Source organism: Lissotriton vulgaris, chromosome 12 (genome assembly GCF_964263255.1).
Source record: "Lissotriton vulgaris chromosome 12, aLisVul1.2, whole genome shotgun sequence".
In the NCBI taxonomy this organism is placed as follows: domain Eukaryota; kingdom Metazoa; phylum Chordata; class Amphibia; order Caudata; family Salamandridae; genus Lissotriton; species Lissotriton vulgaris.
The window spans coordinates 707,063,838-707,135,776 of record NC_141700.1 but is presented as its reverse complement, the minus strand read 5'-3'; the positions used below and the strand labels follow the sequence as shown (position 1 = coordinate 707,135,776).

At 46.8% G+C, this 71,939-nt stretch overlaps 1 protein-coding gene across 5 annotated transcripts; it reads left to right on the top strand.

The window, feature by feature from the left end:
* Positions 1-30,370: 30,370 nt before the first annotated feature.
* On the top strand, positions 30,371-69,282 carry PER1 (period circadian regulator 1). 5 transcript variants are annotated; one of them, XM_086945952.1, is made up of 23 exons: positions 30,371-30,493; positions 44,032-44,427; positions 45,349-45,447; positions 45,548-45,702; positions 46,672-46,793; positions 47,350-47,551; positions 48,173-48,224; positions 53,400-53,542; positions 54,229-54,307; positions 55,167-55,273; positions 55,390-55,543; positions 56,549-56,657; positions 56,810-56,941; positions 57,066-57,174; positions 57,651-57,765; positions 57,939-58,066; positions 59,032-59,232; positions 62,775-63,023; positions 63,176-63,990; positions 64,235-64,415; positions 65,143-65,338; positions 66,086-66,236; positions 68,032-69,282. In XM_086945952.1, exons 2-23 carry the CDS (start codon positions 44,102-44,104, stop codon positions 68,260-68,262), a joined length of 4,056 nt encoding a protein of 1,351 aa, XP_086802078.1. In that variant the 5' UTR covers positions 30,371-30,493; positions 44,032-44,101; the 3' UTR covers positions 68,263-69,282. The 5 variants fall into 5 exon arrangements, with proteins under 5 accessions (XP_086802078.1, XP_086802075.1, XP_086802079.1 ...); XM_086945949.1 differs by having other exon boundaries at positions 57,609-57,765; XM_086945950.1 differs by having other exon boundaries at positions 30,407-30,493; positions 43,876-44,427; positions 57,609-57,765.
* Positions 69,283-71,939: the final 2,657 nt, after the last annotated feature.

The window sequence follows — 71,939 nt, the reverse complement described above, 5'->3', positions numbered from 1 at the left end:
CCACCCATCCGTTGTCCATGCTGATGCTTCCCTCCCTTACACCCTACTGTAGTCCATGCTGCTGCCTAAATCCCCCCACCCTCCCCTTGTCTATGCTGCTGCTTCCCTCCCACTTTCCAGTTGTCCATGCTGCTGCTTAAACCTCTCCACCCTCCTGTTGTATATACTGCTGCTTCCCTCCCTCCAACCTGCCTGTTGTCCATGCTGCTGCTTTCCTCCCACCCTCCTGTTGTCCATGCTGCTTCTGTCCCTCGAATTTTCCTTGATGCTACTTCCCTTTCTTCAGTTGTCTATGCTGCTGCTTTCCTCCCTCACACCCTCCAGTTGTTCATGCTGCTGCTTCCCTCCCTCATAAACCCAAGTTGTCCATGCTGATGAAAGCATACTTCCCCGCCCCCCTCCCGCTGTCCGTGTGCTTGTTCCCGCCCCCCCTCCGGCTGTCCGTGTGCCCGTTCCCGCCCCCCTCCCGCTGTCCGTGTGCCCGTTCCCACCCCCCCTCCCGCTGTCCGTGTGCCCGTTCCCGCCCCCCCCGCTGTCCGTGTCTCCTGGATGTGCAGTGGATTGCAGTTCACAGCACTTGCCTGGCCCAGTGTACTGTAGTGATGACTGTGTTTGGTGGGTGACAGCTGGCTGTGTAATTGGACTATAGGTGACAGCTGTACTGTGGACGGCGGGTAAGTGTGCTGCTTATGACGATTGATTGTCCACTGTTGGAAGCTGGTTGGGAACAGTTACTGTAGGCAACTCCTAGTCGTACATTTTACAGGTGACAGCTGGCTGTGCAGTGTACTAGGAGTGACAGCTGATTGTGCACCATTAGTGACATCTGTCTGCACAGTGGTTGTCATCCAGCTGTGCATACTATGATATGGGTGACACATGGATGAACATAAAGTAAAGTAACAACTGCTTGCATTGTACAGATCATAGCAGGTTCCTGTGCAAAAATAGTAACAACTGGTTGTGCACTGCGTAGAAAAGTTAGCAAGAGCCGGCTGTAGTTTGCTGTAAGTCACACCTGGATTTGCGTGTATCATGTATGACAATTGGATTTGGTCAGTTTGCGACAGATAGCGAGCAGTTTACTGTATGTGATTGCATTCTGTTTTGTACTCTAGGTTGATGTGCGTAATGCCCCGTGGCTGTAAGCTGAGTGCTCAGTATGACACAGATGTCAGCGTGCTCAGAAAAGTATTGTGGTTGGCAGCTAAGTTTTTGTTTTCCAGCTGGTTTAGCTGATTTTCCACTGTGTATCGTGGGTGACGGGCCTGGGCATGCAGTGTGTTTTGGTATAAAGCTTCATGTGTAGGGTATGGTCGTTGAACTGCACATCATAGGCTACATAGGTGGGTGCTTGCAGTGTATTTTGGTGACATAGGTCTGCTCAGTATAGGTCACATAGCAGAGTGCTTACAATTTGTGAACGAGCTAGGTTGAATATATATGTACAAAATAAGCATGCATTCTTTACAGTGTGCAGCTGCCTGCAAATGTGTATTCATTACAGAGCGTTGGTGCACAGTCCTCAACTTATTTTCTGTACTGTGTGTGTTGGGGCTCTGTGTGTGTTGGGGCTCTGTCTGTGTGGCTAGCTTTTTTTTTGTAGGTGGCTCTGTGTGTGGGTGGCTCTTTGTGTGTGTGTGGGTGGCTCTCTGTGTGTGTGCGTGTGGGTGCAAATGCAATAGGTCTCGCATTTGCGAGAGATTAAGCTATTGGCATTGTAAATGACAATGCCATTTATTTATCTGTTTTCAAAACTAACACATAAATAAAACATTTGTCATTTACAATGCCAATAGCTCTAACTTTTACAAAGGCGAAACCGTTGCATTGTAAATGCTTGTTCCTAGTGTGGCCTGTTCACGAGGGGCAAGTTTGTGTTTTTTTGTAGCACACAAGGGATTTAGTCATGCATAAAAGCCTCAGTCAAAGTCAAAATAGAAGTGCTGAAAAAGTAAAACATTTGTAGATTGTAGAAACTCCCTACTTTGGGGTAAACGGTGGGTGCTTAGAAGACTTCTGAATATTCCACGGGGCATTTAGGGGTCCCCACTCCATATTTATAAGTCAACAATAGTCCAAATTCCGTTTGAGTTATATCGTCAGAATGTACATCATAAAACATAGCTGACATTGGAAGCTGGATGGGAAAATGTAAATGTTTGGTATATGATGAATCGGCACAATCACAGATGTTACACACATTTATTTTTTAAATCCACTAAAATGAACAATGCAATGATAGCATATTCACACCTTTGGAGAATCGTTAAGAATTTACAATTTTACCAGTTGTGAGTGAAACAAATAATTTCAGAGGAGACCTTACATGAGGAATGTGGAACGGAGATGCTTAATACGTTTTCATGTAGATATATAGGGAAAATAGAAAACATTACAAGAATTAAATCAGAGCATCAAAAATAAGACTCATGAAACACCCTAAGAAATTGTTATGACCAGAGCCACAGCATTTGTATAAAGTAATGAGGAAAATCACATTGGAATACCTTTACTCGTGATGTGCAGCAGTTGGAGAAACTCTTCTCTTCTGTGGAAAAAACACTTTAATTACCTGCCAACAAAACACTTGGAGTCTTGTGATTGGTGCACCTAAGAAATTCATATTACCATAGCCAAGAGATTTGTATCAAATAGGGAAAGAAAATCACATTGTAATCTATTTGCAATTGGAGAAACTCACTCTTCTGTGAAAAAACACTGAATTTACAGGACACCAAAATATTTGAAATATCGTTTTTAGGTGAGTGGCAAAGGTTTTACTTAGTTTAAGACTCTTATCAGTGGAATTTCTCAATTGGAAACATTTCCTCCGAAAGGATCCTCTATCAAAGGTTTAAGTTGTAGGAATGTTATGCCACAGGAGAATCAGTGCAGGTAATATACTCAGATGTACTCCGATGTACTCATGTAAAACAATATACATTTCCCAAAGTGCTTGCAATGCGAAGACAAGATGGAATGAACATAAAACTGACACTCCAATCAAAAGTTAAGCTCGAATTCAGCCATTTCCTAGATTGTGGGCATAATGCAAATCAAATGAGGTTGCCTTCAGTTCTGTAAATAAAACTTTATGTGCAAGTAGCTCTATAACTCCTGTGGAACATTAGATGTTGGCTCTTGTCGCTGAGGAAGGTAATATATAGCAAATCGTCCTTCAGAAAGTTTTATCGGCCTTGACAGGGCCTACAGAAGCGTCCCATGCGGGATTTCTTGGGTACATGGTCTTGAAGTTTGAGAAAGCATTAGGTCTCCGGAGGAATTAACTGGAAGGGCTGTACAGGGCTCTACAAAACTCCCAAATAAATAAAACAGTTAATATGTGAGGGGTCCGCAGAAAGCTACAGCCAAATGGCTAGGCCTTAACAGATCACTACCCTTTTGCTAGGAGGTCATGGAGGTCAATTAAGGTTAACCGCTACTCTCCCTTCCTTTGCTACCCCTAGCGCTTTCCATGCTACCTCTAGTGTCAGAGGTCACAAAGGCAGTGGCCAGAAGCAGAACCCAAATGACTTAAAGAGCTTTATTTACTGGATTTCTCACTATCTGCACTCTCACCAAATAAGAGGAGGGCTAAAGAAGGGAACGGGGACCAGACCTGTGACATCATAATGGCACGCGGGCCCAGAGGGAGGGGGGAGGCGAAGGGCAGATGATGTCACTTCTTGCTAGCCCAGGTACGGTAGTGCAGTAAGTGCACTGAAGTCCAGGCAGGAATTGTGTGACGATATCACGGTGGAATAAGGACGTCTGTAGGATAAAATCAGGAGCAAGTGAGTTCATGTCAGCCTCTGAATACCTTCAAAGCGCATTTTGGCAATTGTGTCAGAGCGGTGATGACTGGGAGAGGGTTGTATAACCAGGGTGGAGGCGGCAGCGTGCAGGGCCATGTGATGCACCAGGCCTTGGCGTGATGATGAAAACACCACACCCCCGTGTGTCGCGGTCAGGACGGGATGTTCTCGCCCATGTGCCTTTCAGACGGGACTTCAAAAACAGGGCGCGGCTGCCAATGGCCTCGAGCCCTGGCGCTCGCTTCCTCCTTTCCTGGAGCGTTGCGGTGAGCAGAGGTGCACGGGTGCGCCCCCTCCAGGCTGACTTCAACTCTGTCCCGGCACCATCGGCCCTGGGTCGTCCTCACCATGTTCCTGTCACAAGGAAGGGCCTCAGGGCTCTTTTCTCCCTCGACATCTGTGTCCAAAACTCTGCCAAGGGCATCCACATGAACAGGGCAACCAACTGGAACTGTGCAGCTATGTGCGGCCAAATTAAGCGACAGGATTGGTTGAATTATGAAACAAGAAAAGTCCAATTATGTGGCACATTATGTTGCAGTATTATTTTAGCACACACTGATAGTGTCTGAACTCTGAACAATGGTTGAACCTTATTCCTACCAGTTTAAGACCTGAGCATATCAATTAGCTGCTGAAAGATGACAAGTTAGCCATGGCAAGGGTCTGCCACTACAGCGTGCCAATTATGTGTCGCGCTTTCCTCTATAGCTATAGATCCTTTCCAGCTAAAAGCATTTTTAAAATTCTATCAATAAATCAGCAGAGATTGAATTATGTGGCAATTGCAGTAAATCCATATTTATGTGGTAAAACGCAGAAGTTGTTGGTTTTGGAAATTCCAGTATCTCCCTGCGCACGAAGCACTTATCATCCTATGTTCGTTTCTGTTTTTTCAGGCTCCTAAGTCATTTTGAGATTCATCGTGGGCCTTTTTAAAAAAAAATTAACAATTATTTTATGTTTTAGCTGGGAATCCAATATAATATCAGATTTGCCTTCTTTTACTTATCGGGAGCCCTCATCCCACAACTACCTTGAACCCTGCTTTTAACCATTGACGCGTAGCACTTACCCGCTTCCTTCCTACATATACATACACACATATATATATATCTATATATATATATATATATATATATATATAGATATATATATATGTGTGTGTGTGTGTGTGTGTATGCATATATAGACACACACACAATTTGATGTATATAAGATGATTCCTGAACATTCCTAGCCTTTAATTAACCATATCCCCATTATATTTAACACAAGTTCTTCCCTTATGCAACAGCATGACACACCTATTATCAGGGCCACTGGAATTATGTGGCAGGGGAGGGCCAAATTATGCAGCAGGATTGAGTAATTTATGCGGCAAGAAAGGCAAATTATGCAATGTAATGCAACGCATTTTTAAATAGTATTTCTTCATTATTTTGTACTTTGTACACATGTTAACACTGTTTGGACATTGGGTCCACCTCAGTAGTACCAGTTTCACACCCAAATATAGCAATAAGCAACAGAAAGGTGACTAGTCAACCTTTGCAAAGGTTGCAAACGATCCCCCATTTTTAATTTTAATTTTTAATTTTTCAAAGCCTACACCAGTCCCTTCCTGTCCCCCTGTATAATAGTGTATATATACTGTGTATGGGTAGGCTTTATATGTGCAATGTAAAAATATTTTCTTTGTTGCACTGAATCATTCCACATCTTTGCTTACACCCCTTTTCTCCTCATCACCTGAGCATCAACTTTCCTTTTTTCCCCTCGTTGAAATTTTATGAATATGTAAATAAACTGCAGTATAATTTGTCTTGATACTATTGTGTTGGGTTTATTGCATTTATAGCTGAATTAGCTAATAATACATCTCCATGTGTTTGTTTGTTCAGATTAAGTCTGACTATTTGTTGACTGTGAATAAGTAATACTCACATCATTTGCATTGTTTAAAAAATTGTGTCTAGGACCACTTTCTTTATATATATACATTTACCCAGGTCCTATTGATTTATTGGGTTTACCCCATTGTTTTCAATGATGCTACACTGTTAGTAGCTGGTAAACTGTTTGAGCTCGAAAAATTTTTTTGTTAAAATCTGCAGATTATGCAGGAGATGATGGATTATGTGGCAAATGTGACAAATCTATAATTATGCATAAATCGCTGTGCTGCACAATCGCTTAATTCCTGTGGTTATGGCTATCATTCTTACCATTAATAATTATTCGTTCCATTTTGATTTTTATATTGTGTGTTTATATTCTCCATTTTCATTAAACCAATCTTTTGTGTTTCATGTTAATTGACCAGAAAAGAAGTTCCCCATCTCACATGCCTCACATTGCTGCAAGTAAATATGTGCGTGAAGCCTCATTGTCATCTGGCTTTAAGACTGTTTGGCACTGGCATACGTCCTTTATCGAGCACACTCTGCTTGCCTGTGAGGTGAAGGAAGATCCAGCCTGTCAAGCACAACCAAACTGGAGGAATACCAACCAAGCATGAAACACCTGTCTAAGAATATCCAGCACTGGCCTTACCAACACCAGGCGGCAAACACTTGAGTGACTGTGAGTATCAACCCTATTGAGGACTGCATTTACCATAATGCCTTGGGAGTTCCAGTGCAGGCAATATGCTCCCCTGCCCAACAGTTTAATTTGTTTCAGTTAACGAACCCTGGGGATGTACCTGTGTGCTTGGAGTTGTACAGTATCTACAGATTCTTATATACCGAAAGTGGCTCGCCATGCTCCCCAAACTAGATTGCTTCTTGCTAAAGAGGGCCAATTTAGGATAAAATCATGTGTCAAAGAATATCCAGCACTGGAAGTGCCAACCATGGGTGGCAAACACTTGTATGACTGTATTAACTCTATTGAGGACTACAATTACCATAATGCTGTGGGAGGAGCGATGCAGCCAGGCAGGCCATGTGCTTTTGCAGTGGTCGAAGTCTGTACTGAGGTCTTTTTTTAACCTATTCTACACAGGTGTACTTCCTATGTCACTGGTATACAGCTGTCAAAGGTCAGGAGAAACAAGGAGACCCCTTTACCTCCCATGGACAAGAAAAAGGTACAACCACCTTGGTAATTTTATATCAGCAGGTTGTGTTTCTGTTGTTATTTAGAACTGAATTAGCCAATGCTCCAATTTTGGTGCAGAGTGAAAAGGCACAGGATTGGTTAGTGTCAACAAAGTTAAATATAGTAGAGGGGTTGTTGTGTCTGTACATCGACCCATACCAAAAGGCGTTCCTCGTCAGCCGCCGCCTAGGCTGTATGATTATGAGGCGTGAATGAGGCACAGTGGCAAAAGGTGGAGAGAGAGATGCCACACCCGTTCATGTGCTCCCAGGTTGGTCCTGCCCAGCCCGGCCAAAGCTCAAGAACCTTGCCGGATGGAAGACTAAACAAGAGCAGTTTCACTGATTGTTAATTGAGAACATTTGGAGCATGCAACCGGGACCTAGATCTAAGCATGGGCGAATTTTGCGAATCTGGCTTTCGCGAATTTGCGTATTTGCGAACTCACAATCCGCAAAATCCGCGAATTCTCGCGAATTTGCGGATTTTTTTTTTTATAGTGTTCGCAAGGGTTTCTGCCAGTTTGCGAGGATTTTGTACCAGTTCGCAATTGCGAACTTACTTGTCGGCACGCAACGGTCGCGACTATGTTGTTTCTACGTCGGGTTCATCATCACAGGTTCACAGCACCCTCTGTTTCAACACTGCCACCCTCTGTTTCACCCATGCCACCCTCTGGTACATCAATGCCACCCTCTGGTTCATCATCATCACTGTAGATTATGGGGGGAAAAAGCAAACACACCTGCCCTGCTTCAACTGACAGGAATTAATTTGGGGTTGATTTATTAATGTGTCACTGTTATAAAATTCCAGTCTGGCACCTGCTTCCTTATCTGTAATTTGCTTTCTGTTGCAGTGCAATTTTTTTTTCCAGGACCTTTGTGGCCTACTTGTAGCTATTCTATGATCCGCTGTGAGGGTCAGAGCAGGGTCATACAATTGTTGCAACTAGCAACTGAACTCTGGAGGGGCCCCAGTCAGGAAGCACTACAGGGAATGGTTACTAATGATGAATTTGAACTTTTGCACCTGCTGAGTGCTTTCAGTTTAGCAAAACTCGTTTTTCTGCAGAACAGCAAATGTAATGCCCCAAACAAACTTACTTGTGAAAGTTGATTTCTAATCCAAAAGTGATCCAAAGAAAGTCAAAAGGCCTCAAATCCAAAAAAGGGCAGGCAAATGTCAACCTGAGGAGTTACTCTGATAAAAATCATCATTTTCAGAAGGTCTATGCTGCTTGCTAGTGGATTTCTTGTGCAGAATTGCAAATTTTGTAATTTCGCGAGTGCGAGATTGTTGCTGCCCGCCGCACCTACTTGTTTGCAATTGCGAACTTACGCCGCACGCCGCAAAATTGTATCACCAAGAAAAAAAAATTCGCTGCGTGCGAATTTGCGGATTTTCGGTAAATTCGCGAGCGTTCGCGGATCGCGAATTTACCGAAAATCCGCAAAATCCGCGAGCGGAACGGATTTTCCGCCCATGCTTACCTAGATCTGTCTCATCCCTAAATTGTTATTGAAAACTCCTTCTCTTTTAGACAACTCAGGCCACCTAGCGATTGGTTGTTAGCCAGTTGCTAGAAGAATGAAGCTTTTGGCAGAAATGTGTTACCTTTTGTAAATGGGGTGTGTCTTCACTGCCTCCAACTGTCTGTGGGAGGAGTGAGGGTGAGCGGGAGGAGGAGCTGTTTCCACATCCAGCTCTCTTATTTAGGAGTGCAAATGCAGCATCCATGTATAAACAATATGTCCTGTGCCAGGTCGGCTTATGTACCCATACATGCCAACAGGCCTGATTCATGAAGCAGGTTTCCGATTTTGAAGCCAAGAATGTCTTAATCTGAGCTGTATTTCACCTAAAATTGCCCCTGTTTCAATGTAAGCCAATAGGGAAAATACGTTTACTGATTTATTTATTTTTTAAATCCCCCACTTTGCAGGTTTGAAATGTTGGTATGCATGCATACCAGCTCTACCTGTGGAGTATTGGCAACAGATACAACACAGGGCATTGAAGCCAGCTGGCCACTCTATTCTGCAAGCCAAACTCTCACTTCATAGAACTTTGTAGTCTCCCATGTGGCCAGCCCCAGCTAAGTGCCCTATAGTGTCAAGTGGTGGTGTTATAGGCCTTTACCTGCCAACATGCCCACCTGTTCTGTTTCTGCATCTGGGTTCAGTATTTTTGGGAGATTTTCTGCATCATTAAGAATAGGTGGCTGCAAATATGCGTCATTTCCTTTTCTGTACCTATACAAAATTTCAGGAAAATTACATGAAGATACACCAAATGCGAACCTAGGGGCAGATTTCCAAGAAACTGATGCATATGTATAGATGCCGCAGTTTCCCTGGGGGACAAACCATTGCACCATCATAGATGCGCTGTATTTACAATATGGCGCACTATGGCGCAAGTATTGACAGATGCGTCCGAAATTCAGACGCATCTGCTGGCGGAAAAGTCGCTCATTGTTGTCGTGTCGTGTCGCAAGCCCAACGCAACTCCAGGAAGGCGTGCTGCAGCCTATCCCCAATACACTGCGTCACTCCTTACGCCTGCTTCAAGCAGGTGTAAGGTTTTAACACAGTGACGTCCTAAAAGTCACGCAGTGAAATCTTGTATATTTCACTGCGTCACTTTTGCGAGGCTTCCTTGCTTGGTAACGCCTACCCTGCATACATTATACCTGACGCAGGTATAATGTCATGCAGGACTTTACAACGTGACGCATCTCCCTAGATGCGCCACATTGTAATTTTGCAGAATTTTTTACCCTGCCGTTGCGTCAAAAAAGTGATGCAACAGCAGCACAAAACTGTCACAAAGGGTTTGTAAATCTGCCCCCTAGTATTTAGCGCTATATTTTAGTGCTACATGCTCCTGGATGCAAACATGCAATTTCACATTAAAAAAAGAGTACAACGAACACAAATGGTGCACAATAGCTGCTTACGTTCTGTTGATACGCGGTGCTCCTTTAATCCATCAACAGGATTTTTTTCTTGAACAGACTCAAAAATATGTGACGCGGAGTAATTTTGAATAAAAAGGATAAAGGAAAATGCCAAAAACTAAACAAGATGACGTCAGCGTAATGAAAATCATGCATGGGCCTAATTAAAAGTATACAATAGCGTCACAGGTCTTGTAATACAAGAAGGGTTCTTTGTGGGTTGTGAGAATCCAGGCTTTAAGCTGCATTTCGATCATGGAATCGATCTGATTGGAGCGATATCCTTCTGGCGATGGAGGTTACAGCAGGGAAGGACAAAAAAACGTTTTGCAGACTGCCTCTGTGGAACTGTTGGTAGAGGCCTGGTGTTGAAGGGACATAAAAGAACAGTTTGTGTTTGGGGTTTGGGCATCTCTTGGAAGCGTGCCCACCTCATATAGCATTCAGTGTCGCTTATATTAGCCAAAGGAATACCATTCTCTATGTCATTGCCATTTGCTAGCTGGTGGATGCTGGCTCCCTTTCGTAATAATGCAAATTAAAATTCAATAACATTTTAAAATGCAACAGAAAAGGAAAATAAAAATCCTGTAAGGGCAGGTGCGGGATGAATTGGCTTCTAGATGGCCAGGCCCCAGGAACACATTTTCCATTTCTCCGGCTTCACCTGAAGCCCGTTGGATGCCACCCAAGATCTGGTGACGTCAAGGGAGGTAGGGTGCTCATGATAGCCATCAGGAGGACCAGAGGAGCACATCAGCCTGGTGTCATCAGCAGATAAAGCGATGAGACACCCGAGGCCTGGTTCATGTGAAAAGGACTTAGAGGCAAAACCATGTGAATGAGCATCCCAGGTTTGCACATGAGGCCTCCTGCATATACATGAGGCTTGTATGAGACCTCGCTGGCTGTGCAAGAAGCCTCAGAGCCTGCACACAAGGCGTCGCTGGCTCTTCAAGAGGCCATAGTGTCTGTGCATGAGACCTGGCACGGTGCATGGTTCTACGCGGCGTTGCAGGAGCAGGCACAAATTGTGCGAACGTCCTACGGAACAGTTGTGTTCTTTGGAGTTTGACCTGCCCGACGCTATTTCGAGCTTGGTCCTCTGATAAGCTTGTATTTGTTTCCTGTGATGGCGGGATTTACCTTCACATGTTTCTGATCAAGAATGATCTTTTCACCCCATCTATTAACCAGATTAAGGTAAGGTGGGATAGTGGACTGGGACTGGTAGTACTCCTGAGGAAGATCGGCGTGACCTGTTTAGTGGGGGGCACAGTAAGACGGTCGAAACATGTTGGCATTGGCAGTTTAAGGAGGGGTGTTTTGTGAACTTGATATTCTCTATAACACTTTCCATCCTTCACCATTTTAATCCTGACCGTGGAACCCAAGAATAAAGGTCTCGCGAAGGGTATCCATGAGCCAGTTTTAAGCACTTTCTATGGCTGCACTTTCTTTCTACCTCTTTACCCAGTCACAGGGTAACACACACTCTGTTATCACTGTATATCTCACTTTTGTGTTTGTTTTTGTGTTTCCCCTTCCCTATGCTCCGTCCTGTGCGTGGCTACGACAGGACATTTTGTTAGCAGACACGATGATGAAGCATGTCACACACATTTGTGTGTGAGTGAGGGTAGTTTTCTAAACACACGATTTGTGCCACTGCATGTTTACGATTGTGTTTGTATCTTTTTCTCTCTACCCCTCTTTGTGTTAACATGTTTACACTAGGGGGTATGGGGTAGTGGAGAGTTATTGACCTTCTCCCCTTCTTTGTGAATTGGACTGTGCATGAAGTCTCAGGATCTATTTATTTGTAGAACCTCACTGATGTGTGTGATGCCTTATAAGCTACGCAGAGGACCTCACTGACTGCGTGTGGCCGCAAGGACAGTGCACGAAGCTGCACTGCCTGTTATTGAGGCCTCGGGGTAAGTGCCCGAGGCCTGAGATCTATGAATGAGATCCGGCTGGTGGCGCATTAGGCCGCAGGGCCTACGCATAAGGCATTGACTGCATGAGGCCTTGCTGTATGCGCATGAGGCCTCATGATCCACACATGACGCCTATGAGTCAAAGAATTGTGAGGCCTCACTAGCTGAACATGAGGACTCATTCTGTGCAAAGGAGGTCTCTAGGACCGTGCATAAAGCCTCACTGCCTGTTTGTGAGGCCTCGCGGTCTGTGTGTGAGGTCTCGAGGAGTGTGCATAAAGCCTCACTGCCTGTTTGTGAGGCCTCGCGGTCTGTGTGCGAGGTCTCAAGGAGTGTGCATAAAGCCTCACTGCCTGTTTGTGAGGCCTCGCGGTCTGTGTGTGAGGCCTCGAGGACCGTGCATAAAGCCTCACTGCCTGTTTGTGAGGCCTCGCGGTCTGTGTGTGAGGTCTCGAGGAGTGTGCACAAAGCCTCACTGCCTGTTTGTGAGGCCTCGCGGTCTGTGTGTGAGGTCTCGAGGAGTGTGCATAAAGCCTCACTGCCTGTTTGTGAGGCCTCGCGGTCCGTGTGTGAGGTCTCGAGGAGTGTGCATAAAGCCTCACTGCCTGTTTGTGAGGCCTCGCGGTCCGTGTGTGAGGTCTCGAGGAGTGTGCATAAAGCCTCACTGCCTGTTTGTGAGGCCTCGCGGTCCGTGTGTGAGGTCTCGAGGAGTGTGCATAAAGCCTCACTGCCTGTTTGTGAGGCCTTGCGGTCTGTGTGTGAGGTCTCGAGGAGTGTGCATAAAGCCTCACTGCCTACTTATGACACTTCACAGTCTGTGTGCGAAGCTTTGAGCCCTGTGCATAATACAACTTGGGATTTATGTGCAAGACCTCTCGGCCTGTACGAGGACTCGGCTTCTACACATGAAGTCATGTTGTCTCTGCATGAGGCCTCCTGATGTTCAGATGGGGCATCTGGGTCTACAGTTTAAGCCATAGGAGTTTTAAATGAAAACTCGTTGTTTGTGACTGAAACCTCATAGTGTGCAAGAAACCTTTAGGTATGCATATGTCTACTCATTGACTGAGCGAGGTCTCGGGGTCTTTGCATGAGAGCTGGATGATGTCTATATGTATGCACAAAGCTCTGAGTCTGTGCATCAAGGCGAGGACTCTGCGCACGAGGCCTGGAAGTCTGTGCATGAAGCTCTGCGTCTATGTATGAAGGTGAGCACTCTGCGCATTAGCGACCTTGAGATATGTGCACAGAGCTCTGAGTTTGTGTATGAAGGCTTGGACTCTGTGCATGAGGCCTGGAGATCTGTGCATCAAGCTCTGAGTTTGTTTAAGAAGATGAAGACTTTGATCACAGGACTAAGAGATCTGTGTGTGAAGTTCTGAGCCTGTGTATGAATACAACAACTCTTCGCACAAGGCGTGCCGATCTGCGGACAAAGCTTTGGAAACAGCACTTGGGGCTACATGCTTTGTTCATGAGGCCTTAGGGTCTGTTCATGAGGGCTGCAGATTCCTGCACGTGGTCTTGGAATTTGTGCATACATTGTGGGCATGCACACTAAGACTCTGGGTTCTGGTCATGAGGCCTAGGACTTAGTGCCACCACAGCCTCGCCAGAGCACAAGGTACCACTAGAGCATTTCAGTGCTTTGGGTAGCACCAGAGCCTCTTTCCAGATTGAAAGTCACCAGAGGAGACTCAATACAGAGTGATATACCACCAGAGACTCACCACAGCCTGACCACAATCTTATGTACCAGCAGAGCCTGACCAACCAAACTGAGACCATCATCAGAGCCAAGGGTACCACCAGGGCTTCACCACAACATGAGGTACCACCAGACCATTACCACAGCTTGAAGTACTACTAGAACCTCACCGCAACTTGAAATTTCATCAGAGCCTGTGGCACCAGATCTCTTGACCGGGGGTGAATGTTTTGATTTGTCCTGCATTCCATCTATCAATTGTGTGTCTTTTGCTTTCTCGCCCTAAGTAAGCCACTTATGCCCAGACGTGGGTCCTGGGCTGACTGAGCCACTGGAATCAAGCTATCCTGGCTGAAAAAGGGTGAAACCTCGAAATCAGTCCTAGGATGCTTGTTTCCAGTCCAGGGAGGACCTGGCTTGGCAGTTCTGTCTGGACTGTTCCCATGAGGCACAGGGTCAAGACAGATTTGCATATGGCCAGGTCTAAACTGGGGTGGCATGGTGAGCAAAAGAATGATGAATTTAACCCAGATCTTTTGACTGGGGTGAATGTTTTGATTTGTTCTGCATTCTATCCATCAATTGGGTGTCTTTTATGATCAGTGATGTACCACAGCGTAAGGTACCACAAGAGTCTCACCACAGCCTGAGATCCCATCAGAGCACCATCAGAGCCTATGGTGCTACCAGTGATGCATCATAAAGTAAGATACCATCAGAGCCTCACTACAGCGTGAGATCTCATCAGAGCCTCAACACAGGCTGTGGTACCACCAGCGATGAACCACGACCTAAGGTATCAGCAGAACCCAACCACAGCCTTAAATCCAATCAGAGCCTCCTCGCAGCCTGTGGCACCACCAGGGATGCACCACTGCCTAAGATCCCATCAGAATTTATGGTACCACCAGAATAACATCACAGTTTAAAATAACAGAAACACATATGTTACGTCTGGAGAGCAGAGTAGTGTTGGGGTCCATCTCATTTCACCTGCTACGCACAGACTGCTCTTGCACGTTGAGTTGGCCGTCATGGACAGCTCGCTGAACACAGGTGGGCAATGCCAGGTTGCGGTACCGAAGCTGAGCACCTTTTACCTGAAGTAAATCTGACCATGAAACACAGGGGTTGGTTGTACTTTTACCACCACAGAAGCCCGCTCCAGGTCTTACTCGTAGGAGCAAAACACTGTATCCCAAAATTTAGACACTCCAAAATTTAGCTCAAACAGCGTTCTCACATTTCACTGGATAGGACATCCAAGCAATGTATTCCAATATTATGGCATCTCCCCAAAGCATGAAAAATCAGAAAACACAATTCATTAAATAATTTCATACTGAGATTGAATGGGCCCACTCAAAATAACTGAGTTCTAGATCAATTAAAAGTTAAAGAATTTTATTACAAAATAAAAAATTGAAGCGATAAAGAATCAATGCCCTGACAAATCTTAATGCAGAGTTATACAGACTATGTAAAATTCTAAAATTACACTGAAATGGGCAGCAAAACCAATAGAAAATCAAGCAGCATCGTTAGCAGCATTATGCAAGGTTCTTGCTCAACCGCAACACCAAGGTTTTTTTATACATTATTCTTGCATATTAAGTAAACATTTATGCAGCTTCACTGTAATGTGAGCAACTGTATAATTTCTTTAGCAAATCAGAGTACATGATGAATAAAAGCGAACTTATTTTAACACCTAAGCGCTAACCCACTAAACTAATAAATATTTAGCAATTTATATACTGTAACATCTGGACATGCTCGAACAGAATAAGATACATTAACAATAGCGTGTTATGGGAATGAATAGGTCTCAGTGAACAAATGAAAGACTTTATAACATGTTGCAAGTTACAGCTGAACTGTGGAAAGTTCATCCGGAGCAACAACCATAACAGTGGGGAAAACCCAAACATTGCAGCTTGACTGTACACTGCGGAGCTTGTACGGCGAGGATGTGTGCAGGGGAGTGACAGAGATGACTTCCATTCAGAGTCAGACTGGGAACCAAAACCGGCCCTGGCAAAGTGCTCGGCCAGCTGTTTGCCACAGCCAGTTTTGGCCGATTTCGTTACAGCAGCCGATATTGCAGCTATGCTGTAAAAACGGCCCTCTAACAAAATCGGCCCCCAGGGGCCCAAAACCGGCCCCCAACCCTGGCGGCCCACGGGGTAATACCCAGTGCCCTGCTTCCATTTTGGAAAAGATGCTGTTTTACACAGAAATGTGGCCTAGTTAACATACATTAGAATAACACACTTCTATACATCATAGAGAATTTGTTTCCAATGCAGTCACATTAGATCAGTCTGTATATGTGAAATTGTTTGTAAATGTGCATATTTCACATTGGTAATGGAGCACAAAAATACGAATCCATAAAAATCTTTAACACACTTAAGTGGAGTGCCTCATTTTGAGGCATATGTATTAAATGTGAGGTAGCGCATTGGAAATGGTTTACCGAGACACACCATTGTAATGGGATAAATGGAAGGCTAGAGTTTCCATGAAAGATTTGACCATGTGAGTCTTCTCTCTCTGAAGTCAAGGAGCTACCTTACACATGGAATGACCCTGCACATTTCAAGGTGAGAAGCAGGACCCCTGCTGTCCAAGAGAGAGGAGCAGTAGCAGGGCTTACTTTGAGCCAGTGGTTTCCGGTGAGCACCTGGCACTTAATGATAAACACTGGCTCTTTTCATGAACACTAGTTAAAAAGACATTGGGGAGATTACATGATTTGCCCAGATTCACAGGCTGTTGTGCTGATGCCAAGACTTGAACCTGGTTTCCGAGCTTCAAATTCAGCAGCTCTGGCCATTATGCCACATTCATGGTTAGTAGTTTGCACTGTGCTTAAGGCTCTCTTTGAAGACGGTACCTTAAGAACTCAACAAGTCCTTCTAGCAGGTCAGACACCAGTGGGCATGTAAGCAGGGCCGCCTCCGGGGCGGTGCGACCGGTGCCACCGCACCGGGTGCTGACTCTTCCAGGGGGTGCCGCGTTTGAAAGTATTTTACAGCTTTAGAAGCACCTGCTGCTGCATTGCTGGCCTCCTCAATTTTTATACAAAAATAAAAATGTCAAGATAACACAGCGATTAATGTTCTTCCTGGAGAGAGGAGTTTTGTCAAGTGGAAGTTTTAACTCATTTTATGGTAGCACAGAGGGTAAATGTGTCTGCTGCAAAGAATGTGTACCATGCAGATCACAAATTACATATATTTTAAATAGGTCAGTGCTTTTGTCAGAGAGATCCCTTTCTTACTAGCAGTGTAGATTTAAAATCCTAGCATGGAACAGTGAACTAATAACTGCCATCAAAGAGCTGCACACAAACTGCAGGGTGTGGACTGGGGCATTATGATGTTTTCCTCCATCTTTCATTATTCTAATGTTTCAAACAGGGTTCATTTTGGTAAAAAAAAAAAATCCTTGTTATTAGATGTAACCCCCAACCATGGGGTTATGTTTTATATTCTGAGTCTGTGCTTCTCCAGACCTACCACTCTTAAACTCTTCTACATACCAGTATGGATGACATGTGACACCTTGTAGTCTTCTGGCTTATGTAACATTTGCTATAAACTAATTTACACACATATGATTGATTGTCTCTGTGTAATGTTTGAGTGATGTAAAGTGCTTTGACTCCCTACACTGGCATAGGTGGTGCTATATAACTAATCAAATACATCTGAGAGAGAGTGGTTATGGAGACTGTTGAAGGGTGGTAGTGCGGGAACCTGTAGGGGGCGCCAACAAACATTGCCGCGCAGGGCGCCACCAGCGCTAAAGCCGGCCCTGCGGAGGTTCACCTTCAGATGGATAGGGGGTGCTTAACATGTGCTGGGGGGCTGGTCGGGGATACGTATACCGGATGGGGCCAGGGGCGGCCTTAGGCATGTGCAAACTGTGCACCTGCACAGGGCCACCAAACCCCAGGGGCCATCACGCCAATATATATCCTTAATATAATAATCCTCTGAGGATGGACACATATTTGCGTGGCGGCCCCTGGCAGGGATTTGGTGACCTCCAACTCTATTCCACTTCCAAACACGCTGACCCCCCCTCTTCACTGGCCTCAGCGCTCCACCCCGCCCAGACCCCCTCTTCCGGGGCCCCTACCTACGCTCCCTGCCCAGGGCCACCATGAGCCTAGAGCCGCCCCTGATGGGGCTGTCATGGAGGGCAAGGACAGCGTCCTTTCTGACCAAGACTGGTAAAGGCGCAGAGGGAGGGTTTCTGTCTACCCGCTGAGCACCTCGAGGGAAATGCGCGTGCGCTGTTACTAGCACACAGCTGAGCGCTGTACCAACAGTTGTAACACACTTTAACTCACTGTGTAGGCTTGTGGATAAGTGACGCATACTGTACTCCAGTCTCCGCGCGCTATTATGAATCTTTTAAAGCGCAGCTGAAGCCAGCCTGGGGCTTCTGGGCGCTTGCAACCATGCGATGACTTTGTGGGAATCAACGTTCTTGTGCGTAAGGGGTGCAGTGTGTTTTTAGGGAAAGAAGAAAGTGCCCCATCCGCAGTAAGAGTACATCTAACCGACCACCTGACACCCCCCATGGGTACCAACGGTGCCATTCGAGAGGAAGGAAGGGCCCTTCTGCCCTGACCGGGCCCTGTTAGCGCAATACCCCGGATCTATTCAGTGGGTGACTGCCATAGGAATGTGCCTGCATTGCATTCTGTCCTGTGCCCATAGGTGCCAGGGGTGATAGCAGGGCACCTCCTGGTGTGTTTGGCCGCTCCCGCGCCCTGCTATTTTTAGTTCCTTTGCTTAAGTATCTGGCCCCGCCTCCTGGGCCTTGTCAGGCAGGCCCGGCTCCCTGTACCTGCTGTCCTCGCCGTGACCTTCTGTACTCTAGAGCCTTGGGTACAGGGACTTCTCGGTGCATTCCCTCGTCCCGCCGCACCCTGACTGCTAGGAGATGAAGAATTCGGGAAACGGAAGCGCACAATGCCCCCTTTTATCGTATACACCACTGGCTCTTCTCTTTTCCCTGAAACCCTGTTTCAGATCTGTACATTTTGGCGGAATTAAATCCTCGTCTGGCAGTGCGACAGCGCAGAGCAGGTACTGGAACAAACGCTACCTATACCTCTGTGTCCCCCTGATTTAGAAACATCTTTTGTTGGTAGTTTATACGTCACTGGGCGCTGTAGCTGTGACATTTACTCCCGTTTCAATAATTCTGACATTTTACTTCCTCTGACTCGCTGTGTGAGCTTGCTCCGATTTTAGAGCGGTCTAGGAACAGCCGTGGGCACACCGGAGCAGGGTAGGCGCCCCCCTGGGGGTAGTTTGTTTAAACATGGCCAGATTCCAGGGCAGTGTCCCTCTGCAGGTGACTTTGCACCTGGTCCATTTGTGCCCCACGTGCACCCCGTGAAGGCGGGCGCAGCCTCGCGCATGTCCTGAGGTGCCCACCGCACCGGGCCGCCTGCGCCGTGCCCCATATCTCCATGTCCACATGTTCCAGGCTCTCTGGCAAAGTGCCTTGGAGAAACACGAATGTCTCAGGACAGCAGGAAACACGGGGCTTATGTTTATTTGCACGCCCCCTCCGCTTCGTACAGCTCTCCATGGTAGGCACGCTTAGAAACCCAACGCCCCCACGCCTCACCGAGGGACAGAAAGGCAGGAGACATGGCTACCAATAGTGCAACCGGTGCAGTGGCACCGACGCCCAGGAACATGAAGGGCCCACATCAATTACTGGCTGTGTTTCTTTTCTCCCTCCAACCCCCGAGGAGGGGTGCCAAACGTCCCTTCTTGCATGCACCCCCTATAGGAGGATGATCAAACTCTTCGCCCTCACGCCCCCCAGCGCACGAGGCAGGGTGGGTTCCACATCCAAGCCAGAGCCCCCAGCGCACCTGAGCCAGGAGCCCTCAGCACACCTGAGCTGATAGCCCCCAGGGCACCCGAGCCGGAGCCCCCAGCGCACCTGAGGCAGAGCCCCCAGTGCACCTGAGCTGAGAGCCCCCTGTGCACCTGAGGCGGAGCCCCCAGCGCACCTGAGCCAGGAGCCCTCAGTGCACCTGAGACGAAGCCCCCAGCGCACCTGAGCTGGAGCCCCCAGCACACCTGAGCTGAGAGCCCCCTGTGCACCTGAGACGGAGCCCCCAGCGCACCTGAGCTGGAGCCCCCAGCACACCTGAGCTGAGAGCCCCCAGTGCACCTGAGACGGAGCCCCCAGCGCAACACATCTCGCCAGAAACCTGGCGCGCAACACCCATTGGCCTCAAAGCGCTTCAGCCCCCAACCCCCCCCCACCTCCCACCCCCCTGTCGTGTGTGGCAGCCCGCGATGAAACACTTCCCGGGCCCGCTCACAGCCGCACCCGAGCACTTCACAAGTCTTTAACCCCTTCGCTGCGGCGGCAATTCTGCCGCAGCACTGGGGGGGGCGAGCGGTGCTCGCATGCTCGTGACGGAGCCGCTCTGTCACGAGCCGCGGTTGCGCTGTGCTCATGATGGAGCGGTTCCGTCATGGCCCCGCCCGCTTAATAGAACGCGCCGCGCAGGCGCAAAATCAGCGCCGCGCAGGCGCGGCGGCAGGGCCATGACGGAACCGCTCCGTCATGAGCACAGCTCAGCCGATGCTCATGACGGAGCGGCTCCGTCATGAGCATACAAGGGGTTAAAAGATCTTGTGCATGTTAATGGGGCTTTGTTGTCGTTTCACCCCTTCTAAGAGCCCCTGCAGCTCGACTCTGCCGATTGCCTAAAGATTCATCCCCCCCCCGAAATTTTTCCTTAGCCCTCCCCCCGAAATTTGACTCTAGTTGCGCCTCTGCCAGAAACGCATCATTATTATAATGCTGAATTCGTGTAGATGAGATTCTAAATGTAGATTATAGCATTCATGTTGATATGATTGCAGTCTGTAGTGTGGGTTACTCAGATTCAGAGCGGAAACTATCTACAAAGGCATGGAGGGTTCGAGAAGGCCGCTCGTTCTGCTTCCTTCATCTTTAGCTAGGCGGTGCCTGTGCCTCGCGTCTCATGGTGATGTACAGCGCGAGGCAACGCCACTACACAACGGCCCCTCGCGGCGGGATGCCTGACTTTCACCTTGTGGATACCCGCTGGGGCTATCACACAGGGGAATATCAGGACGGGTTCCCTAAGCAAGCGCCGGGACACCCACTGCGGGTAGCTGTGCGCTATATAAGCTCAACTACATTTACATTTACATTTACATTTACTATTCAGAGGCGCGCGCCAGAGGTGCTGGAACCATCCAGGGGGCAGGCCCGGGCTTCTCCTGCGCATCCAGGGCCTCATTTATGAAAAGTGACGCATCGCTGCGTGAAAACAGCGATGCGTCACTTTTCACTGCGCACTCCTTGCGACACCAATGATGCGTCATATTTAATGTATGACACATCATGTCGCAAGGACTTACAGATACGTCAGTATTTCTGACGTATCTGTAAGCGCAAAAGTGACGCATTGCTGGAGTGTGTCACAAAAGTGACGCAACTCCAGCAATGCGTCCTTTCACATGGGGAAAGCCCCATGTGAAAGGGCTTGCGTCAGTCTTACGCCTGCTGTGAGGCAGGCGCAAGATTTTGACGCAACAGCATCCTAAAAGTGACGCAGTGAAATCTCATAGATTTCACAGCGTCACTATTACGAGGCTTTTTGCGGGGGAACGCCCCCTCTGCATACATTATGCCTGACGCAGGTATAATGTGGCGCAGGGGTTTAAAAAGTGATGCATCTACCTATGCAACAAGGCGCATTTTTTACGCTGCTGGTGCGTCACAAAAAGTGACGCACCGGCGGCGCAAAACTGACGCAAGGCCTCATAAATAAGGGCCCCAGAGCTCACAGATGCAAAGTGACTCAGGAAAGATGTGCACCACGGGCCCATCCAGTCAGCTCGTTTTCCGCCACTACTGGTACAGAGGGGTCATGCAAATGGAACACTTTCCCACATAAATGTGAATTTGCCGCATCTCCCGCATAATCCACAATCTGCTGCATCATCCAAGTAAAAAGCGTTTCTAGCTCAAACACACGTCACGACACTGCACCAGCAAATTTTACAAAAGTTTACTGGCCGCCTGCAGCTTCTGCCTGCTCTGGTCAGGCTTCATTCAATAATTGACAATTCTGCCCAGATTGATGTTCACCTCGCAGTCTTTTCTCGAAGCAGCATTTATTTTGCACTTTTATGTTCTCAAAGAACAGTCCTTTCAAGAGGACGTTCAGCATTTAGAACAACATGCCCCATCTCTTTATGAGGACTGATGCATTGAATCTTACAGTGCTTCTTAAAGAGACACACACTTAAAAAATGTACAATTTACAAGGCTGTTCTGCAAGGGTGATTCTTAATGCAAATAAGTACTTCCAAACGGACCTGTAGCGGGAACCCAGAATTGAACACCGATTTTAAAACATAACCTTGAGGACCACCCTTTATTACAAGTAATGTTTATACATAGACTTCTATTCTGCTCAGCGAAACATATATTCATTTACTTTTAGAGTTTTATATAACGCCAACTTGACCCGAGGGTATCGGAGCGCTATACAGAATGTGTATAGCAACCTTTACATACAATATGCAAGGAAAGTAGCAAAATAAATTTACAGACAATATACAAGGGGTAACAAAAAGTAAAGCAATGGGTATACATAGTAATAATATGTAAACAATGGTGGGGTAGAACAGGACACGCCCCCACGCTCTGCAGACTTTTCCTCCCTCAAAGGCCTAAGGTAGAAAATATAATAGTTCTCTTTCCTCAGTCCCCAGGGGCTCCTCTCTTCATACGTAGTGTGTCACAGTGCACGTTTTACACAAACTATTTTACTCTGGGAGGTAGAAAGGACAGATTTAATAACATGGAGTTCCTGTCCGTCCATGCATCATAAAATCATTAACTGATGGAGAATTTATTTTAAATGGGAATCGCTCAGTAGCGCTCGTTTTCTTCTGAAGCAACATATGCATGTTCTATATCATTGGGATGTTTTTTCATAACAGTATTCATTACCCTGTAAAAATAGCTAGAACATTAATGTTACAAATTGGACAGCATGATTTCTAATCATAGAATACTCCACATAATTTACATTGCCTTTACTGTGTACTTCAGCCAACCAGTTTGGGACAATTTGAAACTTCACTGATGCTCACTTTTTTTACTATGCCCGACCCCCCCAACTATATTGTCATTTAATAATCTTTTAACACATCGTTATTTTTGCCTGCACGAGGGCTCTGTGACATATATTTGTTGTGAAAATCTTGCTGTTCACAATTTGAATATCAGCAGTGCCAACTCAGACTTCTATCTTTTCAGTGCCAGTAAACTTACTATTATTAAGTCAGGCAGTAGTAACACCGGTTATTTTTGCTTCCAAATGGCTGACGTGTTACGATGCACTGCAAAATAAGTCAGTTACCTACAAATTGTACAAACCCTACTCTTGACCTGTCTATTGCTGTGCTGCTCATTTGTAAATGGTAAAAAACCCTGCACCTCATCTACCCAGTGCTGAGACTCCTCAATCACAGTAAAAGTGAACACAGAACTGAATCAGTGTAGATCAGTGCGAATGTTTGAGTACAGTTTGTGATAATTGATTGGGATGTTGCGATGCAGATTACAGGCTACACAAAAGTGCTCCATTCAGGTTAGGAGTTTTCAGGGGTCGCAGTGCAGGACAGGGAGACCAAAGTAGGCAGTGCAGTCTAGGAGGCACTCTGAGGTCACAATTCAGCGAAAAATGTCCTCAGATGAAAAATGGACATCTGTGGAAGATAGAATTACTCAGGTGGAACAGAGGGTTGCGGTGCTTGAGGATACTGCGCTCTCTGTACCGTAATAGCAATCTGAAATGTTGTCTCTTGAAAAAACATGCTGAAGACATAGAAAATCGAAATAGAAGGAATAATTTACGTATTTGTGGCCTTGCTGGACGAGTGGAGGGTCCCGATCCCACAACCTTTCTTCACTAAGTCTTTGCCTTAGCTACCTCCCCTATTTTGAACATTCCAAGGGCACACAGACTTGGTCATTCCCCTTGGACTGCGTCAACCTCATACAGAAACCTAGAGGAGTAATATCATATGTTTTAGAATATATGGATCTTCTTAAAGTTATCAAAGTAGAAAAGGCAATGGGTCGTATCTCTTGGTCTGGTTTCACTTTATTTTTTGCAGTTACTAAATTGTTATAACAATATTTTGCTAAGGTTATAGCAGATAGAAGGAAACAATTTCTTGATAATAGACCAGCTCTCTGCACTCTTAATGCCACATTTGGTTTATTCAATTTGTCTTTATTGAAAGTAACATACAATAATAAAACTGCTATTTTTGAAGATCCCGCCCGCGGCAAGTTTTTATCGCTAATTGCAAAGGAGAGTTGATGGACATGTCTAAATTTCATATCACTTGATTTATGATTTTTTTTCTGCTAAGATTTTCTCAGATATCAGTATTCTATTTAACATATACATTACAATTAATATTCTCTTAATTTTCACAATTTTTACATAATCTCTTTTAGGTATGTTCCATGTATCGTCGAGATTCCACAGTTATCGTGTTTATGTGGTTTGATCTCCCTTCCGTTTGTTGATCGTTTGGAGTTCAGTTGGGTTATCCCCTTTCATGGTCCCACCACCCTCAAGTTTTTGTTTGTCATATAGGTGTGTCCTTTTTTTCTTTTCTGTCTAACATATACTTAGTTTTTGTTTTCTCTCTCCCTCAATACTCACTTTTTTCATTTTCTATGTTCTATTCTTTCTTCTCTCATGACTCCAACCACTATTTTTCATGCTAATCTTTTTTACTATTATCTCACTCCTTCTTTGATATATTGCATCATTCATGTTACTAATGACTTTTATTGTCATTGTTACTGTTTCAATGCTATAAGGGCTTGTTTTCTTTTAAATGGCCTTAAGAAGTATCTCATGGATCATTAAAGGTTTAGGCTTGCTTATCAAATGTCAGGCGGTTTTAACTCATATTTCTAAACTAAAAGGTGATATCGTTTTATTGCAAGAAACGTATGTATCTGCCAATTAAATGTTTAAGCTTAAGAAACAGTGGATTGGTCATGTTTTTGTCTCTTCAGATTCAGAGAAGCACAATGGGGTAGCTTTTCTATGCCACAAGTCCTTAGATGTTCAAGTCATTTCCCAAGACACTGACTCTATTGGTAGGTGGGTTACTGTATCCATGATTACAAATAAAGTACCTATTACCCTTTTTAATGTTTATGCAACTAGTACCTCAGATAAACATTTCTGGCCCGTGGTGTTAGCTAAACTGATGTCTCTAAATGACAACTATTTAATTGTTGGTGATCATTGCATTATGGTTATGGACCCATTTATTGGTCAACAGTCTAAATCCAAATTTCACACATGCAATCCCAATTTACATCCACCATAGGACAAAGATCCCTTAATGAAGCCTGGATACTCTCCAGTCCAACCCTCCAAGAATATGTTTTTTCTCTCTTCCACATTCTCCCCAATCTTGCATTGACTATTTGTTTGTTTCAAAGTCCCTTATATAACATATTAGGAATTCAGATATTGGCTCAATTTAATCTCTGTTCATACATGTGTTACACTAGATTTATATCTTCTCCCTACTACTCCTGATATTAAACATTGGGGATTTAACAATTCTCTTCTTTTGGACTCACATTCACACAAAATCTTTTCAACAACCTTTTTAGAAAATGAAACTTCAGATATGTCACCTCAAATTATTTGGGGCACCTTAAAAACGCCCTCCAGAGCTTTTTGTCATTTCCTTTGTAGCCCATAAGAAGAAATCTTCCTCCAAGGCATTACATTTAAATCTGAATTTTATTAAACAATTAGAACATTCTTATCACCTCTCTTGTACTAAAGCTTGTCTGGACAAATTAATAAGAGCAAAATTTCCATTTAATAGGATTTCCACATCATGTTTTCAAGCCACTTTCACTTCTTCTAACTTTCGCTGGAATATGGAAACAATTAAATATATTGATATGGGGTCCAGTGCTTCAATAAAGACACTGTGTCCCTCAATATGAAAGGGGCCCTCTCAACACTATCATCTCTTACATCTAGATGGAATCTTCTGTTCTTATCTTAGTGGGGACTCCTAGATACGATAAAGATGATTCCCATAATACTATTTTATTTTTCTAATAATCTATGAAAATACCTAGCTTTCACTTTTAAACAATGACTCTATTTTGTCCAAATTTGTATGGAACAATAAAAAAGTGTGCATGTCGCTTCAAACACTTAAATGACCCAATAACATGGGAGGGGTTCATTTTCCCAATTTCCGCTCTTATCATACAGCATTCTTTCCTAAACAAGCTTCTCTTTGAGTAACTGAAGGCAGCTCTATTATACCACCCGCCCCCCTTTATGGGTAGAAAATGAGAAAGCATTTTTTCACCCTTTTCTTTTCAAGAATTCTTATCCTTTTCTAACTAATCTGTATCCCTATCCTTCCCCATTTTTAAAAATACATGTAAACTCCTCCAACCTATTTTAAATTCCCTTCAGAACGCTAAAGAACAATTTTTACAGTCATCAATATGGCATAATAAATTTATTAAAATAAATAATAAAATCATTTTTGGAAGCTGTGGCATGAAAAAGGTCTCAATTGGATTTATCATCTTTTTGTTTATGACTCTTGCCTTCCTTTTATAACAGCTCAGGAGCGTTTTTAGTTTCCTTCTTCGTATGAATCTAAATATATGGCATTAACTTCTGTGATACTGTCAACATACAATCATCTCCCGAATATTCGTCCTGCTATACCTGCTCATCGAATAGCCCCCTTATTATTCACTTATCCCTCAGCGGACCATATATAAAACTATAACCAACTCATCAGATGATCGACAAAACAGTTGTGGAGCTAAAATGGGAATCTGACGTACATACTTCTTTTTCAATTTATACGTGGAAAAGAATTTGGACTAAAATACAGAAATCCTCTAGGGCTGCTAACACCATTAAAACACTATTTATTTAGAACAGACTTATGATTACCTCAGAAACATTATATAACATTAACCCTACACTGCCCTCCTCCTGTTGGTCGTGCAATAATACTTCATCTGACCTTAAACATATATTATTCGAATGTCCTACCACTCACTGATTTTGGTTACAAGTCTGGAAACAGATAAATGATATCTTCCACACACATGAACTGTTTTCTTTTGTAAATATTTTCCTAGGACGTATTTCAGAGGACTGGCCGGCCCACTACGACACTATCCATGTACTTGATTTATTACTTGCAGTTGCATTTCAACAAATTACCAAGGCATGGAAAGACTCTACTAACATATCCATTCAGGCTTAGCGGTATGGTGTTTGTTATAATCACAGAGTTGACAGAGCATATGTCAATCCAATTGCTCTTGCCATTAAAAGAGGTCTTCTTTGGTTACCTGTAACATATTTCTTGGATTCCTCTGCAAAAAGCACCTGTTTAAATAACCTTTGGACTGAAGAGGTACCTAAACCTCCTTGACTTTCTTACTATAAATATAATTCTCTCACATAATCTGCTGCTTTCTATCACTCTTTGATGCATTACTGTTAGCATCGATAATATTTGCTTGTAACTCTTTTCTCATAACAGATGATTTTGTTACTTTTCCCTATTTTCTTCCCCTTACCTTTCTATCTCTCTATCCCATAACTATTCTCTAGAATTGTAATAAGATCCTTCGTGCTTAACATACTACATTGTATGTATTTGCATGTATGAGCTTTCAGTTGATAATTCAATCATCAAATAAACGTTATCACTTAAACTACAAGAAAGGAGACGTGCAGTTCATGTTACAGATTAGAGGGCATGCAAATGGCACACTGCTCTTCAGATAGCCTTCTGGGGCACTCAGATCACATTAGTGGGCAAATGTATAGAACAAGTCCTATTCGAGGAAAAGCTGAGAGTGAACATCACAGGTAACTGGACACACACAGTTCCTGTTGTGGTTAAGAGTTAATTCAAAAGGCACACTGCAAATTACATCGCCAAGAATTCACAATGCTGGTCATCATGCGCACTGTGTAAATGGCGTTCTCGGTTGCCTAGCTGTCACAGTCCAGTTTAGGAGAATTTCTGAGCGCACAGTCAGATTTCTCCCAAAAGTGTCTGCTTTATGCACAGGCCTTATACTCCTGTCTTAAGGGGAACCACCTGGTGTTCACAAGAGCTGTTCTGTATTTTGGCTTAAAGAAATATTACAAGTCCACTTCTGCACAACTAAATATTGGTGATGGCTAAACTATACAAATGCACACATACATTCCATCTCATACGGTACTGGCTCTGTATTTCTGTGCTCCATGACTGAATTCCTGCCAAAGTGCTTCCAAAAGTCTCAGCCCGAAATGTGTTGTACTATTCAATGCACTTGCAGTAAACATGTACCTTCACTCCACATGCTTTCAAAGTTAAGTTTGACCATTGCTGCATACTAAAACAACACTTTATTGGACTCATTAGTGACAGACTTTTATGGTATCCTCTTGTGTAAGGCAACATTCATTTTCCTTCATGAGAGCTGGGCCACTCTCTCCTCCTTGCACCACATGGCCCTATTACTTCTTATAAAGTGCTGCACTCCCACCCACAGGGGAATGCCCGTGCCTAGCACATCTTTATGAAGTACTGTACTTCTTTTAAATCAGGAGTGACAGACCATAGCACATTCTAATGAAGTTGCATATTCCTCCACACTTACAAGTGTCAGACCCTACAATATTTTTAAGTGCCACACCCCTTCCAACTAAGTGTGTGACAAGCTTATGAAGCGGTTCTCTCCCTAAAACTCGGGTGTGACAGGCCCCAACCACTTTTATGAAGTGATACCCTCCCTAACTCAGGAATGCGCCTGACACATTCTTATTAGTAGTGCACTCCCTTTAAATCAAGAGTGACAGTGGTACACACCTATCAAATCTGAACTGACAACTTCTATCACTCTTATTAAGGGGTACACTCCTTTCAACTTAGGCATGAGGAAGCCTGACACATTCTTTTGGAGAGTGACATTCGTTTTTTAGGTCGAACCTATAGCAGCAGGGCTCATGTGCTGCTCGCTTTGCGAGGCATGCAGCAATGGCGTATGGAGTGGAATCTCTGTGGAAGCTCTGCCCACTCTCCGCCCATGTTTTTAATTGGCTTGTGTCATTGTCTTTCATAAATGCTGCCGTCTGATTGATTATGAGGCTTGTTAGTCCCTCCTTTTTATGCCCATGTCGTCATTTGTACCCTCCCATGTCTACTGGCCCCTTTACTTTGAGTGTTACACAGTACGGTACGTGTTAGAATGTGACCACTACTTTGTCCCTGCCTTCTCGTCCCCTTCTCCCCCCAAGCCCATTGTCCATGTTTCCCCCATGTCTGTAATGCTATGCATTAGGTCCTGCGTACATGCAAGTCCTATTGCATTGAAAATGCTTATTTACAATGGAACTACACTCTACTTGTTTCACCTTTAAAGACCCTCTATTTGACTGCACAGTAAGAGGTTTTTCCAACAGAACGACTATCCCCTGGCATATATGCAAATAGACCTGATTCAGGCGGGAGAATCTCAGATTTTAAAGCCACAAATGGCTTTATTCTGGACGTTTGCCTTCTGAAATTGCCTCTTCTACAATAGAAGTCAATTGAGAAAATACATTTCTCTGATTTTTTTCAAAATCTCCCACTTTGCCGTTCGAAAATGTTGACACGTGTGCGCTGGACCTATTGAGAGATACACTTTTTGACACAACCGTTTACATTTGCCTCCATTTTGTAAACACTTCGGGGCAGATTTACAACTTCTGGAGCATCTCTGCAAATCAGCAGGGATGCGCCAGAACAGATGCATCACTCAATCCTCCCCTTGTGCCACCACAGATGCGTTGCATTTACAATGCAACGCACCATGGTGCAAGGAGGGGCAGATGCGTGACGCATCTTGTGGTGTACAGGCGGCGCATTGCTGGAGTCACATCGCAAGCGCGACGCAACTCCTACAATGCACAGGGGCCGCCCATACTTAACGTGATGCGTCACTCCTTACACCTGCTTCAAGCAGACGTAAGCAGATTTCGCTGCGTTAGTTTTACTGGACTTTCCTGTCCAGAACGCCCACATGAAACCTGACGCAGGTTTCGCAGGGCTTTTCAACGTGACGCATCTGCCTAGATGCGTCACGTATATAAGTCGCAATGTGGTGCATGGTTTACCTGCTGATGTGTCACAAAAGTGACACAACGGCAGCGTAAAAGTGTCGCAAGGGACTTGTAAATCTGCCCCTTCGTTTTAGGGTGCATTTTCGATCAATAATCAGTCCTATAAACCTCCTGGACCTAACCCCCCTTCAGCTGAGGACCGAGTCATTCCTTTCTTGTAACTCAGTTTCCTTCGGGCTGTGCAGGTCTCTCTGCTTCGCTCGGCTCCGCTGGCACACGGCCAGACGCATGGCTTCGCCTGCTCCCACACTGCGCTTGTTGTTCTCCTGCAGCCGGGCGCTCATTGGCGGACCGGACTCCGGGCCCCGCCTCCCTGCTGCAGCTCCTCGTGGACCTGTGTCTGCTCCGAATGCCGAGCTCCGATTGGCCTTGCCCGCAGCCAATGAGCGCGCAGGCAGCCCCACACCCGGCCGCACCACGGTACACGTGCAGCAGGCTCCACCAGCCGGTGACATCACCTGCCCGTCTGGGCCAATGGCGGTGCGCGACAGCATCTTATGCAATGAGCCCGGCACATGTCTGCCACGACGGGCACCGCTGGCAAGAGAGGAGGCGCCCGAGCAGCAGAGTCTCATTCCGATCCTGGCGCTCCCTCTGACAAGACGTGCCAGGATTTACTGCGAGTGACTGCCAGAGGAGGCGAAGAATGCCAGTGGACAGGTAAGAGACTGCGCCCGCTCCCCTGTCCCGCTCCCGGTGGACTCTGCCACGGTGGGGCACAGCATCTACCTGGACAGGTGTTTGGGTGCCTCCGTGCACCCATTCCTGCTGCTGTGTCTGACCGCGCCCTCGCCGCCTCCCCCGGTTGTCACCAGTGTCGTTATGTTTGCATGTATATGTTGTACGCCGGTGGAAAGATAACTCAGTGGTATAATGCATGAACTGTAGAGACGAGTGTTACCGGAAAAATGACAGATTGGAGTCACGTCGGGTCCATGTAAACCTTAAAGTTTTTAAAGTCCATGCATTAAATGTCATGGAGCTCAAGTGCCATCAATGCATCTTATGTCCTTGCCTGTGGCGCAAACCACTGAATATTGCAACCGTAAGTCTAGGGTCCCCGCTGCTGGTGTCCTTTCACTGCTGCTTCGGCTGTGCTCTGCCTCTGGGCTAGACAGAGCCCGCAGCTCTTTGTGCCCAGTGGACTGGCAGACATTGGACCGTCTCCAGTGGTTGACAGGTTGTATGTGTTGAGCAGTGCTGCCCATGCCAGCTGCCTGCTTCCCCCATCGCTTTGCTCTTCCTCCTCCTTTAGGATTGTATAGCGCTGCTTTGCGGGGAGTATCACTTCATGGCGCTTCAAGCTTTAAGGGTTGGTTGCTGAGCGAAGTCTGAAAAGTCGAATTTTTATATTTTTTCTTGCACAGCTGGTACTTGGTCTCTGTGAAGTCGGCGGCATTGGGCGTTCATGCCTCTGTGTGTCTGGCATTGTTATTGAACAAAGTATTCTAGAGTTACCTGCTTGGGCGTCTGTGTTATTTGCATGCGTGCCATTGGGAGGCTGCAGACCACCAGAGGCAGATGCACAACTGCCTGCCGCTGTACAGGTGGGGTGGCATGGATTGAGGGGCCGAACCAGATGCTCCGCAGAGGGTAGACGCAAGGTACTGGGCACGCTGGATGTTGCATTTGATGCTAAGGTTGCACATCATGCATCTGCTTGGAAATATTAGGGGATGGGGAAAGGGGGGTGGGGGGGGGAGGGGGTGCTGTACAGCCTGGTGCCAAATAGGGGTTTGCAGAGGAGGTGGCTATGTAAGTGTGTGATAAACGGGGTTGGGTGTCGTGTGGGACTGCCTGCACAGCAGGCGCGTGCAGCATGCGGGGCTGCACATGATTACACACCAGAGGGGAGGGGCTGCATGATACTGGGCTGCGCTGGAAGGAGGGGGCACTGTTCACTTAGCTTTGTGCTAAGGTGCGCTGCCCCATAGTGGGCTGTGCATGCAGGGGCTCCCCAGCAGGAGGTCTGCACATGAGGCAGGTGCAGGGAGATGGACGCACTGGGGACGGCAGGGGCAATACAGGAGAGGCGTTCACCCCGCTCGGCGCCTTTCAAATTCCATTCCTGTGAGTTCCAGTGATGCAGCCGCTTCCAAGTGACTCTTCTGTTTATCCACCGCCCCCTCGCTTCTGTCCAGGCCCTCTGCCTCTTCCTTTCCATGTCTTATTATGGTATTATCCTTGTACCTGTGTATGGTACCATTTTGTAACTTGCACACGTCACTTTTCTCTTGTAACACACTGTTTGCTACCTCTCACATTTCGTTTGCTTTAGATACTTGCACAGGTGCCACCATTGCCTACGTAACGTTTGTTCTTGTGCTGGAGTGTTTGCCATTTATTGCAGTATTATACCTCTACTTGTACGTTGTATGCTTTTGTAACCTGCACACATATCACTTCCCCCCTGTAATGTACCGATTGCTACCTCATGTATTTTGGTTGCTCACTATTGTCACTTTTGATTCATGTAACTTAACGTTTGCTTTTGTAATTTGTCCACTTGTAATTTTCTCCTCATGTATCATTGCTGTTCCTATTGTGAAGCGCTCTGACACCTTCGGGTAAAGTCCGCGCTATATAAAATCGCATACATAAAATAATAAAATAAATAACCCCCCCCCCCCCCCCCCCTTCTCCATCTGTTACCTTCCCCTCCTCTCTGCTTTGTGAATGGGCAACCATCTTCTTTCAGCATAGAAAAATGGAGAGGGGGGGGAAACATCCTCGGATAATGCCCGCACCCCTGGACCAGCCCTTTTCCTGAAAAACCGTCTCCTATAACGCCGTCTCTTCCGGATAATGGCATTCTCTTTAGAAGACAGTGCCTCTTACCCGATAGCGCCCCCACCCGCAGAGCTGCCGCACCGACTGCGAGATTTGTCAGTGTCGGAAGTAAACAGATGCCCGAATAGACGTAGATTAGACGGTCGATCGTAGACAGATAGCAGATTAGACAGTCGATCGTAGACAGATGCCAGACAGATGCCAGATTAGACTGTCTGTCATAGACAGATGCCAGATTAGACCGTCTGTCGTAGACAGATGCTAGATTAGACTGTCGTAGACAGATGCCTGGTTAGACGGTCTGTCGATGCTCGGTGTTCTAAAGGGGTAGTAGTAGTTCTTCGCCATCTTCTGATACTGCCCCCCCCCCCCCCCCACCACGCGTGACGCTCCCCTCTATCTGTAGGATTCTCCCAGCTCCTGATAATGCCCTGCACTTGATAATGCCCGCACCTGTAGACCTGCCTTCTGTGATGCCACCGCCTGTAGAGCGGCTCCTTCCTCGGCGATGTACCCATCTCCATTCTGCCCACCTGTTGGGCTGCATAGACACGTTTGCAGCTCGTGGCGGGATCGGTGCTGTGTTGTGATATTTGTGAAGTTTGGGTGTATTTTCTCCCTCTTCTGACTTCTTTCCTCATACCGCACTATGACCAGAAGCAAGAGAGCCAAGAAATTAACAGGGAGAGCCGAGCATGAACCCAGCCAATGGTCTGGCTTGGCTCTCAGAGCCGGTGCACGAGCCGAGCCCTGAAAATACGTCATGTTAAAAAGGATGAAGTCGCTTCAAAATGTTAAAAAATTGTATGCTTTAACACGCGGATGCGTTTGAGTGCATACTATTTACTTGCATTGATAATACTTTTAATTTTTTTTATTAATTAGTTTTTAAACATGAATGTGGGTGTTATGCACATTGTGATGACAGCGGTGAATTGTGGGTGCATGTGGTGGTAGGTAGTGAAGCAGAGTGGGTGCATTTCCACGTGATGCTGTATTGCCTCATACCCCAGTGGGGATGTAATTTAATGTAAATAGGTACTTATAAAGCGCGCGGCTCCTCCACAGAGTGGATGGAACAAGGTGTGAGCAGGGGCGGCTCAAGGCTCATGGCCCTGGGCAAGGAGCGTAGGTAGGGGGCCCCAGAAGAGGGGGTCCAGGCAGGCGGAGCGCGGGGGCCAGTGAAGAGGGGGGGGGGGGGGGGGTCAGGGTGTTTGGAAGTGGAATAGAGCCGGAGGCCGCCAAATCCCTGCCAGGGGCTGCTACACAAATATGTATCCATCCTCAAAGGATTATTATATTAAGGATATGTATTGGCGTGGTGGCCCCTGGGGTTTGGTGGCCCTGTGCAGGTGCACAGCTTGCACATGCCTAAGGCCGCCCCTGGTGTGAGATTGGCTCATGGTGGCGCTCTCCTAGTGTTGGAGGGGGTCAGTGTCTTCTGGTGGCAGTGATGGAGCTTGGGTTTGTGTGCACATGGTGGTGGTGGTAGTGGTGAAGAGCGGGCGTAGTTGCAGCTATCATCATGGTCTCATACCGCAGTCTGAATGGCGCGCAGTGCGTGATTGGCTGATGGTGGTGCCATTCACCTAGTGATGCAATCAGTGTCATGTGGTGGAATTGGCCCATCTGATAGCCCTGTGAACTCATAGTATCATTGGTGGACTCTGACAGATTTGCTCTGATTGGTGGTGCGACCGGCCTGCTGGTGTCTGGATTAAACTAATATACAGTGTAGTCCTGGGCCACAGCTGGATCAATGCAATCACGTACGTCAACACGGACCTGTAAACAATATAGCATTGTGTACTGGTAGTGAACATTCATAGACTATCATGTTTATATGTGCATTTTGTATTTTGTCTTGCTATAAGTGGCAGGGTCTTGTAAAGGGGGAGGGGGGCGGGGTGGAGGTTGGGGATCGAGGTTGCTGAGTTCCCCCAGTGCTTATCTTCACGAAAACACGTGGGCGTAGACTGTGTGTTTTTCAGGTTCTTGGCACATAGGTGCTAAAAGCACTCTCGAGAGGCGCGTGCCTACCCCAAGCCTCGCTTCGCTTCTTGACTGAGTCGTGTCGGGTAATAGGAGCCGAAAATAGGCCCAGTTGCATGTTTTGAGACAGACATTATAAATAATCGGTGTCCATGTAAATATATATTTTTTTACATACAATAAAAAATTACAGAAATAATAAATAATCGGTGTAGCTTATTGTATTGTTATTCGCGCACATATATAGCACATGAAGCTTTTTTTTTTATCCTTGCGCACGTACAGCCAGGGGCCCTATTTATGTACATATATGGGAGGTAAATATTGTGGCTGTACATCGCGTAGGGCTGATTCTTTCACATGTGCAGCACACTTTTCATATCTTTGCATGTGTATAGCGCCTTGGGCTACTACACTTGAACATGGTTAGGACTGGCGAAAACAGTTTGTACACATATGTAGTACGAGGTTCCTATTGTTCGTATGTAGCGCATGGACTCCTTGTGCGCGCATAGCACATGGGTTAATATAGCTTTTTATTATTCAAGTATATAGCACAGAACTTCTATCATGGAAATATATATATATATATATATAGATAGATAGATAGATAGATAGATAGATAGATAGATAGATAGATATTGATATATATACATACAGACTATAGGAGTGAAAATGAATGCAGCCCAATAACACATCGTTTAACCCACGTGCCCTAATAAACACATTGACAGATGTGTTCCTGCAGTGCAGAATTCCTTGCTATTACCACAGTACAAAGTGAGTGACATGAGAAAATGTTCACCATCTCACAGATTGAGAATGTTAGATTGACTTGACAGAAGAAAGGAAAGTCATGTGGTGTAAACACGCATCTTTAGCACGGGCCCATGGAAATATGGGAGATATTTCTAAGGTCTTTGTTAAATATGGGTTTTATCATCATGATGCCAGCCTCCAAACCACTGTGCAGTTTACCTGTGTCTGGGCTCCTATGATTATGTGGCAACAAGTGAACACAGTGTGTGGCAGGATTATGTAATATATGTGTCAAAACAAATCGGGCATCTTTGTCTGGCACATTGTCGGGCAGTGTTATTTCGATCCATTTGAGCTGGAAACAACATCAACTCTTCAAATTATATTCGTGAAAGTTAAAAACGAATTCTATTCAGTTCCCTTTGTTAGTCGCAGCGGAAGAGAGCAGCCCCCCTGCCCCTTTCACAGAGAGAATGTATTTTGTGACAACACAAAGGATGTTTTCTTCTCCAGTTCTATGCTCTTACATAAGTAGTTCCTGTTAGACTGTAGACAGCCAAACCGGTGTAGTCTAGTATTTCACTTACTATTTTCAATGAACATCTCTTCGTTTGAAAAACCACACTTTTAAAGCAAAGTGCCCCATCAGCCTGGTGGTATTTGATGTCACTACAGTGTGTATGTGTGTATGTGCATGCCCGCACACAAATCAGCACTGTGTAATATGGCCCTATATTGCCACACAGGGGTTCTTGTGACATTTATAGATCACAAGACGGAAGACTAAGCCATTTATAAATAATATCACTTGAATTTAAACGGCGACGGGCGTATTTTGGCCTTCAAGTATTTTCTGCTTACAGTCGATCTTTCCTAAAGATGAAATATCTCATCAATATGCGCCCCTTCTCTCTGACATTCTTCTCACCCCCCTGGGGCTCCCCAGACCACCCCCTCACTGTCTGGTGCTGAATCCAACCTGGCGGGCTCAGGCTATTTTTAAGTATATTTCCACACCTCTCTTTGAAACCTCAGACAGAGTCTGATAAAAGGTGCCAGAGAGAAAACAAGCCTCAAGGGGAACCTTAAAGCTGAAGGTCACCGCCTGGAGGTGTCTGTGACCTTTCAGGTGCAGCTGACCATTGCAGGCGCAGTGGGAGATCCTGGTGGTGCGGGGGTTGTTCTCCACTTCTGGCTTCTGGGAGATTCTGCAAGCCAGGGGTGACTTGTGGCTGCAGGTCCTATCCCTCAGATGTCATGAAGTATCAATCTTTTCTCCCCTTTTCTTCTAGGGTTCAGGGTCTGCTGCTTTCTTGTGGCTTGAGCCCCCCTCTCAGGGCCTCTGCTGATATCAGGGCTCCTGACGCCTGTCTCTTACTCTCTCTCCTGTGGCCTGCTGGTCGAGGAAGATGGCTACTTGTCTCCCCCCCTTTTAGGCCAAGGCTGCGTCTACCTGTCACTTTCTCCCTGCGCTCTTACACCGACGCTCTCATGGTGACAGGATCGGCCTCTTTCTCCCTCCCAAGACTGATAACCTGCTGAGCTGAAGTATCCGACCAATTCTTTTCTCCAAGCCTAGAGCTGGAGGCCTGCTGAGAGGAGTGAGGTGTGTACCACCCGCTTCCACCCATTGCTCAGGGCCCCTTCTCTCTTATAACTGCCTACCTGTCTCTTCTCCCTGGGGTTCCCATGTGTCGTCTCAGGGAGAGGTGCGCCGTCTCTTCCATACTCTGTCTCTTCTCCCTCCCTGCTCCGGACAGTATCACCCTCACTCTGTGTCTCAGTGAGAGGGGGCTGTCTCTTCTCCCTCCCTGCCCCGGACAGCATCACCCTCACCCAGTGTCTCTGTGAGAGGGGGCTGTCTCTTCTCTCTCCCTGCCCCGGACAGTATCACCCTCACCCTATGTCTCAGTGAGAGGGGAGGAGCTGTCTCTTCTCCCTCCCTGCCCCGGACAGTATCACCCTCACCCAGTGTCTCTGTGAGAGGGGGCTGTCTCTTCTCCCTCCCTGCCCCGGACAGTATCACCCTCACCCTGTGTCTCTGTGAGAGGGGGCTGTCTCTTCTCCCTCCCTGCCCCGGACAGTATCACCCTCACCCTATGTCTCAGTGAGAGGGGAGGAGCTGTCTCTTCTCCCTCCCTGCCCCGGACAGTATCACCCTCACCCTGTGTCTCTGTGAGAGGGGAGGAGCTGTCTCTTCTCCCTCCCTGCCCCGGACAGCATCACCCTCACCCTGTGTCTGAGTGAGAGGGGGCTGTCTCTTCTCCTTCCCTGCCCCGGACAGTATCACCCTCACCCTGTGTCTCTGTGAGAGGGGAGGAGCTGTCTCTTCTCCGTCCCTGCCCCGGACAGCATCACCCTCACCCTGTGTCTCTGTGAGAGGGGACTGTCTCTTCTCTCTCCCTGCCCCGGACAGTATCACCCTCATCCTGTGTCTCAGTGAGAGGGGAGGAGCTGTCTCTTCTGCCTCCCTGCCCCGGACAGCATCACCCTCACCCTGTGTCTGAGTGAGAGGGGGTCTGACTGTCCGTCCTCCCAGGTCCGAGAGCTCTTAGACATCTTTTCTCTCAATGGTCCCCCGGGGGCGGGGCTGCCCTGTCAGCACAGGAGAGCTCCTAAGAGTGATTACTTCTCATTTCTCCCTGTGATTCATCTATACCTGAATGACGAGATGAACCGGCATTCACGGCGTTCTAAGCAGGGCTGTAATCAGGCCTGGCCCGCTGCCACGTCCTCTGCGTGGACAGGTGTGGCGCAGAGCCCGGGCATCACGTGTTCCAGGAGAGCAGGGGGGGGGGGGGGGGCGATGGGGTAGGAGCGAGAATGAGGGTGTGGGGGCACCGTCTATAGGTGCTGGAGGAGCCCTGAGTGTGTAATTGCGTGTGGAAACACCTGCTGTGGGACTTTATAGAAGCACAGAGTGTGTGATTGTGTGTAGGAACACCCACTGTGGGGCAGTATAGAAGCACAGAGTGTGTGATTGTGTGTAGGAACACCTGCTGTGGGACAGTACAGAAGCACAGAGTGTGTGATTGTGTGTAGGAACACATGCTGTGGGACGGCATAGAAGCACAGGGTGTGTGATTGTGTGTAGGAACACCTGCTGTGGGACAGTATAGAAGCACAGAGTGTGTGATTGTGTGTAGGAACACCTGCTGTGGGACAGTATAGAAGCACAGAATGTGTGATTGTGTACAAGAACACCTGCTGTGTGACATTATAGAAGCACAGAGTGTGTGATTGTGTGTAGGAACACATGCTGTGGGACAGCATAGAAGCACAGAGTGTGTGATTGTGTGTAGGAACACATGCTGTGGGACAGCATAGAAGCACAGGGTGTGTGATTGTGTGTAGGAACACCTGCTGTGGGACAGTATAGAAGCACAGAATGTGTGATTGTGTACAAGAACACCTGCTGTGTGACAGTATAGAAGCACAGAGTGTGTGATTGTGTGTAGGAACACATGCTGTGGGACAGTATAGAAGCACAGAGTGTGTGATTGTGTGTAGGAACACCTGCTGTGTGACAGTATAGAAGCACAGAGTGTGTGATTGTGTGTAGGAACACCTGCTGTGGGACAGTATAGAAGCACAGAATGTGTGATTGTGTACAAGAACACCTGCTGTGTGACAGTATAGAAGCAGAGTGTGTGATTGTGTGTAGGAACACATGCTGTGGGACAGTATAGAAGCACAGAGTGTGTGATTGTGTGTAGGAACACCTGCTGTGTGACAGTATAGAAGCACAGAGTGTGTGATTGTGTGTAGGAACACATGCTGTGGGACAGTATAGAGGCACAGAGTGTGTGATTGTGTGTAGGAACACATGCTGTGGGACAGTATAGAGGCACAGAGTGTGTGATTGTGTGTAGGAACACCTGCTGTGTGACAGTATAGAAGCACAGAGTGTGTGATTGTGTGTAGGAACACCTGCTGTGTGACAGTATAGAAGCACAGAGTGTGTGATTGTGTGTAGGAACACATGCTGTGGGACAGTATAGAGGCACAGAGTGTGTGATTGTGTGTAGGAACACATGCTGTGGGACAGTATAGAAGCACAGAGTGTGTGATTGTGTGTAGGAACACATGCTGTGGGACAGTATAGAAGCACAAAGTGTGTGATTGTGTGTAGAAACACCTGCTGTAGGGTGGTGTAGAAGCACCTGCTGTGGGATTCTGTGTGATTGCCTGCTGTGGGATGGTGTAGGATCATCTGGTCTGGGATGCGGGATGCTGTAGGCGCTCTGAGTATGGGATTGTGTTGGTGCACTGGTTGTGGCTTAGTGATGGTTAGGTACTGGTCTTCAGCTTGTGGGTTGGTGTTGGAACACATGCCGTGTGGGGTGTTGTAGGCAGACTGCTCACAGGATGACGTAAGTTTCAGCCATGATTCCTCTTGCTGCTGGTAGGTGCTCTCGTCATGAGCTCCCCTGCAGGTGGTCAGGGTAGGATATGGAGGCTAATATGATCTCTGGTCACCGGGATGACTCGCTGTGGCATCTGTGAGCTCCTCTCTAACCATCTAGGACATCCTATCACAGTTGCTTTTTCCTCCCCTGCTTGTAGTCAATATGGTTTATCGTGGCGGTTCTGAGGTCCTCATTGGAAACCAGGACGAAACTTTGTGGCTGGTATAACCTCTAGTGGCGGCCAGGATCGCTCATTGGCGGCTGGATGATCAAGGAGAGGATGCCACAAGGCTCGTTAGGCGCCGTATGAGCTTCTCCAGAGAGGCCATGGTGACACATTGCGGATGGAGTAACACCTACAAAATGCAGCCGGGGTGACTAACTTATGAGATCTTCTCAAGTGCTGGCCACAGTTCTTTTTTATGGCATTGAAGCTATAAGGAGTTTTTTTTGTCATTATTAGCTCCTCCTGTGGTAGATAGTGTGGCCTGCTCTGCCCTGGGTGAGCTCCTGTAGGGTTGTCCTATATGGCTCATAAGGGCTGCTCTGAGCTCGCCCAGTGGTGGCCAATGTGGCATATAGGACTGGTTCCTGGCTTTTGTTGGAAGCCAGGGGGTGCTGGCCTCTGGTGGTTGTCGGGGTGGCTCATTATGGCAGTATGAGTTCCTCCAGGGTTTGCCTGAGTGGCTTCTTATGACCTCTACAATTTCCAGCAGTGATGGCCTAGTTGGCCCATTGCTGCTGAGATGAACGCTAGTGAGGGCCTGGACGTCTTGCTGTGGTGGTTTGAGCTCAGTTCGATGGTGGGCAGGGTGGCACATCGTGTTCGGGACGAGGTATTCCATTAGAAGCCAGCTGGTTGGGTGTCCCTGAGGGAAATGAGGATACAGCCTGTTGGGAGGATCCAACATCTCCCTCATTTTCCCCAGAGTTGATATACCCAGACTTCCCCATGGTCCCTGGCACTCTCTGTTGGACATAGGATCGACAGAACGTGCCCTCTTAGGACAGCGCTTAATATACCATCGAGCCCCCTTCGACGAGAGTGCCAGCATGGGGCATGTTGAGAGCGTTATTAGCATGAGATTGGGACCCCCTCTATTTGTTACTTTAAGGTCAGGGAAAGAGGGGAAAAGTAAGACACTAACAGAATATGTTCCCCCTTGACCTCTCAGACTTTAGCGGTATATATCCAATACTTTGATTCTATTATTTTCATACATAAGGGCAGACAACAAAAAAGGAATTTTTTATAACTTTCTCATTTTATTATTTTTTTCTTTTTTAGTTATATTTCTTAGTACAAAAATTATTTCTCATTTGTCGTTTTGTCACATCAGTTAATATACTTTATCAAAAAAACACATAGTATAAAACACAACATTTTCTAATCTCATCAGTAAAAACACTATTTACTGCAGGGGAAAACGATATACAAGACAATCAACACTCTCACATGTACATACATCCCTTATTTAACATGCATACTACATTCATTCTAGATTCTGCGTCTGAGGGATCGCAGATGGAAATGCAAATTGGTACGCAAGGTCGACGCGTTTCGGCAGTGTGGACCGCCTTCCTCAGGACCTGTCTTGCAGAATACTCAAACACAAACAAAAGTTTTATGGCCCCTGCATGGTTGAAAATCTGTAACGATAAATGACATACATTGTTTTATTTATTCTAATACGTTCTACCTACTTCTCAGTTTGTATTGCCCTATGTATCCTTCTCTCAAAAATATTCTCTAATATTAACACTAGAGTTCTCAGGCTAATTTAACCCGAGGGAAACTCACTAGGTATGGGTTTTGTGTCACATATGAGAGTCGTGGGTTCGTGTTCCTACTGCTCAGTCCAGGTCCAACCACAAGAGAATCTAAGGAATTATAATATGCAAATGAATTATGTCTTTTTTGATTGTACATAGGGCAATACAAACTGAGAAGTAGGTAGAACGTATTAGAATAAATAAAACAATGTATGTCATTTATCGTTACAGATTTTCAACCATGCAGGGGCCATAAAACTTTTGTTTGTGTTTGAGTATTCTGCAAGACAGGTCCTGAGGAAGGCGGTCCACACTGCCGAAACGCGTCGACCTTGCGTACCAATTTGCATTTCCATCTGCGATCCCTCAGACGCAGAATCTAGAATGAATGTAGTATGCATGTTAAATAAGGGATGTATGTACATGTGAGAGTGTTGATTGTCTTGTATATCGTTTTCCCCTGCAGTAAATAGTGTTTTTACTGATGAGATTAGAAAATGTTGTGTTTTATACTATGTGTTTTTTTGATAAAGTATATTAACTGATGTGACAAAACGACAAATGAGAAATAATTTTTGTACTAAGAAATATAACTAAAAAAGAAAAAAATAATAAAATGAGAAAGTTATAAAAAATTCCTTTTTTGTTGTCTGCCCTTATGTATGAAAATAATAGAATCAAAGTATTGGATATATACCGCTAAAGTCTGAGAGGTCAAGGGGGAACATATTCTGTTAGCATGTTGAGAGCGTGTCTGCACGGCTCCCTGGTGGACTCCTAAGTGACGGCAGCTCTGCTTGGCCTTGTCCGCGGGTAGGAGCGTGCCAGCCCTACCTGTTCTCTTCATTAGCGATGGGCGACGGGGCGCCTCCTGCAGCCTTCAGTAAACAGGTTCATGGCTTGAGGAGCAGGCGTTCACATCTGTCAGGGGAGTTTCCTGGAAGGCGGCCTCTGGCTCTAAAGCTTGTCCCCAGGCCACCTGCTCCCTCCCAGACAGAATGGTTTAGTGCCTCCGTCCTCTTATCCTTCACCTTCTTCCATCTTGGCATCCATGCTTTTCTAGCTCTCTTCAGCGGGACCCATGGTTCGCAGCTCATCCTCTGGCGCCTTTCTTTCCTCCCTGGCATCCCTTGCATGTGTCCTTTAGCAGCTCCCCTCTTGGGATTTTGAAGTTCCCCAGCTCTTTCCATGACGTTAGTTCACTAGCTCCCGCCATGTCTTCTCTTGAGCACCAGCTCTCCCAAGCATTCATTGTTGAGTAGAAACCTTCATGGCTTCTCTTGCTCAACAGCTTTCTACCTGGTATCCTTTGTCCACTAGTCCCATCATAGCTTCTGTTGCCCACCATTTTTTCCCGCCATCCATGGACCACCAGCCACCTTCATAGCTTCTGTTGCCCAGAAGCTGTTCTACTAGCCCCATCATGACTAATGTTGTCCGCCAGTTTTTCCTGCCACCCATAGATCACCAGCCACCTTTATAGCTTCTGTTGCCCACTAGTTGTTTGACTAGCCACCTCCATGACCTTTTGTTGTCCATAAATCTACATTGTTTTGGCTGTTGTACAACGCTACATTGATTCTACTGTTGTACAGTGCTACATTGTTTCTGCTGTTGTACAGTGCTACATTGTTTCTGCACAGGGAGCCCAATACTTGGTGGGAGGGGGAGAACGATGGGATCACATACAGGGAAGAAGACCCAAGCCAATGGGGGAATCCCTGGAGACAGCTGCGGTCCATGCTGGTAGTGGCGGTGGGGCCGGCCAAGGGGGGAGTTCGAGGGACGATGCTGAGGGAAAAATATTTATTTATTTCATTTTCCCTGTGCACCGTCCCTCGAAATCCCCCCTTACCCAGCCTCACTGATGTTACCTGCACGGACCGCGGCTGCCTGGAGACGTGGATGCCCCTGGCCAGCCGGGCATTCACCATTCAAAGGTAATGTCAAGACTGCCACTAGCTTTCCGCGTGTGATTGTTATTGGTAGGACGTGCTCAAGCCCATGTAGTTACAGAACGGGTCCCCCTGTGTTTTGCTTGCCTCATGGTTGTATGTTGTGAAGCTGTCCTGGAGGTGGGCATTAGGTGGTGGGACCCCATGTGAAGCTCTCAGCATATGCCCCTGTTAATTAGCGATATGGATTAACTCTGCCCTGCTCCAGCCAAGTGCAATAGAAGCCATTTCTCTGCTATGGGTGGGGGTTTCCCTTTATCCCCTGTGTGCCAGGCCTGCGGCTTTGTTTCAGCTGGACATAAGTCTCATCTTTTGCTTTTTTTCTCCTTCCTTCCTTATCTCGCCCCTTTATTCAAAACTGCAGGTTGTTCTTTTGGTCTGCCTTGACTGGATGAGACCCACTGTCCCCATCTCTACGTTTCTCAGATTGGGGGAGCAGCAGGTTCTAGGGTGGGGTGGTCTGTCTTCTCTTTCCACCTGCTGATGACTCTTGCTTAAGCCGTATCGGTTCCTTTTCCAGGTGCGTTTCTTACAGTACCCATTTCTTCTGGAACAAGGATGCCATAGACTGGTACCGGCTCAAATAAGTTATGAGTACCAGCTGCGAGACGGGAAGCACCCTTGCTGAACGCGCGGGACATTTTGAAGTCACCAATGGTAGTACAGGCGCCACGAGTAGTGCACGCCGCCCAAGACCAACCCGGGAGGTGGTGGTGGAGCAGCAGAGCCAGTCCAATGATGACACTGATGCCAACAGCAATGGGTCGAGTGGCAACGAGTCCAACGGCCACGAGTCCAATGGCAACGAGTCCAACGGTGCGGAATCGCGGGGACGGGACTCCCGCTCCTCCCACAGTAGCACGAGTGGCAACGGCAAGGACTCAGCCCTCCTGGAGACGACCGAGAGCAATAAGAGGTAAGAAAACAGCAATGTATTAAAATTAGTAAGAGCTAATTCTACTGGTCACCTCTAATCCATGAGCCTTAGAACTTGGGGCCCGATGTAGGTAAATCTATATTTACCACTTCATAAATACCGAATCATACCGATTCGGTATTTTACAGATTCTGTAAATTTACCGATTCGGTAAATATACCGAATAGGTAAATACTGGCCCCCTACATCTCAAAGTGCCAAATACCGGTCGGAAACGGCCGATTTCGCCCGTTTCCGACCGGAATTTGCCACCTACATCGGGCCCCTAAGTGAGCAATTTAACATCCTGTCATTACCCGGCAATCTCTCAAACTGTGAAATGGCCTTTAGAATGGTAAGATTTGAGTGGGGGTCTGCACTTTGTGAGACAGAGGATGGGCTGTCATGCAATGACCTGCAAGTGCCTTAAATTACCCAAGAGTGGCCGAAGTTCCCATTGTGGCCGTGAGGGTCTGCGACTGGTAATGTCTGGACATGGAGATGGTGGTTGTCCGATGAGCTTCACTAAGAGGGGAAAGCATGGTTATGAAGCTGTGTAGAATTCCTGTAGGAGATAAGAAGAGCAACACTGTCCGAGGAGTAGTGCGCTTAACTCGGGTGCATGCATCTCATGTGTGGCAGAGAAGGGCACTGTACAGGGGGCTCCACTTGGCCGCTGCCTTTTCTTTTCAAATTCTCAATTGGCTGCACTTGAACTCTCCTCATTTTTCAATTTGCTCACATTTTTCTCTTTCGGCTTCCTGAGCATTCACTTCCCTTGTTTCCGCCTCTCCTCCCCTCCTCAGTTCTTCCAGGGATAAATTCTGTTTTCTTGAGTTGATTCTGTAAAGTCTACTTCTGTCTTTCCCGTGAGATCTCAGTCACTTTGCTGAAGTTTCTGACTCTTTTTTTTTTCTGCAGCACCAACTCTCAGAGTCCATCTCCTCCGAGCAGCTCCATTGCCTACAGCCTGCTGAGTGCCAGCTCGGAGCAGGACAACCCCTCCACCAGCGGTTGCAGGTATGTGCAAGACCCACCTTCTGCCCCAGCCATGATGGCAGTGCCCCTGGCACCACAGGCCTGACTGACTCTCTGTCTCCTTCTCTCTGTCCTCCTGCAGCAGCGATCAGTCTGCCCGTGAGAAGACCCAGAAGGAGCTGATGAAGGCCCTCAAGGAGCTCAAGATCCGGCTACCATCCGAGAAGCGTGGCAAGGGCAAGTCGGGCACGCTGGCCACCCTGCAGTATGCGCTGTCCTGTGTTAAGCAAGTCCGAGGTGAGTTTGAGTTCCTGCCTTGAGGCCCCTGGGATTTCACCCCCTCAAAATTCTTTATGAAGAGAGAATAAGAGCTTCTAAATATTGAATAACGAATAGCCGGTCATAAACAGACTTACGTGTCCCCCTCAACCAGGGCAGCCATATACTTTGTATCCGTCAGATTGCAGAACCTCAGTCTTGACACTTCACACTCCTTAATACTCTGGTACTTGGTGTCACATGCAGATTTTCCAGAGTACCTCAGTCCTCCCCCGCGCCTCAGTTTTGGCACTGTAAGGCTAGTGTGCCCTGGAGGCCCAATCATTTCAGAGCAGTGCACTGTCCTACAAGAACTAGAGATTTCGTAGGTGTGGTTGTATGATGTCAGTCTGAAAACACACCCACCAGAAACAAATTCAGTCATTTCCACCCCCAGATCAATTCTTGTGCCACCACCAGCTGACCATTCAACCTGGAAGCAGAGAGATTTGCTTTCTCCATCCTTGTAGATTGAGAGAACAGATTCTGGTTTCTGTTTAGGGTCGAGTGTGAGGTGTGTAGCAACTTTCGTCTGAAGAAGGCAGAAAATGAAGCGATAGTTTGGGCAGCCTCCTTTCCTATTCTGGGATTCGGAAAAGAAAGCATGTGATGACTCAGGGTTTCCATGGTCGCAGAGCTTCAGCTCAGCTTCCTACATTTAATACAAGTGTACCGAATATAATTCTACTTAATACATCACTGATTGGCAGAACTTTATGTACGAAACATAGCCACGGGTTAAGACTCACGCGTGCAGGGTGATATGATTTCATATTTTAAGCATCTGCCAGTGTTCATGTATCCCACCCTGCGGCACAACTTGCTGTTTAGGCACCGGGTTGAGTGAGCTGTATGTCTTTGCGGTGGGTGGAGTGGGTTTACCCCTTAATCCCAAGTCCAGTATGTAACTCTTTTTAAAAGAGCTGGACCTTGTTTTTCCCTGTACAGCCAACCAGGAGTACTACCAGCAGTGGACGGTGGACGACAGCCAGCCCTGCTGCCTGGACATGTCCAGCTACACCATTGAGGAACTGGAGAACATCACGTCCGAGTACACGCTCAAGAACCAGGTGAGCGCCCACTCCCTTCTGCTTCCTGGTGGAGTACTCCCACCGGCTATTTTATTCTTTGTGGGCGAGGGTGAATATTCCAGGCTGTCTTGCTTTTTATGTTGGTGTTAATAAGGTTTCGGGTGTTGTTGATGTTTGCTTAGGGCGTGGAAGGTGTCATGTCAATCCAGATTACTTGCATACTTGCAGTTTGTGGAGTGTTACAGTTTTGCTATGTGTGTGAAAACGGTCAATATTTCCATATTATAGCAAGTTGGTGCTAAAATGAATGGGCCATTTTAATGCCAGCTAATTTTAAAACCATATCCTTCTCAAATTCGAAGCTTGATGAATGTTGGCAATCTTTTTTTCCTTGTAACAAATTCAGAGATGCACAAGTGTTCTGATTTTGACATGATACAGATAGCTCAGCTGTCTCAGGTTGTAGGGCTAGAATTTTTGGAAGTTTGCAAGAAAAAAAAGTCTGTATTTTTAGATTCAGGGGCAAATCCTGGCTTCTAGATGATGTCAATGTACCTGAGTGAGTATGATAATGACGGTCCCTCTTTCTGCGTAGGACACATTTTCAGTGGCCGTTTCCTTCATCACGGGGAAGATTGTCTACATTTCAGACCAGGCAGATTTCATCCTGCGATGCAAGCGGGACGTCTTCAAGGGTGCCACCTTCGCGGAGTTCCTTGCGCCGCAGGATGTCAGTGTCTTCTATGGCTCGACAGCGCCTTTTCATCTGCCCTCCTGGAGTGCCTGCACGTCTGCCGGTAAGAACCAGCTCCTAGAGGACTGTACTGTACTCCGCAGCAGCGGACGGTGTGGTTCAGGACAGAACTAGGAAGTTGTGTTCTCACTATAGAAGGGAACATAGTCACCTGCCCCGTCAGAGGGAAGGGTAAATGAGGTCACAGTGCATCTCAAAACCCTAGGTGACATCATCAAATAAAGGAACATTCTAGAATGCCAATTGTTGGTGAATATTAGAGACGAAGAAGAGGCATTGTTTTTTCTCTACAATGGAGGTCCTCATTAGCAGGGACATGTAATAAAAAGTTAGCAAATGTTCAGAAATAGACTTGTATGTGATAAAAGGAGTAGAAGGGCCACACCTTCTGCCCATGTTATACCTGCTTGTGTTACGGCTTGCCCTATTCAGTTGCAGTCTCTGTACCATTTCCCTTAGAGTCGTCCTATTCTCCTCTGAATGGATGCAAAGGTGTCTGGCCTTCAGGGATACATTTCAGGGATAAATGAAATAAGGTCGGGGACAGTTGGAGACCTCGGCCTAAGTGGCGAAGTCTGGCAGTGTGTAATGAGGGGCCGGCCTGTTGTGAAAGCATTGTCTGGTAGCCACCTGAAGCTAACATGCTACTCTGTCTTCCCTGCAGATGCTGCTCCCATGGACTATACCCAAGAAAAATCCGTCTTCTGCCGGATCAGGTGAGTGTCTTCAGGAGGGAGGGGTCTCAAGATGGTAGACCTGAGGGTGGGGTGTAAGGGCCACGTTAGGCCCTGTGGCTTGGTTCCTCTGCTGAGGAAGGAATGAGGATTCTACCTCAAGCACAAGTCGGATCTCTGACTAACCAGCCATTGCGGGCAGCAAGACGCGTGTCCCCCAGGTGTGCAGCAAACACTGCCGATTGTACTGTAAAGTGTGTTCTGAATATCAATGTCCTAGTGACACACATATGAACCATACATCATCCCTACTTGTCTGTACCTGGGTGACACGTGTATGAACCTTGCATCATGTACTGCACAGCTGCGGCCGTCTGACACACATATGAACCATGTATTATGTCCTGCACATCTGTAATTAAGCTGCCTAAATAGGAACCATGCATCCTGTCCTACTTATCTCTGCCACATGTGAATGATAGATCATGTTCTACACATCAGTGCCCGGTTCATGCATGCACAAGGCGTGCATCGTGCCCTGCACATCTGTGCATGCATGGCACATATATATGAAACATGAATCATGTCTTGCTTGTCTGTGCCTGGTTGACACACATTGGAACCATGCACCATGTCTTGCACATCACGTTCTTCCTATCTGCTGAGGGGTGATTTGCTACTAAACACAGATTGTGTCAGTTGGACTCTCAGCTCCGACACCACTCTCTCACCTCCCTCCTTTCACTGTTTGTACCAGGAATATTTGGAAGACTTGAGCTGTGCTGCAAACAGGGTGATGAGAAATTTTGGGTTTTCAGCTCTGGTTGCTATCCCTCCGGCGAAGCGGCCCACCCCTAGTACCTTGCTTCTATTAGTAGGGAGAGAGGGATAGGCATGAACGCGTACACACACTGCAGTGGGAAACAACATAGACCGCTTGGTTGCGCTAACACATATTTATAGAACATACAAAGTAGAAGGCCTCCTGTTTCTTGTAATCCATTAAAAAAGTTATACATTATAGTATACAGTGTGTTTAAGAGGCTATTTCATAAAATGTCCGGCAAACAGAATAGACCAATCCTCTCCCTTGACGTGATGCAGGGAGAGTTAAAAACATTACTATATGAATCATGGCACCACATTCTCATTCCAAAATACCAGCTCTGCTCCTAAAAGTCAGTCCTCTTGGCTCATGGTGAACAGTTCAAAAAGGGTGTCGGGACAGTGACTTGCCCGTGGAATTCATCGTAGCTCGCACCCAGCTGAAAATGAAGCTAGCACAAGGACGTGCTGTACCCCCAGATCCATCCATGGTTGCCCTGCCTTTGTGAGACTGGCAGACCGCGACAAGCAGTCACATCATTTCAGTGGGTACTCTCCTGACTGCCCCTACCTGCCAGGAGCCAGTTACCACAGCTGCCACAGCACAGGAACATCCCTAGCAATGGTTGGCTCCTTTCCATATGACCCCTTGCTGGAAGGTCACCGCGCCTCAATACAATGCAGTCCCTATGATGAGCTGCAACAGGTCCAGTGGGATGATGGTAACAAGCCTTCTCCATGTACACTTGACACCTTTTCATTTTGGAAGTGCAGTCTGTGCCTCCATGCAGTTGCTTATGCTGGAGGACAACTCTCTCCCAGTGGCACTTTGCAATGATGTCTAATATCAGAACCAGGAGTAATCTTTTAAATAAAGTGTGAAAGCTGACACTGAGGGAGGAGGCCTTTTCTCCTCTGAAATTAGGGCTAAATCTCGCATCTTGGCTAAAGCTGAGCATGATGCAGTTAGACCTCCCTGATTTTAGCCGGTGATACTACTGCTCATAGGGCTAGTATTTGGTGCCCCCCCCCCCCCCCCCCCACACACACACACATTTCCGGTCTCCGCCTTGTGCCCTGCCTAGAGCAAAGCTTGCCATGCTGCCAGTCGTGGACAGCTGCAGCTTGGAAAGGAAACATGCCCATTTTTAGATGCCTATTCTTAGATGAGCCGTGCGCAAGCCGTATGGGGGCTTCCACCCTGCCTCCTCTCCTAGCCTTCACTGGGAGGCTTTCGAGCTAGGAGGTGGGGGACAAGACAGGAGCGTTGGCGCACAAGGGACAGGATAATTGTCCTCTTTATCCATGGAGTGGATGCGTCACATCACACGTATGATCAAGCCCTTTGTGCAGAATTGCAGAAAGGGTAATGGAGGGTTCCCCCTCCCATGCCGGATATAGAAGGCGGATTACATTCAGGGGTCTGTGCCACCCAGCTGTGTTGCTGACGCAGGCGCGGCGGGTGCTTTGACGTCCTGTGACTCTGAAGTGCCCCCGGGGTGTACTAGAGAGCAGCCTTCTCAGACATAGACAGTGCCTCCCAAGTTTTGCTTAAATTAGGTAGAATATGCAAGAATGGACCATGCTTCTTTCAAAGCCGTTCACTTTGTCCTAATAAGGTCCGTACCTTGGCCGTGGCGAATTGTTGCCTTCTTGCCTTTGTATCTTTGTATCTGTTAATGAGGAATGGGCGGGCTGTTTCCGTGAGCAACAGAAGGCTTGACCCTAAGCGTTCACACAAATCACAAGTGTAAGCACTACAAAAAAGACAACTTCTGAATGATGTTTGTCAGCCCTGGGGAAGCAGCCTTGAATTCTATCCTAGACAGCTGATAAGATGGAAGGATTTCATGTCATAGGATGAATACAGTCTTGGGTCAGTGTTCAGTATCCCATCAAAACAAGGTCTACAAATGCAGAAACACAAAACACACAAATAAAAATATAAAAAATAAAAATCAGTGGAACTGAAAGAAACAAAGACTCAATCACCAATTACCACTTCAAAAAATACAAACTGTGACATATCGATTGATAAATTACTTTAGGGCAGGATGGAAGCCTGCCTCAACTGTTCTTAAAATGATAAAAGTTTAAACACATAACGTACATCAAATATTGAGGTCAATACACAATAGTATCCACTAATTGTACATGACTATCCCCCAGATCTCCCTACTTCAGTCTCATTTTAGATGTTTTGGGGCTGACTCACAAAGGCCTGTAAGAGTTATACATAAGTACTCTTTAAAAAGTACTTCTACACATCTCTACGTGAATCGGTCCAAAAAAGTCCTTGTAGCCTTTTATGTCACGAGTCCAAACATCCACCGTACTCCAAATTCAGGTCTTTCTCATCTCAGTCCTTACTGGATGAGCTGCAATTTATGTGGCAAGGAAAGGATTCTACCATCGCTCCCAATAAAAAAATACCACCAAGATGGCCAACCAGCTCGTCCTGCCAGTACTATAACCAGAGGAAATAGTCATACTAAACTTTCTGTAAAGTACCTAGCAAAAATTCATATTCTATAACAAACCTTTCAAGTTCACTCTACCCCCATTCATGCAGGACTGCGACAAGGAACATCTGAACTAGTTAGCAGTAATGAAGATTACCGGCAATTGACCAAGGCATCAATTACCTCCTTAACCATCTTCCTGATCCCAGTTCTAACTGGGTGAGATAATACTCAACCAGAACAAAGAGGCAAAGATAAAACAACCAGATCTTGGGATGGATGGAAGTCATGTGGAACTTTGGTCACTAAAGAAGGCTTCAGTTTCAAGAAAACCTTGTCTGTAAAGAAACTAAGAAAAGAGTCAAGACAAAACAATGCCCCTCATTCCCCAATTCACCGACCTGAACAAGTGGTAGCCAGAAAAGGAACCTTATAGGAAAGAAACCTGAGATCTAATAATCCTTGCGGTTCAAAAGCCTGAATTGCAAAGATATCAACACTAAAGAAAGATCCCATGGTGGCACAGGGCAGTGAATCACTGGGCATCTCTGAAAATAAGCCCTTAACAATCTGAAGGCCAATGGAGCCAATTTTTCTACTTCTGGTTTCTTAAAGGTTCATATAACGACCCATTGACTCGGCAGTGTTGTAACTGTTCGTCAGAAGTAAACCCATCCCGGATGACGGATGACGTCAAGAATCCTCATTGGGTCACATGCACTGGTGGACAGAGACTTTCATGTATAGCAATATCTCTAGCTCCAAAGTGCAGAGAAGTCCAGCGGTGTCTTATTCCTGCAAGCCTAGCACAAGAAGAAGCAGCAGCCGCACCCTGGGAATCGCAGGATGCATCCGCTAACATTCTGTCGTCCTAGGGACTCGCTCTACCATTACTGAGGTCCCCTTCTCCGGGTCCATATTCCTGAGAATAAGCTGGGCCAATGCTTCTCAAACCTCCTTAGTGTAGTTTCATTATGAACATATAATGAAACACTTACATCTTGGCAGATACCATGTAGTAGAGACAACCAAAAAAGTTAACTTAGAATGTTCATTTTTGCCTGGTACGAGGTTTAATGTGACAACTTCCTCTGTTTATAGTAGTGGCAGGAATAGGAAGTCGGCTATCTTGGTGGTATTTTTTTATTAGTGGCTATGGTGGAAATCATTTCTTTCAACAAGATTGGCGTCTCACCCAGTAAGGACTGAGATGAGGAAAATCGAACAAGAAGATTGTTTGTGGCTGTGATGCAGCCAGTTCTGTATACTGCACATGCTAGCGTTGAGCAATCATGTTGATAATGCAGTTTCCTCTCCCTTGGTAGAACTTTGAATACATTCTCTACTATAGTCTACCGCATAGCCTGAGCCAAAAGATAGTAAAGTTAAAGGCTACTTGCATATCAGGAGAGGGAAAGTCAGTGCAGGAGGTGGGAAAACACAGCAGGCCTGCCGCAATGGTGGTTTCAGAGTCAGTGCCGGTGAACGAACACCTGAGCTGCTGGCAATGGCTGCATCAGTGTCTAACAATGCTTTGCACAATGCTTGGAAGCGGGCTGCCCTGTGCTTGGTGCTAAGGAGACTTCAGGCTTGGGAACTGCTGAGTGTAGGTGGGGTGTGTTTATCTTATTGCAGTTTGTAATGTCTGAGTTTCTATAGAGGTATCATACTAAAGTGAGCTTCCAAGGGCTGGGGGGGTTGGCGCCTCTGACCAGGTGTCTCTCCCACCAGCTCTGGTAGCAGCAGTAGTCATTGACGGGGTGCGGGCGGCAGGTGGGGCCACTGTGGGGTTGTCATCGGGCGGGTCAATGACTTGAGAACCAGTCCCGTGCCTCCCATGGTCTGAGCACCTCTGCTGTTCTACTGCTCCCCTGCTGGCAGCCCTGGTCTCCTGTGGCCTCTGGTCTTATTGCAGGTGTCTGTTTCACAGCGGAGGTCGGGGTCGCGAGCACGAACTGCGCTACTATCCCTTCCGCCTTACACCTTACCTCACGAAGGTGCGCGACTCGGACAACGCCGAGGGACAGCCGTGCTGCCTGCTCATTGCTGAGAGAGTCCATTCTGGCTATGAAGGTGAGTGCAGACGCACTAGCACCTTACATGATAGATAGGTCCAGTGGTGGGCACCTCTGAGGGGTTGGCAGAACAAGACTAGCACCTGGGAGGGGATAAAAGGGGCAGAGGGGCAGAGAGTGGTTGAAAATAGATGTTCAAGGACCAACCAAGTGTTCGATCATGCTGCATTTGGTTAGACTGAAGAATGGTTCAAGGATAGGGCAATAGACGACAGGTTGTGAAGTGAGTGTATCAGGCTAGATATAGACAGGAGTAGCTTTGGGATGTATCTGGTGCTTGTGTTTGATTCTGTAAAATCTGTTACCAGGCTGATATGTTACGTCGTGATAGATATCTGGTACTTGCATAAAGTATCGACTATTTCACTGCTTAGCACTTTTTGTCTGTCTGAATAGTAGTACTTTCACAGGTTCTTAGTAACATTTGGGTTACCTATAGGTTAGCCTAAGCTCTGATAGTGTTAGTCTGTGTAATCTGAGGGCTAGCTCTGCGGCACAGGGGTTTAGCTGATAGGGTCTGGGATAGCTAATGTATGCACTTGCTGTATCAGCAAAGTATTTTGTGTAATTGCAGAGTGCACTGACTTGTTGTCGTACCACCCACACACTGCCCAGAGCACCAATCAATGATGGATGTAGGGGTGCCATGTATGAGAGTGGAACTCATGTTCTCTTTCTTTGCAGCTCCCAGAATTCCAGCTGATAAAAGGATCTTTACCACCAGACACACCCCAAGTTGCATGTTCCAAGAGGTGGACGAGAGGTGAGTTTCATAAGTTATTGGCTGTACACGTGGTTTCAGCTGGGTGCAACCCCAAACGCTCCATGCACCGCGAGGCTTACTGCACATAGTGTGATGCGAAGCAGCTTCAGTACTATGGGATACAGAGGAGGGGTGTCTGTAGCAGTGCTGGGATACTACATGAGTTCATTTTGTGTATGGCAAACCTGGTGAGACAAGCGCTGAGTGCAATCAGGATTCACAGTGCAGGGAAAAGAAGAGTATGTTCCCTAGTTGTGCAGAGCGTAAGTGGTGGTCATTGCTAGAAATATCATCTTAGTTTGGTGGGCCCTTGGGTCTGTGGTGGGACAGTAGGCAGGTTCTGCCTAAAGTGGGTAGTCTGTAGGTGAGAGGTGGTTGCTCACCACGTCCCACGTATGTGTTGACAGGGGCATTCTACAGACAGGTGAGAGCCATTGGTGGGAGTGTCAGACTATATGAGGTGATGGGTGTTTGTAGTTTTGGGAGGATATAAGAAGTGAAACCTTTCATCAGAAGTACCGTCTATGGAGAATGTTGGGAAGCCTGGGAACATGACGCAGTCTTGTTGATGATATTTGAGAAGCTTGGGTGTAAGTAGGCAGTGATAAGAACAACAATAGAGTGATCTTGGTGTGGGGGCAGGGTGTCTAAACATAGAGGTGTCTTTTTGGTTTCTGTGCCAATTTTTTCATTTGTGTGGGATTACGCCATTGCACAGCCTGCATTTCTAGTGCACTTTGTGCTCTGGTTTGCGCCTTATGCAGGATTTGATAATGGGCCTGGTGCAAGGACGTACTGGGTGACCTGTTTCTGCTGGCTTTGTCATTTCTCACACGCATGGTGTCCTGTTGTCCTCTAGGGCTGTTCCTCTGCTTGGATACCTCCCACAGGACCTCATTGGCATGCCCGTACTTTTCTTCGTTCATCCAGAAGACCGACCACTCATGCTGGCCATTCACAAGAAAAGTAAGTCTGGTTCAAATGTTGGGGTGAGGCAATTTGAGTAAAGGTGGAGTGTTTAAAAGTAAGGAAAGGGACTCTTCTCCAGTTCTCTGACCTGTTACTTTCCTCTCCATGTGCAGTCTTGCAGTATGCAGGTCAGCCCTTTGACCACTCGCCTATCCGCTTCTGTGCCCGCAACGGCGAATACGTCACTATTGACACCAGCTGGTCCAGTTTCGTCAACCCATGGAGCCGCAAGGTGTCCTTCATCCTGGGTCGGCATAAAGTGCGCACGTGAGTAACCCTATAATCGTTCTTTTTTTGGAAGTTACGGGATGGGACAGAAAGTGGTAGGGGGCAGGAAAACTTTGATGGCATGGTCACAAAACTGGGACAGTCTCTTCAGATGTGAAGCAACATCACCTGAGGCGGCCTTCTCTCTGTTAGGTGTTGCCATCCCATTTAAAAATAAAGTCCCCACATGTTTTAGGTGGCCCGCAGTGTTGATTTACCTCTCCCTACTGAAGGTTGATCATTTCTGTATTTGAATGCCACTCCCATTCTGTTTAAGGTCATTCCCTTCTACTGAAGGTTGTTCTTGCTGCCCCTGTTTGGTGATGGTCTCCCCTCTTCATGCTGCATATGGCCCTTATCCCGGCCGTGGGTTCCCCCTCTCTTTAATGTGGGTATCCTGTATTCTATGGGTTGCTACTTTCGTCTGTGGGTTCCCATGATACTGTGGGTTGCTTCTCTCTTGTCAGTGGGTTGACCCCCTCCTGACTATGGGCTTTCCTTCTCTCTGCTGTAGGTTGCCCATCTTCCAGCCTGTTTGTTGCCCCTCTCCCACTTAAAGGTTGCCCCTCTCTTGCTTGAAAGTTGCCCGTCTTCCACTTGAAAGTTGCCCCTCTACCATTTGAAGGTTGCCCTGTATCTTCTGAAGGTCACCTCTCTCCAAACTAAATGTCACAACTCTGCATTTTGAGGCTCCTCTCCCTTTATGGCGAAGGTCGCCATCTCCCTTCCGAGGGTCTCACCTATATTCATGCTGATGGTCTTGATTCTCCATTCTTAGGGTTACTCTTTAACTTCTAAAGTCTCCCATCTCACTTTCTGAGGATCTTCTCCGTAGACTCTCTTCTAAGGGTTGTCCCCTGTCTACACTGATGTTCTTCCCTTTTCAAACTGAGTGTCTACTGTCCATTCTTAAAGTCACCCCCGTCAATGATAGAGGTGAGCCTTTTATAGTAAAGATAACTCAAACACTGACTGCCTTCCATGTCCTTCTTCTTCCTTTCACAGAGGCCCCCTCAATGAAGATGTCTTCACCGCGCCCAAGGGGTCCGAGATGAAGCCTCTGGACCCCGATGTCCAGGAGCTTTCGGAGCAAATTCACCGTATCCTGCTGCAGGTGAGTTCAGCTCTGGGTAACATGAGGGGGTGGAATTGGGCACCTTTCAGAGCGGTTCAACCCATCGCTCCTTCTAAGTGCCTCTCGCATGTCATAAATGTGAGGCTTGGCCTATGACCTGGCCCTGACAGCCTGTCCCTTGCTCTTTTCAGCCTGTGCACAGCACCAACACCATGGGCAACGGCAGTGGAGGCAGCAACGCGTCGCATGAGCATCATCGTAGCAACGCCTCCTCCAGCGATGGCAACGGGCTCCCCGTGGAGGATCTGAAGGCCCTCAAACCAGTAAGTCTGCAGCCAGTCACTGAATCCTTGTGCCCCCTGTCCATTTCTCAACTTGATGCCCCCTTGCTCAGTTTTCTGCGTGGCCTTCACGAATACTAACCTCGCTCTGCCCTCTTCTGTACAGATGGCCTTCCAGCAGTTCTACCAGGACGTGCACATGGTGAAACACCAGGGGCAACAGATCTTTATTGACTCCCGGCTGAACTTGGCTCCCCAGATCCCGCAAGTGCCAGGTAAGGCTCTATTATTTAATGCTGTACTTACTAAGAGTGAGCCTAAACTGAGGGTATTTCAATGCTGAACCTTCAATGGGACAGAGAAACATTTCACAGTCCCGTTGGAATAGAGGGGGCACCCTCACCCAACAAGTCATGTTCAAGGCAAAGTTGAGCAATGGGCTTGCAAGTGGCATCACTGAGCAAAGTTTATTTTATTTTGAGAAGTTTTTTCATTTTACACCTACTGTTAATATTTGGCTGTATGAAGCTGGTCTTTGCCACCTCTCAGTTTGCCCTCTTGAGTCTTGTAGTTCGTTGTCCAAGCCCGACCTGGCTTTAGGCCCCTGTGTGCTAGGGTTGTAGTAGTCCACCTGTCCTGCGACTGCTCCCGAGATGTGCATTTGACTTTTGCCAATGTGTGCAATGGAATCTCCTGTTTGTGTTTACAGTGTTGTCGCCACCGAAGCCTTTCATGTCCTATTCGATTCCAGGTCGGAAGGAGACTGCCGTTAGCCTTGGGAAAGCTGTGACCTCTGAGGAATCTCTAAGAAAGGAGCCTTCAAACTATTCCTATCAGCAGATCAACTGCTTGGACAGCATCATTCGGTGAGTTGCCCTTACGTGCATTGTGAGGGTAGAGTAGGGTATTGCGTGATACAGTTAGTTTTGGTATCTCCGGGAGAGGGTTTCTTTTACAGGAGCTCATAAGAGCTATTATATTTGATTTTGACCTGCTCTCTTACCATCACCCCTCTTAATTACCCTCCTTCTTAATCCAGATACCTAGAGAGCTGCAACATCCCTTGTACAGTGAAGAGGAAGTGTGGCTCATCTTCCTACACTACATCCTCTGCCTCAGATGATGACAAGCAGAAGGCAGGCAGGAAGGCTGCTGGTGTCAAGAAAGGTAACCCGCTGCAGATGCACCTCTCTCCCCCACCCCTCGCCCATTTACATACATCTTCGTTCCATTGTTTATGAATGGCTGGATAGTAAATGGATCTGCATTTCTTTCGCAATTCGCTTAGCGGTGATTGTTCTGGGTATGCATGTGTACATTCAACCACTGCCTTAAGACAGCCCACGTTGTGGTATGGGTCACGGGTAGTGGTATGGGGTGGGAGGCAGGAGAAAGATGCTTTTTGGAAGGTTATGTTCTGCTCGCCCAATGCCACCTTCATCCATGCCCGTGGGACCCACAACCAGACCATTCCTGCTCCATCGTAATGACTTGCTGGACTTCGTTCCTGCGACCAGCCTTCTTTCTTTGTTCAGATATGGTCCATCTCCCAGCAGCCCCCCAGCCTCGCCCCAAATCCTAAATTATCCACTTATCTAATGGAGAGAAGGCAGGCCCAGCCTTCTCCCTTTATCACTTTCCCTGCATCCCACCAAGCCTGCATTGATGAAGCAGCATGGATCTCAACGCCTGGCAGCATATGTGGTTTATTGAACGGCTTTTTGCGCTGCAAACTATTCTGGTGCCTCAATTCTTTTTTTGTGGTCCATTGACCACCAGCCCTGATTGAGGTTCAAGGCCAGGCCCTATGCTCTCAGCCTTGGGGTTTTTGTTTTCTCCCAGAGTCACTCTTGTCTCTTGGTACAATTCGAGGATCCCACCCCTATTCCAATGCACCTGATCTCATCACCACCACGTTTTGAGGACTATGAAGCCATACTTGGGAAGAACTGGAGGGTACAGCACACGGTTGCGTAACCGCTATCAACCCAGTGTGTGTAGACGTCGGGCCAGGGAGGGGTGGGTTAGAGAAAGAAGTCCGCGGAACCAGGTTGAGCAGGAGAACATCTTTGAACATATCCATCCACCCCTCCACCCGCTCTACACTAACTGGTATTTGTCTCTCTGAACAGATTCCGCCAAGGAGGTATTGGCCACCACGGATAGCCCTTCCAAACGACAGGAGCCCAAGACGTCAGGCGCGGCAGTGGTGGGAGCTCCGCTCACACCGCTGGCCCTGCCCAGTAAAGCCGAGAGTGTGGTCTCCATCACCAGTCAGTGTAGCTTCAGCAGTACCATCGTCCACGTGGGAGACAAGAAGCCCCCCGAATCGGGTACTTCCTTCTCCTTTGGCCTTGTTTACTGGGGTGGGAAATTGGGGAGGAGCGGGTAGAAGACATGATGGAGAGGGCGAAGAAACCAGGTCCTCTTTGGAAGAAAGAATGTGTTCGCTGGCACGGATCTCCCTTCGATTGTGGAAAGTGGGTTCGACGGAAGCACATGGAGACTGCTGAAATTCTCTCGGCTTTAAAGAACGTCTCTAGGGTTTAACAACTGGTGCTTCGCTCGGATCAATTATTCAAATGGGCAATCCAATGACGAGAAAAATACAGAATGAATTCCCCAATACTACATCCCTAACAGTCTCCAACAATAGGCATTCCAGAATGTAGTTTTGTTTGATATTATTATCTTGATCTGTTGTGACATTACCCACCAGATGTCCCCATTAAATGTGCTTCTTCTGATGCCACTTTTGAAGACTCCTGTGCATCTTGGCACCCCTCCATTTTGGAGCAGAGACTAGCTTTGAGGTTGGCATAGAAGCTCTGCATCTTCTCGTAACCCCCCAAACAAAATATTTCCATTGGTGCCATGCAAATCCCTGATTTATGTGCCCTACATTTTAAGTCTCAGTGTTCTCTTTATTGATTGGCTCTACCATACTTTTAAGGACTATCTTTACACCTCAACTGATTTGATTTATAAGGCATCCATTTTTAGGCTACAGGCCTTCTATTCAGTTCCTACCTTTTAAAAGCATAGATAAAGGGAGCTAATATTTTCTGAAGTTTCACATCATCTCCAGATGCAGTAGTAACCCATTTCATTTACAAAGAGCCCTTCTACGCTGAAGACGTCAATATTTCAGACCATTTTTGTCCATGTTTATTGCTTTGGAACACGATGGCACTCTGAATATCCTCTTCCCCCAAGTACTTTTTCAGAGGCTCTTGCTCCATTATGCCAGAAGAGGCACATACTTTACAGATAAGGGCCCCCAATTCAAATTCTGTCCACCAAGGCCAGTATATGGATCCTGCACCTTATGCTGCTGATGCCTAGCTGGTAGAGTCTGGATGTCAGAAGTTCAGGGTGCTAGACCCACATATTGCCCTGTATATTTTCACAAGAAGAGTTTAACTTGGTGCCCAGCTGGGAGGCAGTCCTCCAGGGCCTTACAAGCAAGTGCCTCTGTTTGTGTGGTGTACATATCTGAATGTGTGGGAGCGTATTTCATTTTCAGTAAGCAGTCTTGGTTTCTTGGACAGATGCTGCGTTTTTTGCAGTCCCTGTTCTGGGCCTTGCTTGGATATTCCTACTGGTGACTTTGAAGATTAACGTATCAGCATCAGACAATGTCCAGGCTGGGCAGTGCTCATTGCTGCTTCGGTCTCTCTCCATTTCCCCCTGTCTGAAGAGCAGTGTTTTGTTTTTACAGGCACCGGTCTCGTCCGCGGTTTGAGAATGTGTGGAAGGTCCTGCCCTTTGCTCATTGGCCTACTCGCAGGCTTTCGTTCACCACTTGGTGTCAGGCGCGACCCGTGGTATAGTGTGGTTTTCTGGTGTGAACTGGAGGACACACATAAAAAGGGGAGGGAAGGACTCGGGTGGTTATGGTACCTTGCACCCCCAATTGTTCTCTGAGGCCACCTCTTTCTCTGAACCTCCATTCTCTCCAATTTGAAAGTGCCACCCGTCACAAGGATGATACTTGTTCTTTTTCTTTGCCAGTGGCAATGAATGTGCAGTGTCTTCCATGTGACCAGCTGGCGCCTAGTTGTCCTTTTCATTATCTCTCCATAGCTTTTTGCTCCCATGCCTTCCTCTTTTGCATTCCACCCTTCTGTTTGCTCTCCTAATCTTTCATCCCACTCTTTCACCTTTTCTGTACTCTAAGTTCATGTCTCACTCTTTCTCTCTACTCCTCCCAGTAGCTCCCCTTTCCTTTCCTCTTTCTCCTCACTTCTTCCTGACCGTCCCCTCCCATCGCAGTTGTGCTCCACTTACTCGACTTTTGGTTATGTTTCTCTCAGCACTGTTTTATTTTCACTCTCCCGCTTTATCTGTCTCCCACTTCTTCTCTACTTCTTTTCTCCCCTGTCTTTGTGGGGAGTTAGACGTTTTTGCATGATGGTAATATGGGCCTGTGCTGGGAGTGGGAGTGTGGTCTTGGTGGTTGCTGGGGGTTTGTCTTGTGCTTTGGGAGCTGCCAGTACAGTTTATTCACAACATGGCTGGATGTGGCTCAAGGAGCTGGACCAAGAGAGCAAAGCTAGGGACACAAACACACACACAGAGTTAAATACACACTTAAACATGCACAGTGTGTAGCCAGACATCCATTTAGGAAGACTGTGGCAGCAAATATATACATCTAACACATGTCCCTAAAAGCAAGGGCAGAATTAACGATGAAAGAGACCGAAGTTTCTGGAAAAAAGCCAAAATTATTTGCAGCTGCTGGAATTGCATTGTTTTAGAGAGAGGTTTTGTGCCAGTGACAGAGTTCAAGAATGTTGTGAGCCATTGAACCACTGATGAACTTGTGAACCTAACACATCATAGTAAATATACGATTTCTGCTCTTGCAGGAGATCTTCGGGTTAGCCCTGCTGCAGCAGAAGTGTCATAGTTTCTTCATTTGCAAGGCCTCTCGCTTTTGCCTCCGTTGTCACTTGGTGGGATGAAGAGCACACTTCAGTCTTGTTCTTCAGAAACAGCCGGCAAATGGTGCTTTACTCTTTCTGGCAAGAAACATATGAGGAGTCCAGAGAAGAGTGTTGCAATTTTTTATGTCCTTCCCAAAGGGATATTCTCCTATTCTGCCTCCACTCTCCTTGGATAATCATTCCTAATCATACTCGTAGAAGGATTCCTTTTTCTATCCCTCCCAGTTTCAAAAACTGGTTTTGGCTCCTAGTCAGGTCATGATTTCTGTCCTTGTTCTTGGTGACTAGCAACCTGAAAGCCTGAAAAGAAAACTGCTACAGAAATAGGAGATAAGGCAGCAAATGTTTAAAGCACACTTTAATCTCTGAAAGATTTACCCTGGGTTCATGAAGGAAGTTATTTTCTTCTCTGCCTTAAATCTCTTTGCAGCAAGCGACATTAGCTTCTGATTGTATGTTTAGACTGCCCTTTGATGAATACTACAGACACTAGACTCTTTTCTCACAGTTTCTGATGCAATGATACTTATAGAAAGACAGACACATTACACAGGTGCACCAAACACACATAAAAAACTAAATACACACATGCCCCCTCAAACAATTGTACATAATATCTGATTCCCCGGAGTGGTTGTAGGTGGGGCACCAGTCTTCTCCCATTTGATTGGCTACCATGCAGCTCCCATCAGACTGAGACAGACTCCCATGCCCACAGAGGCTTGGTTTCCATGATTCCTGTTGGTTGGATGGTTCCTGTAAGGTGGATCAGACCGCTCAGTGCACTGGGACAAGATGAACATTTCTCTACTGTCTTACTGTTTACCTCAGCCCTAAAGTCTTGGATTCTGTTGCCAGTGTTTCACCTTCACCCGTGCCCTCTGGTTCTCATACTGCTCTTGTTTCACTTACTGTCCTTCTAGATATCGTCATGATGGAGGAGACACCCAGCACCCCAGTGCCCCCTGCACCGCCCACCCCCAGTATAGCCCAGGACAAAGACCAGTACCGCAAGGTTGGGCTGACCAAGGAGGTGCTGTCCATTCACACACAAAAGGAGGAGCAGGCATTCCTGACCCGCTTCAAGGACCTCAGTCAGTTGCATGTTTTCGATCCACCAACCGGACTGGGCCGGCAGGAGCCACGGCACTCTGGACAGCACGCCGACAAAGGTGAGGGCAGTGGTACTTTGGAGGTTTGGGAGGGCAAGGGAAGTAAGCCCAATTAATGCTAGAAAGGATAGACAACAGAGACTTTTCTGTAGTGGGTATCAAGAATTGTGGTAACTCAATGTTTTAATTCCTTTCACATTTCCCTTCTCCAGGACACAGAGGCTCCCGTCACAATTCTAGCGGAAATGGAGGGCCCGGCAGCAGTCGTCGGGGAAAGAGTGGGAAGTCTAAACCAAAGCGGGTCAAGCACCAGAAGCAATCTGACAGTACAGCGTCTCTACCCAACAACCCTCAGCATCAAACAGCGGGATTGGCCAGCTCGTCCTGGCCCCCCTCTGGAACATCGCAGGCTAGCCTGCCTAACATGCCTTATCCTACCGTAATGCCTGGCTACTCCATCCCTGTGTTCCCTACTCGCACCTCTATGCCCCCTGTTTCCGAGCCCAACCAGGGGACATTTGGCAGCACCCAGAACTCCGCTGGCATGCGCTACCCATTAGCACCACCACAGTATCCTGCACCAATGGTAACGCCCATGGTGGCCTTGGTGCTTCCCAACTACATGTTTCCGCAGATGAACAGCACCATGCCCCAGCCATTCTTTTCTAGCCAGAGCTCCTTTGGGGGCCCAATATTTCCTTTCACACAGCCGCCGCCACCTCCAGTACAGCCACAGAGTAGCCCAATGTCGGCTCCCGCAGAGGCAGGTCAGCCGGCATCCCGCTCTTCGACACCGCACTCTATGAGCCAGCCCGATGGATCTGAGTCTCCACTCTTCGAGTCACGCTGTAGTTCCCCGCTGCAGCTCAACCTGCTGCAGATGGAGGAGACGCCCAAGTCTTCTGATCGGCTAGACGGTGGCGGTGCCAGTAATCAAGGAGGTGGGACAGGGAGCAACACTGACTGGAATGGCGCCTGCACTGGGCCGGGAACAGGAAATGAAGTCAACCAGACAGAGGCCTGCATGGTGAGAACTCTTTCCGCGTCCACTCTACAACCTGTCTCAGTGCCTTTACCCACCTTTTTTATTCCCCAATCTCCAAGCCATCCCTTCCTTTTTTCCTTTACAGTCAACTGTTCCATTTTTTTCCTCTTTATTCCATTTTTTTTTGGTGTCCACTTGTCTGCCGCGTCTTTTTCTGCTTGACTGTTGCTCATGGTCTTTTGGAATCCCGTGATGTAACATGGCATTTCTTTATGTACCTATGTAGGCGGAGGCGCAGGAATCCTCCAATAACGACGCACTCTCCAGCTCCAGCGACCTCCTTGACCTCTTGCTCCAGGAAGACTCTCGTTCTGGGACAGGATCTGCTGCATCCGGAAGTGGTTCTGCCGCTTCCGGGTCCCTCGGATCCGGTTCCAATGGGGGCAGCACTTCTGCTTCTGGCACTAGTAAGTTGAACGACGGTCATAAGAAAAATCCCACCTGTTTCCAGCTGCAATATCACAAACAGGTTTTATGGTTCATACTGCAGGAATAGGATGTCCTTGCGAGTGATCATGCGCTCTACAAATAAATATAACATAACAAATTTGTTGGAAAAGAGATTAAAGAATTTGACATCTCAGAAATAGAAGCACCCATAATTGATAGATCCACATAGGGAAATGGGAGATGTGGACATTGAGAACAGAATTTCTAATTTGCCTATTTTCTGAGTTTTCACCAATGAATTTGAACAAACAGACTGGCTCAGATTAAGAAGTCCTGCTCTTGAAGTAGTGCAAACTGATTGGATCATGTTAAGATGTGCTACAAATCTAACTACCTCTGGCTAACAATTTGTAGAATCAGTCACAAGTTAACTCCTATTTAATTTACTTTGACTGTATTAGGAAGCGTTGAATATAGCAAATTGCGTCATACCTATTTTGATTTGTTCCGCTTGGGAATAGCCCTTTTGAACAGTGCACCATCAAGGAGGTTAGAAAGGAATCAACACAGGCTAGAACGGAGCCAGCAGTGGACCAGAAACAGGAAATGACATAAACCAGCCACAAATGTCCTCCTTTGTGCCTGCTCAGATTGGTTCAAATCTAAGTGTTTATTGATCCCTGTGAAAACACCTATCTTCATCCTCTGATAACACTTTTGCCCCTCCATCTTTTCCCCCTTTAGGGAGCAGCAGCAGTAACACCAGCAAATACTTCGGGAGCATTGACTCGTCAGAGAACGACCACAGTGCCAAGAAACAGGCGGGCGCAATGAAGGAGGACGAGAGGATGCTCATCAAGTACGTCATGCAGGATCCCATCTGGCTGCTGATGGCCAACGCCGATGAGAAAGTCATGATGTCCTACCAGATCCCCACAAGGTGAGTACCTGAAGGCTGCTGTCATTGGAGGGCAGGGTTTTCATACAAGAGTTTGGAGCCACTTAGGTTGGAGGCAAGTTCTTCAGTTCATGTTAGGGCCTTAGGTTACAGCAACAGCAGATGGGTCCTGTCAGAGCTCACTCCTACTTCCAACAGTCTGTATCTTCAAGCTACAGCTGCAAAGCACATGCCGGCAATATGTTACACCATTGACTCTCAGCAGTCCAGACACAGGAACAGGTACAGGAATGGGGGGACACAGGATACTAAAAACACATTTCAAGATGGAGGGAGGAACTTGGGAAATGGAAGGGAGTGATAGAAAAGCTGGAAAGCTGAGATTTAGCATTTGTGATAAAGTTCTCAGATTTTTGGTCTAGCGTTCATATTTTTTATCAAAATATGAATGATGTCCTTTCCGCCAGAGTTGTTCTTGAGAGCGCTTTACAAAAACTGTGAGTGACCAGAGTCAGTGACAACTTTAATGAGTGAAAGGGAGGAGGAGTGTGAGGAAACGATCATGGGTGGTAAGAACCAGTGAATAATGACAGTAACCAGGGAGAGCCAGGGGTTTCAGTGCTTTTGATTGGCATCAATGATTTTGCCTCATGGGGATGTCCTTAGTTGGTGTCACTTGCCTCGTATATAGTTAAGGGTTGCAGATAAAGATGACAATTTTGGATGATCTGAGATCAGGACATGAGTTGTACAAGAAATGCAGTTCAAATTCTTCTTCTTTTAACTCAGGGACATGGACAAGGTGCTGCAGGAAGACCGAGAGAAGCTGAAGCAGATGCACAGGTATCAACCCAGGTTCACTGAGGATCAGAAGAGAGAGCTTGCAGAGGTGCACCCGTGGATGAAGAAGGGGACCCTACCCAAGGCCATTGACATTGCGGTGAGTGCCAGCGTCTGATTGAGGGTAAAGGAGCCTGTGTCTGCCCCACAGAAAAGAGTGACAGAGCTGTGCTTTCAGGGATCCCACAACCACAGTAAAGAGTTATGAACTTGTCAGACAGGGCCCCCTCTAACCTTAGGGAAGTGTGCTGGAGCTGGGAGGGTGGGCTGATATTTCCCAACAGAAAGAGATATGGTTTAGGGATTTCCCATTCCAGTGCAAAGAGAGTAAGTTGAGAGGAAGATCTTTTCTGCTCTGGAGTTTTTTCCCATTCCAGTGCAAAGAGAGTAACTTGAGAGGAAGATCTTTTCTGCTCTGGAGTTTTTTCACTGAGGAGCTCTGAGGTGAGGAACTAGTACCCTGGAGCTAAGAGTGGGAGGGGGCGATGAAGCAGGTAATCCTACCCCAGAATGAATAGCCATGGCGCTGTGAGGAGTGGCCGTCTTGCTCTGGAGTAAGGAGCAAGGGAGCTTTGAATGCACGGCTGTCTTGCGCCGGAATGTTGAGTGAGGCAGCAGATAGGCTTGCCTGCGAGGCACAGTCGACCTCGCTGTTTGGGACAAATGAGAGAGATGGACATTTCCTCTGTACTAGTCTGAAGCAAAATGTAAGGGAGCTTTGATGCAAAGCTGTCCTATTTTGAAGTGATGAGTGGGTGATATTTTTGCCTCATATCTGTTTTGCCCGCAGAGATGAGTTATGGAGATAAGTGACACAGCCTCCCTGCACTGGCACTACTAACTACTAAGGGCTTTACTCCCTCAGAGTATACTATCGTAAATGGGAAACACCAGGGTTGTTGCTGATCACTCAGAGTTTTACATTAAAACTGCGTATGAGGTTCTCTCTAACCTCAATCGGTAACCTCTCTGGCCAGTCTCTCCAGGGCTCAGTCTCTTGTGCTCTTCAATCTTTCTTCCCCTGCCTGAGCTTTGTAAAACGGATTGTTGAGTTAAGTCGTGCAGCACCAGCACATTTGGTCGTGAATGCAGGTGCTTCTTGCGGTTTCTCCTGCTTGGTCATGCCCCCCTTCCGAGATGCCTTTGCTAGGACACAGTGGAGGGCCGCAATCCTGGCTGGGCAGCAGAAATGTACCATCTGATGAGGAGCAGCACTCAGGCCCCAACAAACCAGCCCCCCCCCCCAAACGAGTGGCCAGTCTATTAATCAGGTGTTCAATCCCATCGAGGCTCACCTAATGGTTTCAAAGGTGCTGCAGGGGCGGATGAGAGAGTTGGCCCTAATGTACTGCTGTCCTGGAAATAGGCTTTGTAATGCAAGAGCTAGGACTTAGTACTAACATTGCCTTCTTTTTAATTGTGTATCACTCTTGTTTTTGTGTAAAACCTGTTGCAGATGTTGTTCCTTATAGCACTGATAATGTGCAATCCTTATAGGCAAATTATCAGCCCTTTGAGGCACTGCCAATGGTAGACTCAAAATCCTATCCCATTAGCACTTCCTGTCTTAAATGGGTAATGTCTCTTTCTTCAATATTACTGATAAGCCAGAAATGACCCTCAGTAACATTCATAATCACGATAGCGCGGAAGGCCCATCTGTTGCTTTTAATGATTGTGGGGTAATGACCCTCTCTCATGTTGCATTCTTTCTGAAGATAGGAAGGCTTATGTTAACGATTCTGCTTGTTACAAAGATAATATGAATCGGTCATCGCGACTACAGAAAACATCTGGTTGCCCTGACAGCTGTTTGTCTGGCATGCCGGTCTGTGTAGCCTTGGTCTTGAAAAGTGGTAATGACCGTCCATCTGCCTTCTCTCTCCCCTTTTCAGGCCTGCGGTGATTGTGACAGCGGCCCTTGTGACTATGACATCGACATCGATATGACAATGATGCTGGAGGCCATGGAGGAAGGAGGTTGTGCGGGTTCCCAAAGCTCTACGTTTCCACCCACCTCAGAGGTTCCTATGGAGGAAGAAGAGGCTGGTCAGAAGAATAATGAGGGTCAGGCGCGGCCGCCGCAGGTTCAACAGCAGCACCAGCACCAGCCGGGTAACTCCTGAGCACGTAAACTTCTTGTTGATGGAGCATCAAAATGTCATACTAGAAGCAGCGACTGCCTTCGTTGGTTCCTCGGAGTGTGGGAACTATGAATGGGACAACTCAGACAAATAGGACAACCTTGTCTAACATGGGCAGAACAGTGAACGCAACAAGGGGTTCTGTCCCCCGAGGGAGCTTGCCCACTCGGACGACCCCACACACGTTGTGTTGGACACTGATGCGTCGTCCCAGACCATCGTTCCACGTACCGAAGTTGGGACTCATTTCCTAATGGGAAGACAAATGGAGAACCTTAGGCGGGAGGGATTCTCGAGGACATCTCAGGGTTGTTTGAGAATACGCCAGTGCTTTTCGTCCAGAACCAGCAGCCTTTCTGGGGACCATTTCATGAATAGGAGAAGGACAAGTGCTTCTTCCCTCCTCACACTGTGTTTGACATCGTCGACCAGGGAGAAGCAGCTCCGATTGTCTCAGAAATGCAGGTGTCTTTAATGGGCATTCAGATGGCAGGAGGACGCTTGATTGTAGTCGAATGAACTGAAGCGTGGTTTGCCTTTCGCTGATTCCTTACTTGAACCTCAACATTTCTCTCAAGGGATCAATACCTTTTCCCTTTAACTGGCCTGAGATCAGTAGAAGGCATGTTGCAGTGTCGTGTAGATGCTGTCCTCATGTGCATGCACGCGTGTGCGAGCATGAAGATGGCAGGTGGGTGTAAATATTTGTGAATATGTGGTATACAGATCTATTTTTATGATGAGGGGAGTGCTTGTCCATGATTGGGGGAGGGGGGTATTTAAAAATGGGCCCAGAGATGGTTGACACGCAGTCGTTCGCCAAGTGTGTGGAGGAACGAAAAAAAGCTGCCTTCAGATGAAACAAAACAACAGCTGCGCATCCGTCCCCTGGTGCCCCAATCGTCAGATATACAGAGGACATCTCTAGCACCCAACAAGAGGAATTTTTTTACGATTTTTGTTAATGTTTTAATGTATTTATTAAAAACCGATTTTTCAGTGGCTGTTCTGTCATTTACTAAAGCTCTTTTGCCTAACTCTTGAAAAATTGTTGTCCTAATCCAGGATTTCGATTTGTTCCCTTCCGTCTGAGGTTTGTGCCAGTGTTGACAGGAGCTGTTACTGAAGCAGTGTGTGAGTGGGACTGGGGGAGTGACTACAGGAGCATAGGAGAATCCTAATGGTATAAATCATTGCAATATTTTAGGGCCTTTGCTACTGTGACTAATGGGACACAAGTGTGGTGATACAGTGGATTCACTGAGTATGCATATTATGCCACATTTGAAATAATCCTGAATTGTATCTCTGGGCTGTCGCCCATGTTCTGCACTCTGTTGCTCTCTATGTAGGTTCACAATATACCTCTGGAGTTCGCCAATGCCTCTCCTCCGTATTCACCTGGCTAGCCAAATCATCCCTCAAATGCAACGAGGATAAAACAGAAATCCTGCTCTACGGCCAATTCCCCAGTGACTTTAAGGAGTCCATCTGGCCCGGTGAATCAACATGCCCCAAGGGAGAGAACGGGATTGCCAAGAATCTGGGAATTTGGTTCGGAGCCGACTTATGTTTCCGTGACCAGATTTCACGCTTGGCTGGAACATGCTTTGGAACTCTGACCACTCTTCGCAAGTTCTTTCCCCTCCTTCCTCAATCAGCGAAAGAAACGGTTGCCAGGGCTCTGGTACTCTCCCGGCTGGACTACTCAAACGCCCTCTATTTAGGGGCTCCTGACTATATGATCAAGAAGCTACAGGTTGTCCAGAATGCCACGGTGAGACTCATTTTTAACATCCCCAGGAGACTCAGCGTGCGCAAACAGCTGAAGGATCTTCACTGGCTCCCTGTGGCTCAACGAGTGCGCTTTAAAACTTTGGTCATCGTTTACAAAGCCCTCAATGGACCATGCCCCTCTTACCTAGCCAAAAGGTTCACACCCTACCTCCCATCCCGTCAGCTGCGCTCCACCTCCTAAAAGCAGGTGATCATCCCCAGATTTAGAAGAGTCCGCCTGGGCGGACAATCCCTCATGGTAAAGGGAGCTCAAATGTGGAACGCCCTGCCAGACGCTCTTAGACACGCTCCCAATCTGACCAATTTTAAAAAACTGCTCAAAACTCACTGTCACCTCTTTCAAACTCATGATTAGCATACCTACTTCCCACTCTGTTTCAGTTTCACTCCCGCGCCAGGACAGTCTTGACTATCGGAGCGCGCTACAAAACCACATATAACATAACATAACATAACAAATCCACGTAGATACATAGAGTAGTTGGTCTTCACCACATTTGGGGGCCATAAAACAAATACGTAGGAGCTTCCCAGTGCATAACAGGAGGTTTATTACACAGAGTAACAGCAGGACATCTTCAAAAGGAGCAGGCCAGGCACAAACTGTCTCAACCTAGAACCCTAGGAAGAGTCCAGAGCCACCTACATTCTGGAACATATGAGATCAGGCTACAGGAGGGGAAAGCATGGAAACAAAGGTAGGAATAATATACAACAGATTGGTTACCATTGCATGTCATGAGGACCTGAACAAGACAAGGAAACAGCCCGGGATTATAAAGATGCACTACCTGAAATCGTCAGACATAATGTACTGTACTTGCAAGTTGCCCACCTCAATGGCCAGCTGCTTATTGACCAAACATAAACATAGATTATACTTATATACAAGTAGAGAGACACCTACAAATATATAATCAGTATTGTAAATTCAAACAAGCATTTGCAATGCAATAGGTCTTACATTTGCGAGAGTTTAAGCTATTGGCATTGTAAATGACAATGCCTTTTATTTATCTGTTTTGATAATTAACACATAAATAAAAGGTATTGTCATGTACAATGCCAATAGCTCGAACTCTTGTAAATGTGAGAAGTAGCCGCCATTTTCCTGGGCTGCTCATGAAGTTAAAGCACGCATGTTGCACTGAATGTTGCAGGAAAGCATGTTTTGCCTGCAGTAGGAGAAACTCATTAAAGAAAATAGTGCTTACAGACTAAAAAAGATGTACCATGTAACAATCGAAGTAAAAGGGCCAGTCCTCATGGGAGGTTAAAAATGAAGACAAGGCGGTACTAAGGAGGGACTAACAAGCCTATTAACGAATCAGATGCCAGCATTTACGAAGGGCAATGACAAAAGCCAATGACAAATATGGGTGGAGAGTGGGCGGGGCTTTAATTCCATACTCCAATGCAGCATGCCGCAGAGCAGCTCATGCGCTGCCCCGACTCGACCTAAAAACAAATAAATAGATGGTCGTGGGTCTTGGTTGATGATTTTCATCACTATGTTTTATTGTATTCAATAGGATGCAGCCAACACGTTTCACCTAAAAAAATCTCCTCTATGTACAATCAGCTGTGCGATAAAATCTTTCACTGGTCAGTTCATGGATCAAAGCTAAAACCGAATGGGCTTCCGAAATGTTCTAGTATTCTGTGCACGTTGGCAATGTTTTGCCCGTGCGTAAGTCACTTCTCTTGATAAGTAAGAGCAAATATTCTTAGGGCCACAAAAAATCGCCAGTGTTGTGAGAGCTTCCTATTCACAAACCCTCTCGATCTTTATGTGTGAGTCGTGTTTGACATCGCTGCACTCGGGATGTTCTTCAACAGAATGCCGGTCGGACATTCTGTTG

Excerpts from the sequence above, each read along its gene's own strand:
- PER1 (XM_086945949.1), top strand. The coding sequence starts at position 44,102 with ATGAGTACCAGCTGCGAGACGGGAAGCACCCTTGCTGAACGCGCGGGA. Across the intron at positions 56,942-57,065 it reads ATCTGAAGGCCCTCAAACCA|ATGGCCTTCCAGCAGTTCTA; the intron begins GTAAGTCTGCAG and ends TCTTCTGTACAG. Across the intron at positions 57,766-57,938 it reads TGCTTGGACAGCATCATTCG|ATACCTAGAGAGCTGCAACA; the intron begins GTGAGTTGCCCT and ends TTCTTAATCCAG.